The sequence below is a fragment of the Cibotium barometz genome, chromosome 46 (assembly GCF_041138505.1).
Source record: "Cibotium barometz isolate CiBa-2024 chromosome 46, ASM4113850v1, whole genome shotgun sequence".
In the NCBI taxonomy this organism is placed as follows: domain Eukaryota; kingdom Viridiplantae; phylum Streptophyta; class Polypodiopsida; order Cyatheales; family Cibotiaceae; genus Cibotium; species Cibotium barometz.
In genome coordinates this window covers 15,818,119-15,890,207 of record NC_141091.1, presented here as the reverse complement: position 1 = coordinate 15,890,207, position 72,089 = coordinate 15,818,119, and the positions used below count along the sequence as shown (strand labels likewise).

General features: G+C 40.3%; 2 protein-coding genes across 2 annotated transcripts; both read left to right on the top strand.

Moving 5' to 3' along the window:
- The first annotated feature begins 16,243 nt into the window (after window positions 1-16,243).
- LOC147611928 (SUMO-conjugating enzyme SCE1-like) lies at window positions 16,244-34,731 on the top strand. The gene is made up of 5 exons (XM_086783792.1): window positions 16,244-16,400; window positions 16,569-16,652; window positions 33,857-34,009; window positions 34,164-34,277; window positions 34,385-34,731. The coding sequence occupies exons 1-5, from the start codon at window positions 16,332-16,334 to the stop codon at window positions 34,445-34,447; spliced, it is 483 nt and encodes a 160-aa protein (XP_086639918.1). The 5' UTR covers window positions 16,244-16,331; the 3' UTR covers window positions 34,448-34,731.
- A 20,625-nt stretch (window positions 34,732-55,356) lies between these two features.
- On the top strand, window positions 55,357-57,090 carry LOC147611927 (uncharacterized). The gene has a single exon (XM_086784231.1). It carries the CDS (start codon window positions 55,588-55,590, stop codon window positions 56,887-56,889), a length of 1,302 nt encoding a protein of 433 aa, XP_086640357.1. The 5' UTR covers window positions 55,357-55,587; the 3' UTR covers window positions 56,890-57,090.
- The last annotated feature ends 14,999 nt before the right edge of the window (window positions 57,091-72,089 follow it).

Sequence of the window (72,089 nt, the reverse complement as noted above, 5' to 3'; positions counted from 1 at the left end):
CCATTAACAAAGAGATTAGACTATAATTAATACGTGAGTAATTAACTGATAGCTTAATGTAGGCATGGATAATCAAAAACCAGTAAATTCTCATTAGACCAATGCCTCAATTTATAGGGTTTATATCCAAGCATCTAATCCCACTGATTTCTCATTAGGCCAATGCCTCAATTTATAGGGTTTATATCCAAGCATCTAATCCCACTGATTTCTCCTTGATTCACTCCACCTCTTTTGCTTGATTCTCTCCCAGAATATCTCCAAAACCTCCTAAATCTCCTCATGCTACCCTTTATTCTCTCACAGTAGATTCTTCTCACCTTTTCACAGGTTCTCTCACATTTACAAATTCTCTTTTACAGCCTCTAGCCAAGGGCTTGTTCTCGCACACACCTATATTTCAACACCTCCCCTCAAGTGAATACTCCTAGCACACCTGGATCCTATACCAAGTTTCCCTCTTACTTGATAGTCCACGACCAGTGCCTCAAGTCCCTAAACTCATAGTCCTTGACACACTCTCTCTCTATGTGTCCAAGGCTACTACAAGTGCCCGTGACCTTGACTAAAGTGCTCACACATACATCTACCACATGGCCTACATCATCGATGGCTTAGAGGTGGTTTTACTTTGTTGGGGTACATTGGGTTGGTTTACTTTGTTGGGGTAGGTTACATTGGGTTGTGGGGTTTCTCTCTCTCTCTCTCTCTCTCTCTCTCTCTCTCTCTCTCTCTCTCTCTCTCTCTCAAAGATTTTCACATGGCTCCTTGCTCTTTGGAGCCTCACATCTTCTCTTGTCTTTAGTCTTCTTGTCGTGGTAGCTTCTCTTCACGTGTCCATGTCTTCCTCTTCTTTCAGTCTTCTTGTTATGGTAGCTTCTCTTCACTCGTCCATGTCTTCCTTCAATGCTTCCTTTAGCTTTTCTTCTTGGTGTGGATCTTCCTCTTGGAAAGAGATGTTTTTCTTCTTTCATGGCTGGGGCCATGAGCTTGTCCGTCAGTTCTTCTTGCTCCATGTGAGCAACATGTTTAAATGTTTTGTTGATAGTTCTTTTGGGCTTTTGATGTTTATCTTGTGTCATTATGCAATGCAAACCCAAATCTATGTGGGAGGTCTTACCTCTTGCCTTATTCTGGACAAGGGCAGTGTCTGATCCCATTTTTACACTGATGTAATGTGCCCAATACATAATGCATATAGCATTCATTCTTATGCACATTCCCAAATGCAACTCTGGCTATGAATAATCTTGAATTTGAGTGTGATTTGCAAGCATTAACCAAGGGTTAAATGCAAAATGATGATTACCATAAATTTATTAGCATAATTTTACTAGAAATTACATTAAATCAAGGGTAACCAATTTGTACAGAATGGTTGGAGTATCAAACCATCTCCGAATTGCAATCTGAAGTTATAGGGATCTGTATTTGAACCCTCAATTGCACCAAAATATAGTGATTAGCACTGATTAATCACTGATTAGCAAATTAATCCTCTATTTTGTGTGCAAAAAATAGAGTATGCGGGGAGCCCAGATCTGAGGCCTTAGAGTTCAAATGAGCTCAAATGCTTTCAAGGACATCAATAGCATTAGTCTAGTAGAGGATTAAGCCAAGAAACACAAGATTTAACCAAACATTGAATGCTTAATCTTTGTTTTACCAAAGTCACCTACAGATTTGATGAAGAGCTTGGATCTCACTGTAGACTTGATCAAATCCAATTCTGACTTCACCAGCTTGTAGATCATGCTTGAAAACCCTCAGACCTAGCTGGAATTAGACCAATTTGAAGCGGGTACGTCGCATGGAGCTTTTTCCCAAAATATTTTGGCGCCTGCAAATCGCGTTGCCGCCATCGTTCTACGCTGAATTCCTTCGATTCCTTTGAGCTGTGTGTAGGCCCTTAAGTCTAGTATGAGTCTCTAAAAGGGCTTGGGCAATGGTTATGTGTGAAGGGAGAGAGAGCTCCTCCATTGGATGGGGGTGCAGAGGTTAGTTGAAAAAGAGGTGAAAATATTAACTTTCTACTAATCCTAATTAGCCAAGTGATTAGTAAGATAATGGGCTCACAAATTGATGGATTCTAGGCTAGGCTCTGATACCATGTTAAAATTACAGCAATGTGATGAGCTATGGTGGATCAAATGCTAGAATCAACATTATTAACAAAGAGATTAGATTATAATTAACATGTGATTTAGAGTAATTAACTGATAGCTTAATGTAGGCATGGATAATCAAAAACCAGCAAATTCTCATTAGGCCAATGCCTCAATTTATAGGGTTTACATCCAAGCATCTAATCCCACTGATTTCTCCTTGATTCTCTCCACCTCTTTTGCTTGATTCTCTCCACCTCTCCCAGAATATCTCCACACCTCCTAAATCTCCTCATGCTACCCTTTATTCTCTCCCAGTAGATTCTTCTCACCTTTTCACAGTAGATTCTTCTCACCTTTTCACAGGTTCTCTCACATTTACAGATTCTCTTTTACAGCCTCTAGCCAAGGGCTTGTTCCCGTACACACCCTATTCACTTGTATATTTCAGCGTGTAGATGAGGCTCAGAGTCAGGATATGAGCTTCGAGCAGTTCATGAGGTGAATAATACTCTATGCCCTCATGAGGCTTGCTTATAGATTGTCCCTTTTATTGTTCATCCCCAAAGATACCTTTGGGAGTTGATGCCGAGGACGAAAACAATCTTTAAATGGATAGGGGAGAAAACATATTGCATCGAACCAGGATGTTTAGCTATTTTCAATGTCCTTCCATCCCATTGTGTAGGCTCATCCCGTATGCGAAAGTTCGGGGATTGCGTGATGATGTCTCGAGATTGAAGACAACTTTTGGGAAAGAGGGTTATGCTCAAGAGAAAGGAGCATTTATTGTTTCTGTGTGGACCTACCATAGAGAGGAGACTTTGGTCAGGGGTGAGGTATTGGCAGGATGGGACCCTATTTGGCAAGAGATAAACACGGAGTTTGAAACGGAGATAGAGGAAAGGCCAGAATTCCATGTGTTGTCAAATAGCAGGCTCTATGTGTGGGAGGGAAACCATAGGAAAGTTGCATGGCAATCTACAATAAGGGAAAGAGTCTCTCCAACAAAAGAGAAGCATTGCAGAGTTTTGTGTACTGTGCTCGACAGCGCTACTTTTCTGAAGAAAATACGAGATCTTTGCTGCTCTAGATGCAATGGCTCTAATTCCTCTTGGCCTTAGGGGTTTTCAAGGGTGCTCTACAAGCTGGTGAAGATAGTTTTTGATTTGATCAAGTCTATAGTGAGATCCAAGCTCTGTATCAAATCTGCAGGTGACTTTGGTAAAACAGAGATTAAGCATTCAATGTTTTGTCAAATCTTGTGTTTCTTGGCTTAATCCTCTACTAGACTAATTGCTATTAATGGGCTTGAAAGGATTTGAGCTCATTTGAACTCTAAGGCCTCAGATCTAGACTCCTCGCATACTCTGTTTTTTGTACACAAAACAGAGGATTAATTTGCTAATCAGTGATTAATCAGCATTAATCACTATTTTTTGGTACAATTGAGGGTTCAAATTAACTATTAGGTATCTGATACAGATCCTTATAACTTCATATTGCAATTCGGAGATGGTTTGATACTCCAACCATTCCGTATAGATTTGTTACCCTTGGTTTAATGTAATTTCTGGTAAAATTATGCTGATAAATCTGTTGTAATCATCACCTAAACACCAGATTGAGTTGTAAAAGGGTAGACACTGCCCTTGAATCTTGAAATTGGATCGAGGTAAGACCCCCTTCACATCATCATGAGTACGACACAAGAGATAGCCAAATTTAATGGGGAGCAGTTTTACACATGCAGACAAAAACCATGTATCTGCTCATGAGGAAAAATCTGTGGGGGCTAGTTGAGGGAAGAGATGAATGCCCAGAGGTGAGAGGGAAAAATGACTGGAAGAGCAAGAATGAGAAAGCATTGGGACTTATCGCACTCAGTTTAAATGATGAAATCATTCATCACATCATAGGGATACGGTGGGCAAAAGATGCACGGGATGAACTCAATAAATTATTTGGCACACAAGCAAAAAATTCAAAGATAAATCTATTAATGCAATTCTACAAATTAGATATGAAGGAAAGTGAACCTTTAATCACACACTTGAACAAATATAAAAGCATTAAGCAACAGCTACTATTGGCAAAAAGGTGGAAGATGACGAGGCACTAGCAGTGCTTCTGAAGAGTGTGGACAAAGTCAAATATGAAAACATTGTAGCAACACTAAAGAATGTACCTAAATTGAAGCTACACGAGATAGAAAGAACTCTACTAGAGCAAGAGAAGAAAAAGTATTCTTCACCTGAGGAGGGTTCTCTCGAGGACGAGGACGAGGAAGAGGCAGAGTAGGAGGAAGGACCTTCACTTGCCACAATTGTGGAAAGCCAGGACACATGGCAAGAGACTGCTATATAGCAAACCCAATGGAGAAGGAACGACATCAGCAAACTTCATGGAGGCTCCTAAGGAAGTGGAGCCAGATCATCTTTTCTGAGAGAGAGAGAGAGAGAGAGAGAGAGAGAGAGAAACCCCACAACCCAATGTAACTTGCCCCAACAGAGTAAAACCACCTCTGAGCCACCGATGATGTAGGCCATGTGGTAAATGTATGTGTGAGCACTTTAGTCAAGGTCATGGGCACTTGTAGAGTAGCCTTGGACACATAGAGAGAGAGAGAGTGTGTCAAGGACTATGAGTTTAGGGACTTGAGGCACTGGTCGCGCGAACTATCAAGTAAGAGGGAAACTTGGTATAGGATCCAAGTGTGCTAGGAGTACACTACTTGAGGAGGGGAGGTGTTGAAATATACAAGTGAATAGGGTGTGTGCAGGAACAAGCCCTTAGCAAGAGGCTATAAAAGAGAATCTATAAATGTGAGAGAACCTGTGAAAAGGTGAGAAGTATCTACTGGGAGAGAATAAAGGGTAGCATGAGGAGATTTAGGAGGCGTGGAGATATTCTAGGAGAGGTGGAGAGAATCAAGCAAAAGAGGTGGAGTGAATCAAGGAGAAATCAGTGGGATTGGATGCTTGGATGTAAATTGAGGCATTGGCCTAATGAGAATTTGCTGGTTTTTTATTATCCATGCCTACATTAAGCTATCAGTCACTAATCACATCTTAATTATCATCTAATCTCTTTTCTAATGCCGTTGATTCTAGCATTTGATCCACCATAGCTCACCAGATTGCTGCAAATTTAACAGACTGTACCACCGGTCGGCACTTTCTTCCAGCATTGTCGAGAACAAGACCAAGCGTGCATCATCTCGGTTAAGACCTCTTGAGTAACACATAGTGAGGAACTGCCGCACATGGTCTTCCACATCTTCAGTGATGGTACCTTTGAAGGTTGGTAGCTTAACTTACACTCGCTAATTGTTGTTGCTGGTACATTAGTTCACCTAAATGGCATAGCCAAAAACTCATAATGCCCATATCTAGAGTTGAAAGTAGCTTTGGGTATATCTTCTTGCTTAATTCTAATATGGTTTCAAATCTATCTTGGTGAAGTAACAAGCACCATGAAGTCTATCAAGGAGTTCATCAATACGAGGTATAGGGTACTTATTCTTGATATCTAGCACACTGGTTAAGGCCTCAATAATCTACACATAATCTAAGGGAGCCATTCTTCTTCTTCTAAAATAAAATAGGAGCTCCCTACCATGGAAATACACTGGGTCATATAAATCCTTGGTCTATGAGCTATTTCAGATGGTCCTTCAACTCAATCACTTTAAGCATAAATATTTTATAGGCTCTCTTCACCCACAAGACTTACACACCCAATTCAAGACTGATTGCATGATCTACTTCCCAGTGGAGCAGAGTTCATCCAAAAATAGATTTGCATATTCATTAAGCCAATCTGGTTCATATCCTTCACAAATGGTTTTTTAGGCTTATTGTGCTTGACAACATAAATAATATGTCCCTTTTTTAATCCCTTAATCAATCTGGAAATCTTCACTACCTGGCAAAGATGAGTGACCTTGCTTCCCTTGAAGTTGAACCTTACTAAAGGAGTCATTTCTAAGAGCCACAATCCCTTGACTGCACAAAATATTAGCTTAATTCGCTACAAGTAGTCTATTCCCAAGATTCCATCATAGATTCCTAGCGGTAATACCTAGAATTTATAAGAGGTTCATTCTCAGCAAGGCTAAATTTAAGGTTTTTAGTTATCAAATAGGTTTTCTCTTTCCTATCATCATCGCTAGCTAATTTCACACTAAACCCGAGAAGATTTCTCTATGTTAAGATTTTCCACATAAGATGGAGACAAAAATGAATGGGTACCCTTGGAATCAATAAAAAGGGTAAACAAAGTACCTTGATGAGATCCTTCACCTTTGCTCATTGAGCTTTGCATGTTTTATTCTCTATCTTTGTAATGGTTTATTAAGCAAGAATGACCTTGTTTATCTTCCTCTTCATCTAAAAGAGGGTAACTACAGAAGTAGTCCTAGTAGTTGGCATGGGTCTTTTCACTAGATTGGAGTTTCAAGAAAGATTAGGCATGGTACCCAGTGAAGGGTGGATTCAAAAAGATGAGCAAGCATTGTCACTCACTGGTTTACACCTGAGCACTAGTCTTATTCATCACATTGACTCTAAGGAACACGCAAAAGATGCATGGGATACATTGAATCTCGTGTTTGGAGCTAAGGCAAAGAACTAGGAAATTCACTTAAAGATTGAGTTCTATGATCTAAAAATGAACTTTAATGAATCTTTGGCTCATTTTGTCAATAAGATGAAAAGCATCATGACCCAGTTAGATGGCATAGATGCTAAGATTGGAGATAAAGATGTAGTTGCAAATCTTAAAAAGCATGCCAAAGGAATACAATGCACTTGTCACAACCCTGAAGAATCTACCAGAGCCAACATTTGGTGGGTGTGTCTCCTCCCTTTTGGAGAAGGAGAGAGAGAATTAAAAGGAAGTAACCCTAGCACCGTTGAGCATGCATTGTTCAATAAAAGCAATGTGAAGTGTCACAATTGTGGTAGGAAAGGACACTTTCAAAATGAATGTAGGTTTAAAGGCAAGCTAAAGTGTAATCACTGCAACAACAAGTTCGGGCACAAAGAAGAAGGAAGTAACCCTAGCATCGTTGAGCATGCATTGTTCAATAAAAGCAATGTGAAGTGTCACAATTGTGGTAGGAAAGGACACTTTCAAAATGAATGTAGGTTTAAAGGCAAGCTAAAGTGTAATCACTGCAACAACAAGTTCGGGCACAAAGAAGAAGATTGCAGATTGAAGAAAAGTAAAGGAAACTTTATCGAGACTACTTCGACCACCAAGTACGAAGAGATCCCTAAAGATCAGCTCTTCTAAAGAGCAAGGAGGCAAACACCACCACTAGCCTAGCCATTTGTTGTAAAAGAGGGGTCACCATATGAGTAGACACTCATCTTACTATTTCATCTTGTTTGTTGTGTATATCTACCTGACCACCTCATAGTAGCGAGTTGAGCACTCAAGGGGGGTAATGTTGTAACTCACATCTAACTACCTTGAGTAGCCCACAGATATGGCATCAAGGGGGGGTGTTGAGAAGTGTGGTGCCATAGAGCACATGTAGAGGCAAGGAGTGTGTAGGTAAGCAAGAAGCTACATGGCAAAAGTGGATTATCTCACATGCATGGAACAAGAAAAGATGTACTCTACCCATATAAAAGGGGTCATTTTCAAGCAATGGACGTACAAGCACATCTCAAGCTTCTCTACTATGAGTGAAAGTTAATCTATCTTGCAACCTAATTAGCTTGTGATCATCACTTTGTTTCACATACTCTCATCATGATTATGCTTAGGCATCAAGTTAATCATGTGTCATTAGTGTGTAATTAGTCTAATTGGTCCCTTGTAGGAGGTACCATAAATCTTAACAAGACGGACCATAATAGCCTTATTTACTTCAAAGTAGTTAGCAAGTTCAAAGTATTCTTCCATAGAAGCTATCCAATCTTCCAAGTTTTCTCTTGTGTTACGTCAATCACCTAAAAAGGGTTCTTGGTTGTTGGGATTACTAGAAGAGATCTCTTAAATTGTCATCCATAGCTACACCGTATTGATTACTAGAAGAGATCTCTTAAATTGTCATCCATAGCTACACCGTATTGATTCACACGAGGAAAAGACACCTTGGTCAGGTGCCATAATTCTAGAGGATAAAGAGCATTTTTAGACCTACTAATTCATTGGCCTCACAATAAAGTAGATCCCTAGAGATGACAACAGGATGATGAGCATCTAGATTAGGGTAAACCATGGTGCTACCCTAGTTAATGAAATAAATTATTCAATTAGTTCCAACCATTTGAGAGAAAAAATCCAACTTTATTACTTATTTACAAGAAACATCATATAGAAAACAACTTATCACCACACCATTTGTCATCTCTATTCTTAAGGAGAAAGTCTCTCTATCCCAATGGTAATGCTCTCTAAATCTTGGGCAAATTGATATCTTACGAGAAGGTAGGTGTTGAAACATGAGGCCCACCTCATCCTTAAACTACTAGAGAGGAGAGATTTGGGGCTTTGTCTAGGACATAGGCCAAAACTAGGCCTTCCCAGTCTATCTTTTTACATAAAAGGAGATTTTTTAACAAACCTCGATGGGGATAAACACTATACATTTAGTGTTAGTAGAGTTCCAAACTTTATCACATACATCATCCAATCTTGGTATACCACTGAGGTTTCTCGAGAATAAACCATGGGTTATATCCCATTCATAAACTCTTTTTATGGCTATTGTGCCATAACCACGCATATAAGCTTAGTTGAATTTATTTAGCTCATCAAGTCAAGTCTGACAACCTTGGGGAATAGCCTCTTCCATGGCCTACACACATGATAGCCCTAGTCATCAATTCCCCCTTAATTTGTCAACAAGGTATGCTTTAATACCACCTATGTGAGGCTTGCCTAGTTCCCCCTCTTGGGATGGCCCCCTCATGAGCATCTAGGTGCCTCCCACCGCTTGGGACCCGAACTGATATTTCTTGGAACCCAAGGGGGTCTAACAAAATTTGGGTCAAATTAAGACTTTTTATTGAGTAACAAAATGAAGCATCTAAGTCCTAAATCCTATCGCTTTCCTTAGGGAAAATAGGGGGGAGGAGACTTGAGTTTATATCTAATCTTGGTCGAAACCCCCATGATCTAGCACCACCCTGGCACCCAATCCCTAGCGATGGATTTAATGTAATTCCTTTAACTTCATTGTTGTGATCACAAGATAGCAAAAAATTTGTAAACATTATTCCAAATCAGATTCTTCATGATATAGCTCATGCACACTCGAGGCAATGTCCTCATCAATGTACTAGTTCATTAGCTACCCATACAAGACTCATCTTCGGATACCTTGGTAACTAAACCTTGGTATGTCCATGGATCTAATACTTAAATGATCCCTAGGATTGTTTTTATTTCACCACTTTCAAACTTTTCTAGGAGTCGCCTTTCTAAGGTCCACATCACAAGACCTTGTTCTGGTCACCTAGTGGGGACCTAAGGAGGGGGTTAGGTTAAGCATCTCTACTCTTCTGATTCCTTCATTGAATGCATTAGTGTGGCAATATAGGATCACTATCTTACACACACAGAGAGGCAACCTTCGCTTGGATGTGGGAGGCCATTCTCACCTAGAATTTCTTTCAATTTGTATACATAAAAGACAAGGAACACAATCAATCATTCTAATTCCTTGAATTTTTCCACATCCTATATCTTTATTTATAGCTCCATCCCTAGGACAAGAGTCTGCAAAGAGCATTCAAGAGAGAGGTTCCTTATATCCTTACTTCCTTTTTCAATCATATGAAATTGCAAAACAATTTCCCCTAAGAGAATGATTTAGGGTAATAATAGGTAACGTGCTAGGGACCTACTAGTGTTGCATATGCCAAGTCTTATCTGTTTAAGGAATTATAATCCCCAAGGATTTAACTTAAATGTGATGAACTCACACATCGCGCTCATTTCTTTCACTAGTCTTTTTAATAAATCTCCAGGAAATTATTAAGGTAAAGACAACCCTTCTTCACTTCTTTCACTAGTCTTTTTAATAAATCCCCAGAAATTATTAAGGTAAAGACAACCCTTCTCATTGGCAATTATGGATTCGAATAAAATTGGTGGATACAAAAGCATGGGTATTTTTTCAAAATATACTATTCTAGCATGTATACACAATTAAAGAAGACAACTCACTTCTTACTTTCAAACCTACTTAGAAGAAAAGAGAATTACTTTCAAACCTACTTAGAAGAAAAGAGAATTACTTCTACTTGTACTACATAAAATTCTAGCAACTTCCTAGCTCTCATCTTAGTCATACAACCAACCATACCTAAGTATTTATATGCATAGACATCTCATGAATATGCCTTCACATGCATAGGCATTACTTGTATAAGCATACTCATGTATAGACATTGCATGTATGAGGATACATATGCATAAACATTGTTGGCATAAATATACATGTATAGATAATGTATGGGCATACACATGCATCGACAATGCATGTATGAGCATACATATACATAGACATACCTAGGATTCACATCAAGATTATTTCACCCTAAACAAGCCTAAGCTTATTCGAAAGCATGTCTAACACAAAGCATACCAATTTAAGAATTTGGGAAAATTTACAAAAAGAGCAATCTCAGCAAAATTGACGAACTAGTATGAGTGTGGGAGATCAGGTATTTGTTGTTAGTTAAAAAGGTAAAGCCTAATTCTTGGCATGGTACACAACTCTAAAGTGTCCCAAGCATGCATACATCAAGCTGTCTTCTCAAATACATAACCCTAGCCTAATTCTTGGCATGGTACACAACTCTAAAGTGTCCCAAGCATGCTTTGATGTCTTGAAAGATTGGATATGAGATATAATTGACCACTTGATTGACAAAGCAATTAAGGACATTGCATGTGCATCTCTCTCATCCCATCTTCTTTGCTCTAATGAGGGCATAGCAAGTGCTATAGGTTTAGCCACCTCTTTAAGGCATGCCAGGTGTAATGCTTGCAAGACAGGTATCATCCTACTCACAAAATGACATAGGTCGGGTATCCCCGCTCACAAAACCCCATGGGCCCTTGGCCACAAGCAAGTTTTTGATCATAAATCTCCACAGGGAGTAATTACTCTCTCAAGCTTGTCTTCCTGTGCCAATACATTTTGAGCCATTTCTAACAGCAAATACACGAGCATCAATACACACAATTTTTGGAGTGTTTTTTTTTTCAACTTCCCCTTGGGAAATGCAACATTGCAAACTGTCAAGCACATAAAAGTCATGTAGGGAGAGAAATTAAAGCTGAATGAAAGATTCATAAGAAATTTTGTTATCTTAAAGGTTGAATGCCCCAATTGTGATGTAATTACACAAAGCCCCTATATTTAAAATTTACAGGTGTTGTAGGTACAAATGCCAGTAGTATTGATGGTATGAACAATATGGATTGCAAGTCCAAACGACTGTACAAGCATCGTACGAAGATATATAAACAAGTTCGTGATAATGCGAGGATGTATGATCAGGTATACGGGCTCATGCGTGTGTATGGATAGGGTACGATGTAGCACAAGGATGTATGGTTGGGTATAAGCTATACAGATAACAAAAACATTTGGGGTGCTAACGCTTGAGGTAGAAACAACCTAGAGCTTTGATACCACTATTGGGTTTTGAGAAACTCTCACCAGAAATACACAGAAAACAACAAGAAATAGAGAGATTGGAAGTGTTGATGTACTAGAATGAAGTGATAAGATGTGTACAACCACAAGTATCCTACGTACAAACCTGAAATGTTAAAAGTATAGGTGTTCTAATATACCAAATATCAAGGAGGGGGGGAACCTCTATAATGTGTAGAGAGAAAAGGTGACCCCAATCACATGGTCACTACATGTATAATCCTATAGTCCATGTTCAAAGTAAAGGAACGAGTCTAGATGAGCAGGTCTCTATGAGCACCCTTTTAAGCATGTTGCACTATTTCTTAAAAAAGAGAAGAAAATGTGTAAATGGCTTATTTGATTTCTTTGAGAATTTGGAAGGCACTTCATGTTGATGCCTAGAGGCAGGACTTACTTCAAATGTTTATATTAGTACTTTCTACTTCAAATGGCTAATTTGATTTCTTTGAGAATTTGGGAGGCACTTCATGTTGATGCCTAGAGGCACGGACTTACTTCAAATGTTTATATTAGTACTCTCTACTCTATGATGGTGTAGAGCTATGCAAATTGGAATGGTGGCCTAAAAAGTTTAGCTCCTCCTCTACATAACCTATATAATGTAGAGTTATACATGACTCGTTTGTCATTATTTGGCCTAGCCCATCCAATGTTCACATTTAGAAATAGATCTTGGTATTGCATGATGATATTGTATGCATCATTATGATCACATCAATGCTCATGTGTTTCCTATAAGGTCCACACATGACCTAACCAAGGGTTATTTGACATAAAATGAGAGAAAAGGATAGGGTTAGACCCACATAGAACGAGGATTACCAACTTGAGAATCCTTAAAAGGGGTTTTGTACACCCAGTGTCATACACATTTTGTACCTCAAACCACCCCTGATCTTGGGGTTTGTTAATTGTCACAAGCTTGTTGAGCCCATATGACCCTAACCTGGCATCACATATCACCAAGCCAAGCCACTTGTAGCTCCATGGCCATGAGGTATATTGGCATTCCATAATAGCTTGTATGATCATGTTGTATGCATCGTTATGATCACATCAATGCTCACTTGTTTCTTGTAAGGTCCACTCATGACCTAACTTTTAGAAGGGTTGATGTCAGCTTTGATAAGTGGCAGGGGCTATATCCCATATATGAAGTAAAGGTTAGGCCTTTAAAACTATAAAGGGCAAAGGGTTCTCATGCTTATCTCTATCCCCCCACATTTTATGTGGGCATAGGGGATACGAGGTGGGGGGGCCCAAATGATGGGCATGTACTATTCCGTTGTTGCATTGATCTCTTGTTTGTTTGATCCAATAGTGGTATCAGAGCGCAAGAGGGTCCGTTCTCTTGTGCATCTAATCCTAGAGTGGGTATCAGAGCATAGGAGGGTCCATTCATTGTTGAAGCTTGTCGTACCTATGTGAGCCCTTCATTGATGGAGCTACTATGTGTGTTTGTCACCTAGACATGTGTGTTGGTATGCCGAGTGTTCACATGACTGGGTGGGCTATGTGAGTTTGGCATGTCGAGTTTATCATTGGTGGCTGGGTAGGCAACCTTTAAGCTAGGTGTGTATGTGTAGTTGCCGTCTTATAGGAGGGTGTTGAAAGGGTCGACGTCAACTCTGACGTGTGTTAGGGACTGTATCCCATATATGAAGTAAAGGTTAGGCCTCTAAAAATATAAAGGGAAAAGGGTTCTCATGCTTGTCTCTATCCCCCCACATTTTATATGGGCATAGGGGAACGAGATGGGGGAAGCCCAATTGATGGGCATGCCTTGTGCGCCTTGTCTATTTGATCCAACACTAACCAAGGGTTATCTAACATAAAACCATAGAGGGCTAGGGTTAGACCCACTTGAGAAACCCTAACAGAGGTTTTGTACACCCATTGTTGTATGCAACACATGGCTGCAATGAATTGTGGCTAGCGACTCACCACCCAACTGTAGGTTTTGAAACTCAAACCACCCCCTGATCATAGGGTCTGCTGATTGCTTGTAAGCTTGCGGAGCACAAAAAACGACCCCAACCTAGAGTCCCATACCACTAATCCAAGACATTTCTCATAGCTCCATGGGCATGAGATCTTGCATACCACTTGCAACTCACTTATTAAACTGTGTGGATACCTAAATATCTCATACATGCCCCCAAGGTCACTTATATAGCAATCACCCTACTATTATTGGCCCTTAATGATCCTGCTACTAACAAAGATCCAATTGGTTACTATCAATATACAATTGTTTACTACTATTAATATAATCCAACTGGTTTTAATATCAATATACAATTGTTTACTACTATCAATATAATCCAACTGGTTTTAATATCAATATAATCCAACTGGTTTTAATATCAATATAATCCAACTGGTTTTAATATCAATATAATCCAGCTGGTTTTAATATCAATATAATCCAACTGGTTTTAATCCAACTGGTTTTAATATCAATATAATCCAACTGGTTTTAATCCAACTGGTTTTAATATCAATATAATTGTATATTGGTTTTAATGCTACTAGCAATATAATGCTACTAACAATATAATCCAACTGGTTTTAATGCTACTAACAATATTAATCCAATTGGTTTTAATGCTACTAACAATATTAATCCAATTGGTTTTAATGCTACTAGCAATATAATGCTACTAACAATATAATCCAATTGGTTTTAATGCTACTAGCAATATAATGCTACTAACAATATAATCCAACTGGTTTTAATGCTACTAACAATATTAATCCAACTGGTTTTAATGCTACTAACAATATTAATCCAACTGGTTTTAATGCTACTAACAATATTAATCCAACTGGTTTTAATGCTACTAACAATATTAATCCAACTGCTACTAACAATATTAATCCAACTGGTTTTAATGCTACTAACAATATTAATCCAACTGCTACTAACAATATAATCCAACTGGTTTTAATGCTACTGACAATATTAATGCTACTAACAATATAATCCAACTGATTTTAATGCTACTAACAATATAATCCAACTGGTTTTAATGCTACTAACAATATAATCCAACTGGTTTTAATGCTACTAACAATATGGTTTTAATGCTACTAACAATATAATGCAGCTGGTTTTAATGCAGCTGGTTTTAATGCTACTAACAATATAATGCAGCTGGTTTTAATGCTACTAACAATATAATGCAGCTGGTTTTAATGCTACTAACAATATAATGCAGCTGGTTTTAATGCTACTAACAATATAATGCAGCTGGTTTTAATGCTACTAAAAATATAATGCAGCTGGTTTTAATGCTACTAACAATATAATGCAGCTGGTTTTAATGCAGCTGGTTTTAATGCTACTAACAATATAATGCAGCTGGTTTTAATGCTACTAAAAATATAATCCAACTGGTTTTAATGCTACTAACAATATAATCCAACTGGTTTTAATGCTACTAACACTATAATCCAGCCGGTTTTAATGCTACTAACAATATAATCCAACCGGTTTTAATGCTACTAACAATATAATCCAACTAGTTTTAATGATACTAACAATATAATCCAACTAGGTTTAATGATCCTGCTACTAACAAAGATCCAATTGGTTACTACCAATACAATCCAATTCTCCTCTAAGAGTTGAAAGGTTCATTATAATCCAACTCCAATACAAGAGTTGAAATACCAGTTCTAATCCAAGAATCAAGGTAGGACACTCGATCACAAAGTGCAACAAGTTCTACTAGAACAACTCTAGCATCTACATCACAATTTAACTGTCATACCAAATGGCATCTGCATTGTTTGTTTTTATCGACAAACACTAGCCCATTTGGTGCAAATAAGTTCTAGCATGTCATTACCCCCATCACAAGTCCAAACAACTCAATCTTGGGTAACAAGTTGTATTAACTCTCCTACTTGATGCACATCCATGCATGTGAAACAATTTTTCATGTGAGAGAAGTCCTTTAAGTATGTACTTTATGTAAAGGCACAATATACCAAAGGCACAATATACCAAACACAAGATCTCCCTTATCCAAAACTAAATGGAGCCTATGTTCAATCATAAGATCTCTTTTGTCTAATCCTCACCTAAGACTGAACCCAACAACTGTTTTCAGATTCAGTAAAGGTATAACCCCTTTCTCTATCCTAACTCCTTACTGTGAGAGCTTTTATGGAGATAAAAGCTATAACCAAGCAAACTTAAGGTTGTATGTGTGAGCAGGTATTGCTTCGCCTCAAGGGAAGTCGACGTGGGACACTCCTCTTAGCCACCAGTAACACAATGGGCGGACAGCCAGCACGATGTGGACGTCACACCGCCTAGAGCCAAAAAAAAGCGTGGGCGCCGGTCAAACAGTGGTGTGAGCCTTCAATAATTCAATTAATTCAATAATTCAATTAAGTGAGTAAAAACAAAATTTTAATTCCATTTTTGTTTTTACCTGCGCGCTTACCTGGTCTCGACGCGTAGAAGCCAAGCCAAATTTCTGCAGCGTGCGTCTTAATCAGGCCTTCTTTCTTCGAAGTTCGCCATGTCTGGAGGAATCGCTCGAGGTCGTCTCTCCGAAGAACGCAAGTCTTGGCGCAAAAATCATCCCCATGTAAGCTTGCCTTTCTACATACCTTCTCGTTTTGTAGTGCCCTTGATTGCGTTGAACTCGCAGCGTATTGTCCCTATGCATTGATACAGACTAAAATCCCTCATTCTTCTGCATTCTTTTCAGTCTGAGATTTTTTGTATGTGTTATTTATTTGGTCTCCTCTGGCAGGGCTTCGTGGCAAGGCCAGACTCTCAGGCAGATGGTTCTGTAAATTTGATGCTGTGGCAGTGTAGCATCCCGGGTAAAGCTGGGGTAAGTGCTCAAGTGCTCTTTATCTGTGAGAGAGAGAGAGAGAGAGAGAATAGCTGCAATTACTGTTGAGCTTGTGCTGCATGTTTGTAGGGTAGAGGAGGCAGGGCCTGTGAAGCAGCCCTAACCACAGCAGGAATAAAAAGGATAGACGATGTAGGGCCATAGAGGTCCAGGCACGGCATATGCTGAGCTTGCAAGTTTTTTGGCCCTGGAGCTGTCCTTTTGATAGGCAACCACTTCTTGAAATGGCTGTCCTTAAGCCAGAATAGAGGGTAAGGAGTTGCCATCAAATGAGAACATGGGGCATCTTGTCCTGGCTGCCTGGGAGGAGCTGCCGCTTTATCTATAAGTGGGCAGCTACTTTTCTCGACCCACTTCTAGCATCACAAGGCCATTTGGATAGATTTGACTATGCATTGCTGTCAAAAAACTGTGTTAATCCCATTCTCAGGCATCTGCAAGAGATTGTTGTCAACACTGATGAGACATTTGTGTTTGACTTGCCAGCCAAGGCCTCGTAGAAAACCTTGAGAATGGGCTCACAAGTCCTGGTGTTGACAAGGACTTTAATACATCAAGAGGTTGATGGAGCGTCCTCTTAAGTCTCTTATGCTAGACATCCGATCTCTACCATATATCACAAGTTGATTGACAAGTAGCTCGGGTAGATGATCATTTACAAAGTAGCTCGACTTTTCCTTGCAGGACAGTGTGGTGGCCGACCAGGTTCTTTGGGCCCCCATGTGGTACATCATGTCATGTTGCTCTCTCTCACCTCATGCATAGGGTAGGTACAATGGCTAATTTTCTATGGGCAGGGACCAATGGCCACACAGCCAGGACCATGGTGTCGTCAGTCAGCCCCCTCATAAGGATGGATTAGGCATTATAGATCCAGCAATTTAGAGGAGGGTGCTATTGGCAAAACTCTGGATTTGGCCTCTAACCCGGAGGGAGTTGTGGGAAAGATTTCTTGTTCTCCTGCACCCCCCCCTCCCCCCGGGGCGCGGTGCCCGGGTGCACACTGGCAGCCATTGAGCCCCCAATATGGGTAGCGATCTTCTCTTCTACAACATCCCGCTTTTGATCCTTGGCTTCGGAGAAGGCCTCCTCCCAATGGCTTTCTTGGGCAACCAGTCAGGCGTCTACATCCAGCAGGCACAGCTTTGAATGTGATCTTGCAGCAGCCTTGGGTTGCTGCTTAGTACCTTTCAAGGTGGCGTTGAAGTAACGGGTGATTGTATCTGCACGATAAGGACTTGAGCTGATGGATGAGGCCGTGATGTAAATGCATTCTTGCTGTGCTTGCTTGAGGTTAACTACAAAAGGGGAGTGGTGAGTGCATCACCTACCCGTGGTGACGTTATTTCATACATATTTATAGCCTATAGGCTATCCTACTGTAATGCCAATATAATGTGCTTGAGGCAGCGTGCCTGCGGGGGTTCGACTAAACACTCACGACTATTAATATAATTAAACACTTTAAATATGATGGCCACAGCCTTAATACACATACACAATGCTAAAAATATAAACCCCGCACTTGTGACACTCCACCGGGGGCAGAATGGGCTGACCCCCCCTTGGATAATTTTATTACCAAGGAGTATATCATATGTACAAGCTTTGGGGGCTCACCCTATAATTGGGGTTCTTGCCAGATTATCCCCATATATGCCAATAAACATAGGCAAAGATACAGCCATCTTTATGATAACCAAAATACCACATGCTCTGATCACTTGGAGGTATCTCCGGTTCAACCCTGGCAACAGGTACTGAAGTGCCTTTAGCAGGTACATGAGCTTCACAATTGGTGTAATAGGTATAACAGTACACAACAACAGGAGGCCATCAGCATCAGCACGAGCAAGTACAGTAAAGTACAGCACGTACAGTACGGCTATCATCTCAGGCAGCAAGTACTGCTTGGGGGCAGCACCAACAGGCATTGGTTAGGCTATAAGCACAACGGAGCGTGGAGTGACAGATTCAACCACGTGTCCAAGAGATATAAATAGAGAGAGAGAAGGAATGGGTATAGGGGTTTCACATAGCACACCACGCTGAGCGGGGAACAGGCCCCGCCCCCTTTTCAAGAATTTATTTCAGGAACAATCCAGGGGCTCTTCCAAGCCAGGACCAATACAACAAATGAATACAATATCAAACAAGAGTGCTGATGTCGAGATCGCGTTGAAGTCGTGTCGAGGCACAAGATCTCTGATACCTGAGCTCACCACTAGGAAGACCCACAAGAGTCTTACACCGGGCTAGTACCAATATCCAATATTTGAATCAAGTCTTTGTTGCTCACAAACATCTCACAAGGAACTCGAGGAAGAGATGTTGAGAGTGGTGCTCAGCTGTCCAAGGTTCTTTCACCAAAAGGGAGGTGGCGGCGGTACTTCAGTTGGTGGCAGCCCTCCAAAGAAGGCGCGGCTGACAAGTGGTCCCTGTTCCCATGTGTCCATCAACCTGTCCAAGTGTGCGAGCATGAGTTCCATCATGTGAAAAGAGCTCGGAGGGCCAAATAGTTACATAGGCAGCTCCAATCAGGTCTTGGGCAGCACACAACAGGTACGGGCAGCCCCAAACAGCCCCGGGCAGCTCACAGCAGGTCATGGCAGCCTTCAACAGGCCGGGCAGCACTTCAGCAACTCAGAACGGTCCCCAACCAACCCCAATATCAGAGAATCAGGGTTTCAGCAGGTGTAGGGCAGCATAGATCATGTTGGATTGCATGGTACCGAGAGAGAGAGAGAGAGAGAGAGAGAAGAAGAAGAAGAAGAAGAAGAAGAAGCAGAAGAAGAAGAAAGAAAGATATATTAAGTGTCTACTAAAGACCCAATGGGCCTATGAGACCAAAGTGATACAATAATGTCCATTTCATATCTCATCATGGAATGGAGAACAAAACATAAACATAGCTATCTCATTGGGGTGATACAAAACTGTCCATGGAAACTCATCATGGAATACTAGGAACATAGAATCATGAGAATAGCATCAGCTCCCAGTAGATGGTATACCACTCTCCAAAATATCAAGCATGGGGCTAATGAGTATGGCCGAGAGGTCTCCCTCAGCTATGTCACGTGGAAAGGTAGCTCGATGGTGGTGGAGCATGTCTGTGAGGGCAAAAGAGACCAAAGGGCCGAATATACGAGAGATCAGAGCAAATCACACAACATGCAATGGGTATATATATATATATATATATATGATAAAATCGAGTACAAGAGCTCTGTGTGAGACTCTGAAAGAGCAGAGAGGGGTGTTGTCCCGTGATAATGCAGATGGTAGGCTGCTGTCTTGAAGAAGTGAGCAGGGAGGGCTGCCGTCCCGATGTTGAGGTCAAAGGAGCAGAGAGGGCTGCTGTCCCAAAAAACGCAGATAATAGTGCTGAAGGGAACCTGATGAAAGCGCCGATATAAGTCTGAAGATAAAATGCTGATGTCAGCCCAGATGTAAGCGCTGAAGACAGGCCGAGCTGATGTCAGCCCAGATGTAAATGCTGAAGACACTTGTGGTGCAGGCGATGAAGCTAGCCCTAAAGTAGGCGATGTAAACAGGCTCTGATGTAGGCGATGTAAATTGCTGAAGACAGCCCTGGTGTAGGCGGCCAATCCAGCGGCAGAAAAACATTGAAGCTACACCTGATGTAGGTGGCTAGTCCAACAGTAGAGAACGCAGAGTTTGCACCTGATGTAGGTGGCGTGCACCAGCAGCAGCAACACGAGATGTAAACGTTGATGGTAGCCTTGATGTAGGCGACTAGGAGAAGAGGTTCTTGTAATCGTGTGCAAGCTGAATAATGATGCGCTTCATATATATATAGGCAGAGTGGGTGCTGGTTGGTTAGGTGTGGCTGTTGGCCAGCAGATAAAGTTGAAATAAGATGTCAAAATAGTCCTTTTGGGCTGGATAAAATACCCTTTCACACACCCTCTCTCAGACCAAAAGGGGATCATGAGAGAAGATGAGGGGAAAAAAACTTTGGTTGTCGAAGATGAAGATCATCTGCTTTGAGACCGGAGTAGAGGCTTTTGAGTTTGGGAGGTACTGGAACTATGCCACAATACAAGAGGTTTTCACATGCATGAACGCCCATTGGCCCAAACACAAAAACAGAATGCTATGCATAGGGAATGCAAGATGGAAAAAATGCAATGCAGTGGGTTTTCACATGAGCCGTGCCCTCATGGGGTTTTCACTCACTCATGTGCCCGATACAATAATGATAAAAAATGTGAAAGAAGAGGAAGATCCTCGTCTCAATATGCGGAAGGTGATGGTAGAGGACTGATGCCGAGCGGGTCGCGAAGATGCTCGAGGATGGGCCGGTTGATGGACTTTGTAAGGATATCTGCATGGTTGTCTGCCGTAGGAATGTCCTGGAGTCAGATGGTACCAAGCTCAATCTGTTCCTTGGTAAAATGAAAATGGACACCCACATGCTTGGTATGGTTAGAAAAAATAGCAAGGGCAATCGCACTCTGACTGTTGACGAAGATGATAGAAGCGGTGTCAATGGCAACGCGCATCTCCGTAAAAGATACATAGCCTCAGTGGTGGCATCATAGAGGGCCCAGTATTTGGCCTCATTGGAAGAACATGCAACGGTATCCTGCTTCTTGCCAGACCAAGAGAAAGGGGTAGATCGGAGGGAGTACAAATAACCACCATGAGAACGTCGGGAATCGAAATCACCGGCCCAGTCGGAGTCCGTGTAACCACGCAGGGTGATCCCACAACTGTTGTGAAGTCCATACAAATAGGTACCTGCTAGATAGTGAACAATCCTCATTGTTGAACTCCAATGTGGTCCCTTAGGAGCATTGAAATACTGATTTAAAATGAATGTGCAATAGGAGATATCCAGACGAGAATTTGTGGGCCAGATAAGTTTCCCAACCGCTTGGTGGTAGGTTCGCTCTTCATGTGGAGGTGAGTCCACTTCCTTTGATAGTTTGATGGTGGGATCCAATGGAGTAGCCATAGGGATAGCACCATCTGGAAAGTAGGAAGTAATGAGTTGGAGACAGTACTGTCAGAATACGTAGCGGAGATGATGACCAGATCTGGGAACACGAGAGCAAAACGCATGCAGAAAAAATACAGCACGAGAGAGAGAGATATAGGCGTGTAACTTTGCTCTATACACAAGAAGATCCTGGAGTATGATACAAAAGTGGTATGGGGGCTGGGGGCCTATTTATATGGCCCCATAGACCAGTCGGCCTGTGCTACAGGCAGCCGACTGGTGCTGAATCTCCATGACCAGCAAAAAACAGCCAGTCGGCCATCTCAGTAATGGAGTCGTGGACCAGTGCCATCAGTCGGCTAGCTACTGGGTCCTCCTGCCACGTCAAGGCTGCCTCCCAAGCCACAGAAAAAATGGAAAAAATAGGAGAAAAATGCAAAAAGTGGTGAAAAATGAGAAAACACCTCATAAGGGTGGGCACACCCACAACAAAGGCCCTGGTGTATAAAAATAGACAGAAGATGACTTCTAACACCCCCTCTCAGCTCCTGGCTGTGAAACCAACCACAGGGAGCTGGGGTGCCGCCTGAGCAAATCCTGAGATAGCGACTTCGTGAAGAGGTCCACCGTATTGTCCTCCGTCGAACAGAACTCTAGCAAGATGTCATCAGCAACGATCTGTTCACGAACAAAGTGCCTCTGGATGACCATGGGTTCCTCCAGTGGAAGCCCAAACCTGCAATGCAACCTCTGCATCCTCACCACCTCACAAGCAGCATCACAAACAGCCCGGTACTCTACCTTTGTCAGCGACAAGGCAAAAGATGACTGCCTCTTACTGCTCCGTAAAACTGCTCCTGGGCCTGAAGTAGATCTCCTCGTGTTCGGATCTCCTCCCCAAACCGAGTCACTCCAACCGTGGAGTCGGACTCCATCCAACAATCGCCCTCCTGTGTACAAGAGTCCATGATCCTTCCCATGCCGCAGAAACCACAGGAAACGCAATCCTGCCTCCCAAAGAGTCATCCGCAACCATGAGCTCAACCGCCTCATCAGGTGTCAAATCCCCACGGATCTTCCCTCGTGATCAATCTTGGTTCGAAACTCGAATCCTGCAAACAAACGAACAACAAACAACAAAGGGGGTGCAGGCTTGACTCACCTCCCAACCATGACAGCCGTGGGCGAGCCCACAGTCTTGGCTGTCCCCACCGAGCCACGAGCTGAGCTAACTAGGTTGACGTACCGACCAATCTCCTCCTCACGACGTCCCATACCGCCGCGAAGCTGCCCTCGCGGGCCTCGAGATTGCTGCCGGCCTTGGCTGCACAAAGCAGGTGCACGTCTGCACTAGATCCAGGCTCCAAGACCATAGAGCTCTCACAAACTCGCGAGACTCTCTATGTCCCAATAACTAACCTTGGCCACCCTTTTATAGGCTCTTGGCCGGTCATCGGGCGTCCACACTTGGCCGCCCGTCCGTCCATACTTGGGTGCTCGCCCGTTAGTATATCCCTGACTCAGCTCGTCAATCAGCCTGCCTAGTTCCAAGCTTCCCCAAGCCTCGAAACTAGTCTTGCATGCGTATAGCACACGGTAGATACCCACTGTGCACATGACATCAGGAAGCTCCCATCCAATCTGGTGTCCATCAACCAGAGCAAAGAACCATTCTGCTTCTGAGTCAAAGAGGCATCACACTGCTCACAAGGATCAACACCTGTTACGGTGCATAAACAAGTCTTGGAAACCTGGTGAAGACCATGCCAGGCCTTCTGAAACCTGTCAACCACCCCCTCTGAATCGGGAACCACAAAGCCTGGAGAAACCACCTCCTTCTGCAAGTAATCGCCTGCCACCTGCCTGGCTTTCCGAAAGGTCCCCGTGGAAAGAACATCCTCATCTACTGGAGGTTCTTTGTCCCGAATACTACGAGACATCAGAGCATAAGTTACCTGTTTAGTTTCCTCTGACTGACGAACACAAGAACTACCAACATCAGTATTGGAGAGTTCCTGCCAACTGCTGCCATCTACTGGCAAGCTATCCACCATCTGGTCCCGGAAAGCCTGCACCTGCAGCGTATCCACACTTAAGTGGCCATTAGGAGACTGCCACTCATCACAAACCTGAGGACCTGGGAGAGAGAGTGCTGAAAGCTTGTAAACTCCATTCTCCACTCCGCCTTCCCAAACCACCTGGCCTGTTGCTTTGTCCCGGAGAGCAACAAAATGCTCATCAAACTCCACCCGTAGCTAGTCTTGCAAACTTGATGCACTGACAACAGATGAAAAACAAGTGCCGGAACATACAACACCTGGGAGGAATGCTTCCCCCCTCTGCCATCGGGAACTATCTCCATCTTGCCCTCACTGTGAACTGGGATAGTGGATGTATCCCCAGTAAGAATGTGACCAGAAAGCCTGCAGAGATCCTGTAAACCGGAACGGGAATGAGTCATGTGCCTGGAAGCACCACTGTCTAGAATCCACTCCCGAGTATCCGTCGCGGAGAGTCCTCCAATCTCCTCCTTGCCTGAAGAAAATGAAACATCGGTGTCCACCACCTCCAGGTGCTAATAATTGCTCCAACTGAAGCACCGGGGGTTGAAGAACTAGGGGTAGCCGCTGGGGTCTGTGTGGGAGCTGTGCTCACCACGGAAGCTGTGGAGGCGGCGGCGGCCTTTGGAGGCTTCTTCGGACAATCCCGAGAAGTATGTCCTTTTGTGTGACAAAAGAAACATCTACCCTCCTTCTTGTACTGAGAAAGCTCCTCAGCACTCAACTTGCCACCTGTCTTGCCTGCCTCCGCTTTCTGGTCTAGAGTAAGCTTAGACGCATTGTTCGAGTTCTTGGAGCCAGAGGCTCCCGGGCTCTGTCCTGGGGAAGACCCCGTCTGGTTCTGGCTTTTGCCCCCCGAGGCGTTAGCCTTGGGAGAAGCCGGCTGGGAAGTCTTGGGCTTGCCACCATTGTGTTTCATTTCTGCACTCTGCGCAAGCGAGAGTGCATCCTCAAAGGTGGCTGGCCTAAACATACGCACCTCCCATTGGATTTGCGTGTCCAGGCCATACAAAAACTGCCCTTTCTTGTCCGTATCAGATAAGCCTAATTGCAGACACAAGGTCGAAATTTTATTGGCAAACTGAAGGACTGGTTGCGCGTTCTGACGCGCTCCCCTGAACTCGTCTTCGAGTCGCTCAAGGTAGTGGGGCGGTAGAAACCGCTGCTTAAGGTCGCGGACGAACTCGTCCCACACATAAGCTGCCATACCTGCTCTGGTGTGGGCATGAGCCCACTGAGTCCACCAAGGAATGGCCTCACCTTCCAAGTACCAACTAGCTAAGATCACTTTGTCAGTATCTGTTTTCCTAACTGCGGCAAAATAAGCTTCAAATTGATGTAACCATGAATAAAGAGTAGTGGGATCGAGTTTACCATTGTACTTACTGAAATTCATTTTCTCGGGAAAATGATTTGAGGGCGCCGCCGGTGTCAATCTGGCGTCCAAAGCTCTGAGGTAACGCTCGTGTTCCACTCGTCGCATGGCGTCGTCTTCTCGTTGTCAAATCTCCAATGCACGCATCTGCATCTCAAGCAAGGAGCTTGGCTGCGGCTGTGACCCCGCGAGAGGGTCCCTGTGACGAGGATCTGGTATCTGGGATACGGAATGAGAGGGAGGAGGAGATGGAAAACGCGACGCTGGAGAGCGACAACGCTCCTCCAGAGCCAAAATCCGCGCCTTCTGCTCATCCAACTTGGTTGTCTGGTCTGCGATTGCTTGTATCATCTGCTGGAACATGTCTGTGACACTCAAGCCGGGTGCCCTAGCTGGGCTGCCTGGTGCACTCTGGTCCCATGGTTCTGGTTCTCTCTCGTCGCCGAAACTCGCCATAGCGGGAAAATGCAATTCCTTTCCGGAACGCAATCTGACCATCCACTATCTGTATGGGAGACTTCCGGAGGCTTCCGGAGGCTAAAAACCAACTGTCCTTCGAGGGACAGGAGTCACTCCGAAAGGGGTAGTCCACCGGCGTCTAAAAACCAACCACACGAGCGAAAAAATTTTCTGGTTTTCTTTGCTGAATCTTTGTCCTTGAAGTAGGCTCTGATACCACTGTAATATGCGGAAGCTTCGGAGAAGGATCGGTACTTCAAAACTCAGAAATCAGCACTCTTTTCGCGACGGAATTAACGCACAAACTGAAAGGAGATGTGCAGAAAATAGAGAGGGAAGGGGGAGATGGAGAGGACACAGTATTGGGTCCCAATTACCCTGTGTAGGGCCCCCACCACGGATGGTGTATTTGCTTTATTAGAATGATGTAAATCTGAAAACAAATACAGAAACTTGACCTTTTCTTGGCTGGAAAATCCTGCCCTTGATCTTCAGTTTTTCACCCCTTTGCGTTAGCAACTTCTTGGCTGTCCTGGCCCTTGTTTGCTTGAGCACTTGGTGAATTATGAGATGCCTTCATTGATTCTTGGCTGGAGTATTTATACTCCCTTTATCATCCAGTCGGCCAGCTTTATTAAGCCTCACGACCATGTCTTTAGTAATATTGTGCTTTCACACTATTGCAAACTGCTGGCCACTCTGCGCATGCCTGCTGGGACAGTGCCAGGCTGCTGGGCACTCTGCGCATGGGTGTGGGGCTGCCCCCTACACGTGGCCGACTTGCTGGGTAGGAGCCCTGTCGGCTGCCTGTCCAGAAGCACTAGGGCTGGCCGACAGCCCTTCTAGCCCATGCCATGGTTGGTGGGCACAGCCTGGGCCCTCCTGGCCCCTTGGGGGTTGGTTCTACATCTCCCCCATGCCCACACTAAGAGTGCAAACCTTCGCACTGGGGTAGCCTTATGGGCTGGCCCCATCTCTACATGCAAACCTACATGCCCACAGAGGTCTGGCATCCAGTTGCAAACTAGATACACAGAATTGGAACAAGGAGTAAGAGTTGTTTTCTGAAAGCGGGCATGGATTTGGTTGATTGACCTTGCTGGTCCTCAATGGATGAGTCCATGGCTCTTTTATATGGATCTGTTGGTTGATCTTGCTAATCTTCAACGGAGATTCCATCTTGATTTTTATAAGTGAATATATTGCCGGTTACTATGAGCTAGGAACTATTGAAAAGGCCCCTTAGTGGACAGGTGGTGAGCGTTCTGGTTTGCCAATGATGCCATAGAGACATCATTCCAGAGGGAGACTCACAGCGCGGACTGGCACTGTTTCATGTGCAGGATAGTGCACACCTGTGAAACCGATCCCGTCAAGTGGGAAAGACTCCGTTGGACACCCACACGCTTAATAGCACAACTTTAAAACCACAAATTTGAAATGGACAACTTAAAACAACTTGAAATTTAAATGAAATGAAATGGAAAGATGGACACCAGCACTGGGGCCGGAACGGGCCGACCCCCCCCTCAATATATGATATATTTATTGGGAGTATTTAATAAATACAATGCTCCATGGGTTCCAAGAACCAGATAATGTCCATGTACATATGAAAACAGTACCAAACAAATAGGCTCGAATTTCGATGTAGAAGCTCGAAGCAGAACGACCACTAGGGTGGTCCAATCTCTACGGTCCTGTGCTTTCACTGGACTCCGCGGAGAGCGCCTCACTGGTGTTCCGAGACCATGCACAAACAGGCGCTCTTGTACTAACGCCTGGCTCTCCCGATCTCAGCACTTTTGGACCGAGGTTCGCCAATATAGCTTGGACAACCCGGCACCGAACGGGTGTTGGCCGAGTGGGATGAATCCCTTATCAGATTTAAACATAAAATACTTTATTGAAATCTGAAATTCACTTACTTGTAGATGGATGATAGAAAACCAATACTTGTGGTATGATGAAGTCACCCAGGAGATGCGAAGTCCCTTTGATGAAGACTCAGTCGCCTCGTGGTGAACCACCACCGCAAAAGGCACAGCCACCTGCTGTGAGAGTAGGAGTGCCCACTTGCAAGGGAGGAATACAACAGCAGAAAGAGAAGTATGTATAGTTGCCTGCTGTGGGTAGGCGCAACCACCTGATGAAGATTCAGCTGCCTGAGAGGATGAGAGAAGCAGCCACTAGGAAGCGCTTGGCTGCAAAGAGCCGGCTGGCTGTAGGAATAGAAGCGTAGCCCTCAAAAGGTGGCAGCTGTTGTGCAGGGTAGGCAGCTGCCTGTTGGAGAGGAAAAAGAGAGTAGTTTGCAGCCTGCAGGTAACACCAGCGCAGAGTAGGGGGCAGCGCAGCCTGCTGGTGTACTTTCGCCTGAGGGAGAAGCCGCCTGCAGTCAGTGCTGGCTGGAAGTACAGCCACTTGAAGTAGTGCAGTCGCAGCCAACAGCAGCAGGTACTGCAGCAGTCGCCTTCATGAAGAGCGTGCGCCAGAGGGAGAGATGGTCGCCGGTTGATGAATCAACGCCAGATAGAAGCGATGGATGCCCACGCTTGAAGGAAAGAAACGATTGATCCCTTACGCTTCATGGATGAAGCCTTTTTTAATAAAATTAATGTGGAGTTAAACTTTGGTGATACCCACGCATGCATGTGGGGGGATTAGTGGGGGTAGGTGACCATGCCCACCCCCACACTCACTTAAAAGTGGGGCTCCCCACCTTGGCCCCAAAGTGGGTGCCCAAAGGGGGTGCCCACTTTTAAATAAGTGTGAACACCTAACCTTATAAAATAAAGGGTTAGAATAAAAAACATTAAAACAACAAGTGCGACATACTTACCACCTGTTCACATGCACCAAAACTTGTCAGAATACAGAGCAGACTTCACGACTCACTGGCAGGCGTCCCCGCTCAGTAAGTAACATGTCAAGCAGGCAAACACACAAATACATGTCATGCGAAAACAGTTTCAAACATGCAAAATATGTGTGCATGTGCAAATAGTAACATGGACATATCTCCCGTTCATGGAACAAGTACAAAATATCTGTCGGCACAAAACTGGCACGACATAAAAACATAAAAACCTGGTCTTTCTATGGAGTGACAGTCCCATAGGTAAGACACAGTTCCAGGCACGAGTTTCCCTATGGTGTGACAGTCCCATAGGCAAAACACGGCACGAATACTGGCTCTTCCATGGCGTGACAGTCCCATGGGTCGAACACAGTCCAGGTCATACACGGGTGGCCCTGGTCTGGCTCCCGTCCATACGACACCATCCTGCTAACACACGGGTGGCACCAGTCTGGCTCCCGTCCATGTCAGCAAAATACTGGCCTCTTCACATGAGACACCGGCCTGGCCTCAAGTGAACGAGACGCAAAAACTGGAGATGGACCAAATGGTGGGCCAATTGGTGACACCTGACCTTGGACTCATGTGCAAGACAATGCACACCTAACCTCGGACGACTGAGATGGATCCCTGGCTGACTCGTCCCGGACTGGGCTCACATGGGACCAGTTCACCATCCTAGGTTCTGCACCTTCTGTACAGAAATGTCTACGTGGCATCCAAGTGCGGGATGCACGTGACATATGGAGTGCCCAAGAGCCACAAAAGGGACTAGCATGAGTCCAGGCATGGTAGCCAGCCCATAGCCCTGTTGGCCAGCATAAGCAGCCCATTCAACATAGCAACAGCCAGTCGGCCAGCAGACAAGCTGTTGCTGGCTTCCTTTGTGGTGTCCTATTTGAGCCTTTAGAGCTGACCATGTTAGCTAGAGGGGCTGTCACCCCTCACATCATATTCCCACTTTTCCCCATTTTATGGAGTCTTGGCTTTTTCCCTAGTCGTAAGAGAGCTGGTCAGCTTGCCCCTACTTCGGCATATATATAGCCAGGCCATTCCCTCCTCACACTTGTATTTGCCATTTGCATGCCTCAGTGCCTCTACATATTGGCTTGCTGCAAAACCTCACATACGAGGTCATCTCTCCCTCTTGCTCAGGACTTGTACTAGCTTGTGCTTCTTGTTTGGTGATATTGAGAGGAGGTATGCACCCGTGTTTTCTCTCCATCTCTCTCTCTCTCACTCTCTCTCCTATGTTTCTTCTGCTGTGCATTCTTTCATGGTATTAGAGCGTCGGTGACTTGCAGTGTTAGTTGCTCCCTCCTCTTTCCTGCACTTTTTTTCCAGATCTGCAGCTAGTCAGTTTGCCCAATTTTGTTGTCAATCTTCATCAACATCTGTCCCAAGGACTCCTGTCGTGCTGTCGGCTCGCTCTGTGCAGGGCAGCACCAGTGTATATGTTGCGTTTTCCTCCTACAGGCTTGTTTGCTGAGTTCCCAAATCTCCCATGCTCTTTCAAAGAAGAGAGGTAGAGAGCAACGTGTGCATGGTCAAAGCTCCTTGCATGGACAATATACTCCAAAGTTAAGAGGCGGCTCAAATTGCGGAGCAAAGATTTTTCTATCAATGCAATCTTCCTTTCAACATTGCTCGCATGAAGGCCTACCACAACTTCTACAATGCATTGGTGGCGGTGGCGGCGGCCGGAGCTACGGGTTTGCGTCCCGTTACTTCGGAGGCCTTGAGAATAACACACTTAACAAGCCAAGTGAGGACTATACATCAAGACCTAAGTGGGTTAAAAGTATGTTGGGAGCAATATGGATGCTCAATTATTTTTGATGGATGGAGTGACATGGTAATTAATAAAATTTAACTCTCATCCTTCATCTTCAATATTTAATGCTTGATGCTAGTTGCTCATGGGTGTGCAATGTGCATTTAAAAAGAAGTTTTTGATTTCTCATTTGGCTTGCAGAGGCGACGACACATGATTAATATCTTGGTGTCATGTTGCGCGGGCACAATGCTAATGCGTGTTATTGACGCCTCAGCCCCCAGTTTAAGCATTACGGGAGAGTGGATTTACGAGCACAGATGATAAGCGATTGAGGAGATTGGTCCTCAACATGTGGTGCAAGTCATAACCGACAATGGCTCCAATTGTGCAAAGATGGGAGAGTTTGTGGAGAGGGACTACAAAGCCATCGTATGGACTCCTTGTGCTTCACATTCACTTGACCTAATGATGGAAGACATTGCCCAATTGTGTTGGGTAGAGTCAGTGCTTGAAAAAGCCTTGCGAATCATAACATTCATCACAAAAAGACCGCAAGCATTGGCTCTCTTTAGAGGAACTTGCAAGTACGAGCTCGTGAGGCCCGTCGGGACACGCTTTGGTTATCTTTTTCTAGTGCTACAAAGGTATGTCATTTCATATTTGAAGCACTTGGCAAGAGCTTAAAGCCTAGACTTGCTATTGCTCTAGATTTTATCTTGTCACATAAGCGAAGAAGCATGACATGCATTGTAGGATGGTCCAAACCAAGGCCGAGCTTCGTCGCCTTGTATGTAGCGAGTCATGGAATGATTAGAGAGGAAGCAACTCATCCTACGGGCTTCTCATTCAACAACACATCCTAAGCAACGATTTTAAGCTCTTCTCTTTGCGGGTAATCGAGAGGAGTTTGCCCAAAAGCTTGCTTTGAAGGAGGAAGATAGAAGATTTGCAGTCACTTGGTGGGAGATTCATGGGCGGTTGTCTCCCGAGTTGCAGTCTTTGGCTCTTCGTGTACTCTCCCAAGATTGCACAAGTGGTGTCGCAGAACGCATATGAAGCATATGTGTTGACATTCACACAAAAAAGAGAAACAAGCAATATAATTTAAAATTTTGAGCGCGCTCTAACCTTTGTACTTATTACTTGAGCTATGCGATAAGTAAATATTTTTTACTAAGTTTGCTTCTTTGTGCATACTTGATTTGACAGGCTTAACACAAGGCAATTAGACAAGTTGGTATATGTAAATGCCAATCTTCGTCTTCTTGAGAAGCTCAAAGGTGATGGAGACACCTTGAAAGAGATCGATAGCGAGATCCTTGCAAAGCTAGAGGTTGGCCTTGAACGTGGGGAGCATATTGATCTCACGTTCATTCAGACACGTACAGATGAGGAGCTGGCATACAATTTTCTTCGAGAGGATGAGACGCGCTTTAGGCATGTGACTCGTGTCCAAGCTCGTGCTAGGCGTCCAGCGCCACTACTTCAAGCTAACAAGCCTTCACTTCTAGATCCGGTTAAGCCAGTGGGTAGTTCTGTCGATGCAGATGGTCATGATGCCACACAGCGGAGCATTGTTGCTTATCGACGAGGAGCTCGTTGTGGTGGCTCATTTCTCATGCGAGCGATAATGCGAGACTCATCAAACTATGATTGTGATGTTGATGAGCGCGAGCCTTGATGCCCAGAGCCCGCACACTTTAGTTTTATCTTTTTGCTTGCTAGCCTGCTACCTACATATAGACACTAGTGCATTATGCCACATTTTGTACTAAAAATTTCTCTTATGTAGTTTTTTGGGTTTGATTCTTGGTCCATGACTCCATTGTGATTTGTGAACCATGAAACGCATGTTGTTATGCTGTCTTTTGTATGCTAGTAGAAGCCAAGGATATATAAAAATACAATGATGATACAATAGATAGAAAAAAGCACCGCATTCATTCACCACACCCATGTTCTGCTACAAAGAGAGCTTCGATGGCTAATCTAGAACTTCTAATAAGAAGATGGAATTTGTATGCTTATAGAAGCTAGGGAGTAAACTCACAATGATGACTAATAATATGTGTGAAGAAGCGGTTGGTCATGTATCTATATAGGCACGAGAAAGGCAACCATGACATGACCACATATGTCCATAATCGTAGTTGGTGCCACCATCCATAGTGTAGAATCAGCTAATTAAGCTGAAGTAGAGTCTACTATGTAATCATATGTCCATAATCGTAGTTGGTGCCACCATCCATAGTGTAGAATCAGCTAATTAAGGTGAAGGTGACTCTACACTTGTCTCCTCTTTTATTTATGAAGTGGTTTATGATCATTAGAGAGTTGAAAGTCAAGTCATCATTGGCATGTATGAAATGAGTGTTCACTAAAATGTAATTCTCTTTCATTTTGTAATCGCAAGTCTTAGGAATTTAAAGTTTACTAGTTAACTTTTGGTTGTGATTCATGACTTCTCTTATCTTTGGTGTGTTCAAACCTTCAAGCTTTTAGGCCTACAAACAAACTATAAGTTCTAAACCATTTTATTGTATTTATATAGAAAAAAATCCGAAACCTTGACGTTTCTTAGCCGAAGGCCAAAACGTTTTGCCCTGAAACCTCAAAAACCCCGAAACGTTTCTGGTGACTATGCCTCACACTTGACTTGGGTATTTGTCACTTGCATGCCTCAGTGCCTCTGCATATTGGCTTGCTTCAGTCCCTCACGTACGAGGTCGTCTTTCCCTCTTGCTCAGGACTTGTACCAGCTTGTGCTTCTTGTTTGGTGATATTGAGAGCAGGTATACACCTCTGTTTTCTCTCCATCTCTCTCTCTCATGTGTTTCCACTTTCCATCTTCCGTTGTGCATTCTTTCACTTAGTGCATGGGTGCATGTGACATTTTTTGAAGCTGTTGTGGTTAATGATTAAACTAACAACGTATGAATTTTCAACTTTTTTTTTTTGTTAGGAATATTTGATAATTTAAAGATTTGGTTTTCGATGGCATATACTTGGTGTAAGAAATGTTTCATTGTTTGTGTAAGTATAGTTATTGTTCATAATAAGAAGTTAATCATTAAACAAAGCGAGGGTGGAGGTTTTTTTAATAAGTTTTGTTTTTGAAAATTTTAGATATATTGTAGATATGTTTTGATTAGCATTTAGTGTTTGTGTAAGTTGTTCACAATAAAAACACTACATAGTTGCAAATGGGTATTTGCAACTTGTTTTGTTTCGGCTGCTGGTTTGGCCATTGCACCTTGGTTTGTTACGAGTATGCCGTCGTTTTCTTGAGCATGCTCCCTTACCTACCCATACCCTCCCATGTTGATACCTTGGCTGCTCAAACCTGCATCTTTGTCCTTACCCGCCCATGTGGATTGTTGTCCAGCTTGCCCAGGACCTTCACAATTTCATAGGCCTGCGCCTCCAGTCTTTGAAATCTCCCATCATAAGCATGCACCTATTTCAACCCTAGTGCATTCTTATGTACAAATAGGAGTCTCAATGGCCTAATCTACGCTGTCCAAGCCCTCAGCAGACACAGCCTGATGTCACAGGTCTCTCCCTTTAGGCTGTCTTTCATTCGAGTTTCTCCTCTTTTCTTTATAATACTGATTTAGTAATATTTGATGGATTTTTTCTTTTTGGTTTCTGTACGGCTGATGGATTACTCTCTTTGTCTCGTGCAGACTGATTGGGAAGGTGGGTTTTTCCCCCTTGCAATCCATTTCAGTGAAGACTATCCTAGTAAACCTCCCAAGTGCAAATTTCCACAGGGATTCTTCCATCCAAATGTGTACCCGTCAGGGACAGTGTGTCTGTCAATTCTTAACGAGGACTCTGTAAGCATCAGGATCTTGAAGCCAAGCAATAGTTTAGGAATCTGTCTTCCTTTCTGCAGCACCGTACCTCTGAGATCTGGTCCAGAGATTAATCATTAAATCCTTGGGCATGGTAATTTCTGATGAAATTTCTATGGTGTGTTGTGTCCGTTAGGGTTGGAGACCGGCTATCACTGTAAAGCAGATACTCGTGGGTATCCAAGATCTTTTAGATGCACCCAATCCTGCGGATCCTGCCCAAACAGAAGCTTACCAGCTCTTTATTCAAGTAAGTAGCGAAGGGTGCCTATGCTATATGGTTTTTGTTGTCAAGTTAAGCATTTTGGAGAAGGAGATGGCAAGATTTTAATAACAAAATTTCCCTTCTGAATCCAGGATCCTGTTGAGTACAAAAGGAGAGTAAGGCAGCAGGGGAAGCTGTATCCTCCTCCTGTTTGAAAGGTTTGCATGCAGAAAAGTGGCAGTCACTCATATGCTGCATTCACGACATTACCACACAGGATTTGCTGCACTGAGCAGTAAAATTTCTGTCTACTATTGGACTTGTATTATAGAGCTAGTGTTCTCGACTTCAAACTAATATAGACTCGTGAGAGTATGCTTCAGAACTAATGAAGGGGTTGGCTGAGAAGAGACATTACACTGACTGAAGCTGTTATTTCAAAATTGGAAAGCAGTGTGTTTGATCAAGGAACAAAAGTGTTTTGTTAATTTCTGGTTAATTGTCTTGATTACTTCTTGCGTTTTCTAGATCAAGTCAATACTCTTGTTGAGTTGCATGACACGAGTGCATGTGAATATGCAGTGCTGTGCGCTTGGCGGGGTGAGTTGCATCCACTGTCCTTAGAGTTGCCCACATGGCGACATCTAGGTTTGATGCCATGATGCACCCATGCCCTTAGAGTTGCCACATGGCGACGTCAAGGATCGATGCCATGATGCACCCATTTGTGATTACCAATGTGTACATGCATAGTAAACGTATTATCTCAACTGCACAAGAGTGGCTGAGAGCTGGGGAGCGCTTTGAAAGTAGATTGAAGGTAATGTTTCTCAACCCTTTGAAATCAACTGTGAAAGTCTTTGTCGGATTATGTTCTTCGGCAATTTCATGAGCTGCCCTAATTCATACTATCCAGGAATGTGGTTCACTGGTTCTGCAATTTCATGAGCCGCACTAATACATACTATTTGTAGCGTCTGGAAGAATTTCTCCACCACTGAAAACAAACGGTCGTGAGCCCCACTCTCTTCTATGAATCACGTGACACAGTATCGTCCATAACCTCACATGTTGAAGGTCAGAATGCAGGAATATGTTCAAAGCCAAGTTGCCCTTGTGCTACATAAAGTTGAAATGCAATCAATTGGCCCCACCATGTGGATTCCCATTTGAGTTCTTTACCTCTTAGAATGTAGAAATGTGCCCCTTCCACCTCTAAATTCTCAATAAAATTATCACCTTCAATGAGTAGATCGTTGATAAAATCTTCACATCCCTTGTAGATAAGTTCATCAATAAAACTTTCATTGGTTGACACATCATCAGTCGGTTGGAGGAGGATATGTGTATAGTTCTAGACATGGGACGTGGTGGTACGACTTCTCATTGCTCCAAGCATACATGCATTGCACTAGCAAGACAATTCTATTGCTCTTATTTGTGATAGACTTGTTTGCCTAAGTACACAACCTTAACCTCCCAAAATACTCATTCTACATCTCTTTCCTTTGATGGATAGAGGCTACTTGCTCTGTTGCTCAATGTTTCTTGCAAGATGCATACAACATCCATTGCATTTTTCAACAAGGTGCCATTTGTCTTTAGTTGATCATGTGTTAGGGTCCTTTTAACCCACTCCCTTGCACCATCATGTGTTAGGGTCCTTTTAACCCGCTCTCTTGTACCATCATGCTATCCCTTGCATCTTTTAGGTGTTCATGTGTTAGGATCCTTTTAACCCACTCCCGTGCACCATCATGCTCTCCCTTACATTGGCCTGATCCAAAACAAACTCTGTGTCATCTCCACATTTGTTAGCCCAAAGTATACCTACCTATAAAGAACAGCCTCGTTGCCTTGAGTTGCCATATCTAACCACACCATATCCTTTGTGACGAAAATATCTTCATCATGCAACCACTTCGGGTGAAGTAAAAAGCAATGTTGAATAAATAGGGTGTCATGTGTTTTTACCATCTGAAATGTAAAATTGCATCTCCTTGATTGCATAGAATTTTCCCTCGATAATTCTATATATTGCATCGATCAGTATGCCAAAGCATACTTTTTTCTCTTCAAATGAGTAATTTTTTCAAAAACCAATGCATACTTTTTTCTCCTCAAATGATTAATTTTCTAAAAAATCAATGACAAATTTTACCATCACATCTTCTAGAAAGTTTCTTAGACATTGCTTTGCTTGCAACTTGGATATGAAATTGTGTTACCTGTATAGTCCTTCGTGATAGTGCTTACAAGAAGCTCCTTGTAAGATAAGGTCTTTCTCTTTGCTCTTATGATCTACCACATTGTTAATATCCTCGAACAACTATAAAGATGCTTTTTTTGTCATCTCTACATTTTCTAGCATGCAAACTTGAATCTACTTTTATACCATAGTTTTTGCATTCCTCCTCAACTTATGGAAAATTTTGCCTTGCACACATAACTAATTTGCACAACTGTGTGACCCCAATAAAACCATAGTCATGGGTTGGACATTTGCACGCAAATTCAAACGGCCCTTCATTCAAAGAGAAAATGTCACAAGGACAGTCAAGACAATAGCATGATGGTCCATGAAACCCAAAAGCCTTTGTGTGAATATGGTTCATTATCTCCCTTGTGTACATCATTTAGATGTGATAGATGTAGCAATATGTATTTATGTCCAACTTATAAGCAAATTATGGTTTCAAAATTTTAAATTATGTCCTTCAATTAGATGTAGCTAGAAAATCATAGAGAAAACCAGTGAGCTAGTTGTGGAAAAATTAGCTAGCTAGCTGAAGAAAGCCCAATGAGAGTGTTATAGAGAAAACCAACAAGCTAGTGTCACATAGCTAGTTGTAGAAAAACTAGCTAGCTAGCCAAAGAAAACCCAATGAGCTGGTGTTTTATAGAGAAAACCAACGAGCTTGGTGGCTACTGTTGTGGTTTATTGGATTTCTCATTCCACTTATGGGGATTTTATGAATGTTATTGTATTGTTATATATATTAGTAGTCCAATAAGAATCTATTGCTCTTTAAGAATGCTATTCATAATAGTCATAATAGTCATGGTGCTAGTGATGGTTGTTATCTGTAAACAGCTATATAGTAGTAATGTAGCATTTACATGGGTATATACAACCACTAATAGAAGTCATGTCACAACTACAACAACAGCCACTATATAACTTCTATATAGTCTCATGGTTGCTATATAACTACTATATAATGTAGTAGTAGTTATAGTACACATGCAACAATCATGAATGCTATATATCAATAAGACTGCTATATAGCTACTATAGCAGTCATGAAGCAATCACGATGACTTCTATATGCAATCAAACACAAGACTCCTATGTAGCAGTAAGAGTCGGTGTTCATGTAACTCTTTTTACTAAACCTTACATAATTCCTTTTTGCCCTTGGTTGAGGAGGAAATTATCATTTTGAGCGAGCATTTTTTTAAATATTTTCTCCAAAATATAACTAAATCTTGAAATTTTTGAAGAGATTTTTCCCTTCTCCCATAATTTTGAAAAAGAATTTTCCTTAAGTTGAATGAGTTCTAAGCTAAGGTGAACCTATCTTTCCCATAACCCTGGTAAGAGTGCTATATAGTAGTCTGGCTATTATAAAAACACCTTTTACAAAATAGCAGTCATCATGTAGTCATGGCTACTATAGAACTGCTATATAGTAGTCTCATGGCTGCTATAAAAACACCTTTTAAAAATAGCAGTCATCATGTAGTAGTGGTAGTAATAGTACACATGCAACAATCATCAATGCTATATAGTAGCCTACTATAGTAGTTATGAAGCAATCATGATTACTTGTATATGGTAGTAAGACTGCTATGGCTCCTATATATCATTCATGATTGCTATACATCATTCATGCACTCATTCTTACGTTTTTTTTTGTATTGCGAGGGTTGTTTTAGAGACGGAATTGATGGACTGCATGCCCATACGCATGCGGGCGAAGGGGGTGGGTATTGAACCCTGGCTGTTGACAAGCTCGCAACCTTATTTGTAAATAAAGTTATGACAAGCTTGCAACCTTTCTTAAATATCATAATGGTAATTTGGAATAACATATACATTCTGATATTCGAATATTTTGGTATTTTCTAATTTTTCTCTAGTGAGAGAAATTAGAAATTAGCGAATTTCTTACAAGGCCCTCTAAATGACCTCTGCAATGTCCTAATGTCCCCTTCCTAGTGCTCTTGGTGGCTTTGACTCCTCATGCTAACCCTCCCAAATGAAAACATAAAGCCACTAGTAGACCTCATGTCTACTGATACTACCAACCCAATTAGCATTTGTGTACCCATGTAATTATATCTCTGTACCAACCTCATAAAAAAGTCCGTAATCAAATATGGACTTTATGTATCTAAGAATTTGTCTAGCCACAATAGTCATCCTCCACATGAAAACCTTATGCCTCAAGCATATAGGTACAAACCACAAATTCTGAAAAATCTTCTTCCACCATGCTTTTGTAAGGCTAAGGTAAGCTCTTAACTTCAACATATTTGTTGACACCGTTAATGGGAACTAGCCTAAGACTCACCTTGGATGTGAGCGACGAGCTAGTATACTCGCATTTCGAAGTTACGATTTTACGAAGGCAAGGCCCAATGACACATGCTTTTGTAAGGCTAAGGTAAGCTCTTAACTTCAACATATATGTTGACACCGTTAATGGAAACTAGCCTAAGACTCAGCTCCATTATCTGTCCATCGCAATCTATTAGGACTACCCAATATTACCGATGATGTTGATTAGGAGCTCACACTTTAAAAAAACATACGATTTTGGAAAACATACAATTTTGGAGTGTTCGATGTGTTTAGGTTGTTTTTTAATTTTTATTTGAAGTTTATTTACTTTAGGATATTCTATTTTTGAATTGTAAAACCTTGATCTTTCATTAGCCTTTTGCATGATTTTGGAGCCCATAAGGATTAGCTTCATTGCATTCATCTAGGGAATAGCTTAGCAATTATGATTAGGAGTGGAATCCACTACAAAAACATGATCATTAAGCTCCATTATGTGTAGATCATTAGAGTGGGGTAGGTAATTTTTATTCATGCATTTCATATTTTTTTCATGCATTATGTGAATTGGTGGCTTAGAAGCATGCAAATCCAAGAAAAAATAATAAAAAACACTTACCTACTTGCATAACCACCATTAGCTAAGATTAGGATTCTTAATGATCCCCCATCAAGTCCAAAAAAACTTAAAAACTCCAAAAACCAAGCTACTAGCTCTTAGGATGGGGAATGCGAGTCCATAATCCTATGGAAAACGATATGAATCTGGACACATGAACCTCTAGATGTGAGTTTAGAGACGTGAATCAGAGATGTAACCCTGCAAACATGAGCTTACAAACGTGAGCCTGAACACATAAGCCTTTAGACATGAGGTTAGAGGTAGGTATACCTAATATTGTACTAACACATTATTATAGCCTTAAAGACTTGTAAGGGCACACCTACACATGTCCTTTAAGGAATTTCTTGTCATATAATCTGTACTACCAGCTACAAGTTGTAAGAAAAATTCATCCTTTGCAATTATTAAGGCATTAAAGTACAATCATTACGTAACACCAACCCTACACACAAACTTCCATACGCTCATTACATAAAAGTCTACACCCCAAGAAGGCCTATTTCATAAAAATAAAATACGTGAGCCTAATTCATACAAAAAAAAGATGTGAGCGTGCAGATATGAGCATGTAGACATGATCCCGGAGATGTGAGCCATGACGTGAACATGTAGACATGAGCCTAGACATGTGAGTCTAGAGATGTAAACCTAGAGATGTGAGTTCATTAAAAAAGAGAGTCCAAGAAACCAAAAAAAAAACTCAAAACTTAAAAAAGAGATTTTTTGTGTTACAAAAAAGATTTTTTTTTGGGTAGCTTGAGCAGAATAGACATTTCTAGTGCTTCAGGAAGCATGCTTCAGGAAGCACTAGAGAATGTTTCACTAGAGTGAAACCCTTGATGAGAACCTAACAACAATATAGTGGACTATAGTGCATTAAAGCACACTTCCTCAAACCCACCTAGCCTTCGATCCCATTACTCAATAGAGTGCTTCTGTGTTAAGAAGGTAAAACTCCTTTAGATCCACCTCCAACAAGGAGCTTTGGGACGAAATGAGCAAACTAAACAAAAACATAAGTGGAGGAACATGGAAACATTTGGAAATAAGAGCCATCATGGTCTTTCGAGCCTTAGATTCACCAAATGGTTGTGTAAGCAACACCATAAACTTCATGAAAAGGGCACTAAACCCCCTATCTTTGGGCGAAGCTCAAGTTAAAGAGTGGGAGAAAGACTAGGAGTCTCAAGGTTAGCTCCCTCAGAAAGTGGTCAAATTGGACGCCACAATGTTTCAGAGATTTGGTATCGATCCTGAGCTAGTTTATCCCTAGAGCAGACCATGGCCAACAAACAACCCAACAACCATATTATCGGGGCATGTCTAAGGGACATGTCTCATTTGTTATAGCATTAGGGACAAGGCACATGTTTCGTTTATTATGCTATTAGGGACAAGTATTTCTCAAAACACACATCTGCAAAGCACACACAACTTACACACAGAGTGAGCAAGAGTTCCACTTGCTACAAGAGCTCATTATAGAAGCGTCTTCCCCATGGAACAAAAAGTTCCAGTTCTTCTCCTTTCATATGATGAGGAACATGAAATAGGGTAAAGAGCCAATGTCTGGGACTACCTCAAACCAAAAGGATCCACAAGGAAATTCACATAACATGTTCTTGGTGCTAGTAAGCTTATAGACCCTCAAAGCTAGTCCAGACATAGAACAAGTGCCATTGAAAACCACACAGCCCAACCCCATGGGGCAAGAGATCCCATACCCTTAAATAGAGGGTTTTGTGCAACCACTCCCTTACGTTCCACTTCTATGTGAATATGTAAAAGACATGCTTAGGAGGACAATGTTTAGAAAAGGAAGGGGGGTTGCCCCAACACAAACATAACACCTAGAGGCTCAGAGTTGGGGCAAAACAAAGCCAATGGAATTGGAGATCCCATTTAGTATCTAGAGAAGTTTGATCAAATTTGCGAGGCTATAGGAAGGATTGATGATCCCACCAAGATCAATTCATTCAGACTTTGCCTTGAAGTAGGTGAGTGGTTTAGGTCTCTAAACCCACATGAAAAGATTAGTCGAAGTATTGAGACACATATGCATTGTGGGGTTCTCACCTTGTGGAGCCAAATGGAGCCCCATCGCACATATCTATAACCTTAAACAAGAGGAAGGTGAAACAATGTAGGACTGTATAACTAGAGCCAATTATCTCAACATGAGATGCATCCCCCTTACAAAAGACTAGACAACTTATCGCTCGTGGTGGTGGACGGTTGGGTGAATTTTATTGATAAGTTCTCTCTTCCCCTTTTCTTTCGTTGATTTTGTTCACGGTGCGATATGGCTATTCTCCATGTGAAATCGAATCGACATATCGCTCCGTGGACGGTTGGGTGAATTTTATTGATAAGAGATTTCATTCACTGTGCGATATATCTATTCTCCATGTTTTCGAATTGAAATATCGCTCCGTGGGGACGGGTCTGAAAATTTTATTGATAAGTTCTTGTTTCGTTCATCGTGCAATATATCTATTCTCCATGTTTTCGAATTGAAATATTGCTCTGTGGGACGGGTCTGAAAATTATATTTATAAGTTCTTATTTCGTTCACCGTGCGAAAAGAACGATGGTCCAGATTTGGATTCCCCTTATTGTGCAGTGGATGGTGGTCGTGTGACTTGGCTAATTACTATGCCTTCTCTTTTCTAGTGTTGTAATGGCGCGCACAAAACAAACCGTCCGCGGAGAGTTTCAGTGCCAGAGCCAGATCCAATGCCGAATCCAGTTTCAGTTCCAGATATTCTAGAGAAAATTCCAAAGGACGTAAGTGAACCTATGCTTCCTGATGTCAAACCCAGCACCAGTAGGAACATTCCAAAGGATGTCTTAAGTGAACCTATGCTTCCTGATGTCAAACCCACCACCAGTAGGCAAGAACATTTCAAAGGCCAGGGTCACTTTGCAAGGCAAAGAAAAATGTTTGTGGAGATAAGGAAGGCGCAAGCGGCTGTCAATCTCCTCATCCCCAAAGCTCCTTTCTTGAGGATTGTCAAATCCATAAGTGACAGAATAAAGTGGAAAGGTTACTTTAAATGGCAGAGTAGCGCCGTCGCATGTCTTTAAGAGTCATGCAAGGACTTCCTTATAGACTTATTAAATGATAGTAACGTTTGTGCTGCCCATGCCAGGAGGGTCACACTAATAGACAAGGACATGACATTAGTAAGCAGAGTTAGGTATAGTTATGATAAGTTCATGCGACCTCTACCATTCAGGGATAGGAAGGCAGCAAAAATCCTCTCCATTCCTCCTGCTTTGAAGAGGAACAGGGCTTCTGACAAGGTGGTTATTGAAGAGGTGACAACACCAGGTCCATAAGGGCTTAAGGGGCTTGTAAAGGGGGCACATCTCTGAAGGGAAAGGAGACATTATTAGAAGAGAATGTCAATAGGGATGATTTGGCAGAAAACCTTCTAAAGTTGGAGGGAGAGAATAACGACTGACTTAAGGCAGTTCCTGGTTAGATTATATGTAATGTCTCGTACAGCGTCGAGCAGGAGGAGTACCTCCATATCGCTCCAACGGATGTTTATATGCTCGTTGAAAAGAATAGAGAGATCAATGACAGTATTGTGCTTACTTGTTTAAGGTGTGTATTCGCCTTTTTTTGAATGCTTTCTTATTTTGATTTCTTTTTCCCTTTCCTAATGTTTTTAATTCAATCTGCAGGGTACTGTTGAAAGAGATTTTGCCAGACCAGGCAAAGTAAGTATATATTTGTGATCCTTTGGTAGTATCAACTATCCTCATTGACCTGTCGAGGTGGTCTGATGAGGACCTTGCTCCTTATTTCTAGGGAGTTAGAATTATCAATGGAACTAGTGTTTCGAGCCTTTTTGGCAGGGAGGGTGCAAAATATGGAGGAAGTGGTAGAATATCTTATTATTCATTTGGATTAATTACTCCCACTACTATTACTAACAGCTGTCGCTTCTCCAGTTACTTAAGAAAGGCTCCAATTTGTGTTCATTTCTTTCGACTTCTCCTCATCTTCCCCGGATCAGAGAAGCGATGGAGGTTAAGGGTTCTCACTTGTACAATGTTGCAGATGATGTGGATGATTTATTGCTAGAGGAGATTAAGGACGAGCCTAGCGCCACATAGAGCATCTCTTTGATCTGCTGCTGAGGAGGGTTGGGCAGGAGAAATCCCTTTGCCATATAGAGCCTATGTTCAACGTTCCTTTCAGTCTGGAGGAGATTATCAAGGACATGGCAAGGACATCCCTAAAGAGAGAGTGGACAGACTATTGTAGGTTGGTCGGCGGAGGGACCGTCTCTTATGGGTCCATTACATATGTCCACATGTCAAGCCTCGCAGCAGTCACCTCGTCTTAGAATTCAAGCATGTCAATTCAAGCATGTCGAAGAGGTGGGACACTTACTCAGATGATCAACGTATCAAGATTTGTGTTGACATGTGCCCAGTGCATGGCAGGAAATGCAGGTTGCTAGAATATCATTTTGGGTTTGTTGCCTATCTCTTTCTTCATGCTGATAAGGAGGATTACACAAAAGAGGAGCTCAAAGGAAGGACTGATAAATCACCATAGTCCTTTATTTCAAGTGCTCAGACTGTAGAAGAAGAGGTCCTAGACCTTGTGACCGAGAAGGAGGAGGAACTTCTCAGCACAAATTTTGATGTGGCAGAGTTTAAGGCCTCCACCATCATTGATGAAGGAATGTCATCCGTCCATGGGGAGCGATTGACGTTCAATTTTGTCATGCCTAGGCTATTATCCTTCCTAATTAATGGGAAGTATTACCTCCTCCTCTCCCACATTTAAAAAACTCTACAATTTTAGGGAGGATTACTGTCTTGCTATAATAGCAGACGATTGTGAAGCCGCACCCGGTGTTCTCGATGTAGAGAATGATCATAAGGATGAATTTATCGCATTGGACACAGAAGTGATAGAAAACTTCTTAGAGGCCCTAGAAGCAATGTCCTTGTGCTTTTAAAAAGCCAAGGAGAATGAAGCTTCTCTTCCTTCAGAGGAAGAATTTCAAGCCCTTCAGTAGGATATGGGCATTTCTGAGTTTGGTAAGGAACCTGTTCCCGAACTTGACCAAGAAAATGAAGAGGGCTCCATCAACCTTTGGGATGCAGCGAAGTTGGAGGAGGATGAGAACCATTATTGCTTCTGTTACCTGAATTAATTATTTCTTTAGTTTGTTTGGTTTAATTCTTATTGCTTCAGTCTGTTTGAATTATTTCTTACTTTAGTTTGTTCCCTCCTGGTTCTTTGTGTCAATGCAGATAGAGCTTGACAGCGCCGATGGATTTCTTGGACAAGGTGGTGCTGGTCGTGCAAGAGTTGCGCAAGATGCCACTCTTGCACACTACGTCTCTTCTATCGACAAAAATATATTTATTATATATCATAGCAAGTACTCCAGGGATGCAGAGATTCCACTCCTTACACTGAAAGCCCTAGCTAGGTATACAGGGTATGCATTTATACCTTATAATATACATAAAGTCATGCTTATAGAGAAGTGTGCTGCCATCCATATCTTTGGATACGGCCCTGGTTTTTGGCCATCTCGAGCAGGTTATTTTCTATGTTATTCAAGCTATGTCCTAGGTGCAGGAGTGGAGGATGTAAAGTCACTCAAGGGCTATAGTCATAAGAGGTTTTTGCATTATAGAGGGAAAATGCCTACCGAAGAGGGGGAGCAAGAAGAGAAGAGACTCAAGAGCAATTAGCTCTTTTCGTTGTAAATATTTTCACTGTAAATCTTCAATACAATGGAATGGTGCAATTATTTTTTATTTTTAAGTCAAAAAGCTTTACAACTTTCTTCTAAATGTTTACTTTCGTTGTAAATATTTTCACTGTAAATCTTCAATATAATGGAATGGTGCAATTATTTTTTATTCTTAAGTCAAAAAGCTTTACAACTTTCTTCTAAATGTTTACTTCCTAAGTCGAAAATGTTTACTTTATTCCAAATACTTTCAATTTCAAAGTGCTGTTTCTACTTCCAAATTCTTCCTATGCGTCTTTGTGAAGATCTCCATGTGCATGACGTGCTGGTCCTATGCCAGCTTTCCACTTTAGTGATCTTCTCTGTTTGGCATTATTTCGTGCTGCCCTTGCTAGATTACTCATACGTGCCCTTTCTATGGATATTTTTTGCCCAAAAGTGTATCTGTAAAACCAGTTAAACATCTCCTTGAGGTAATTTGTACGAATCTTCCCTCCTCCATGCCGGGTGTTTTTAAAATATACTCCTCTAGCTTGATAGTGAGATTTCTCCATTCCTTGTGTGTTTCACATGTCCAGAGAACCATACTCATTCATGAAGTATGCACCATGAGCATAAAGAATGTGCTGCAAAAAATTAAGAGTCAGTAGTTATTCATACTCGTTTCTTAATATCCAGTAGGAAGGAGCAAATGTGTTTACCATGTAGTGCGTAATGTTGGTTTCACTACATGTATCAACCATGGACTTCGTAAAATTAGAAAGCTCGTCTTGAAATTTTTGTTGCTCCTTTGTGGTTGTCCTGCTTTTTGTCAAAAGTTTCACCATCTTATTGAAGTCTAACCAAACCTTCTCACGTAGAATTACAAGGCTTAAATTGGTGCAGTCAAATGTTGTACATTTGCATAAAGCCTTCCACAAGTTCCAAGGCTTGGTTGAGTCCTTGGCATTTTCTGGCTTCTCCAAAAAACGTCTTACTTTATTTCCACTCATGGACACTTGTTGTGCAACCTCATGATTCATGCCAGAGGTCTTTGTTAATAGTAATCTGCACATTGCCACCATGGAACCCAATTGAGTTGAGTAGTTGCTCTACTTTATGAAGAGCTTATTCTTGTCGTTCTTTGCCTTGCATGGTAAATGCATAATCTATGTGACACTTGAGCAAACGGTCAAACACACGCATGAATGTATGCAATGTACAGAAGTGGACATTCTTCAGGTCAAATGGAATTATAGGATTCCATTTTGGGTCTCTCAAATGCCTGTTTGGCATAGCTAGCATGTTGGCAGACAAGACACCTCCAACCCAATTGTTGCCAGCAACATCGTCCATGGGGTCGTGCTGCTCAATATCTTGATTCTCAAGCATCCTCTTCTTTCCCGACTTTTGTTTGTTTTTCCTCACCATTCTCATGCACCACGGACAAGGATTTGGGGTGTTGGCACCTTCTGGACGCCCAAGCAAGCACTTTATTGTCTTCAAGTCACCCCCCAAATGCCAATCTACTGTATAAGTGCCCTTGCCCTCTACCTCAAGTTTTTCTCCCTGAATCTATGCTTTGATATGACAGTGGTAATCCAGGGTATCCTATTAAACATCCAAGCGAGAAATTCATGTGTCTCTTTTGGTACTTCAAAGGCCCCAAGCCACCATATCTCTTTCTCAGATTGGACACTATATGAGGGAAGGTCTAGCTTGCAAATCCTATCCCTATCAGGAGTTTGGTTGATCTTCCCCTCAAATGTGTCTTCACTGAGAAAAGACGATAACTCTGAACTTTTTGCATATGCCATAGCCTCATTCATGAGTGTGATACTCATTGGCTCTATCCTCTTTCCTTTCACAATCTGACATTCATCCATTTTCAACACAAAGCTACCTTTGTCACCTTGCATGACAAACAAAATTAAAGAAGCTTTGATTCTTTATAGACTTTTTCAACTACTTTGCAAGAGATAAAAATTACTTACAATTATTAGGTAATCCATAGAATAAGATCATAACTTTCTGAAGACGTTGTAGATCAACAAATATATTGTTGAACTCGTTGTAAAAGGAACCACAATATTACCATTGTTGCCTTGCTTTTTTTCCCGAAGCTCTAATGGTCAGCACATCATTGGCGCAATGGTACTCTCCAATCTTACGTTGCACATCTTCATTGCATGTCCTCTTTGCTAATCTTAATCTTCTTGGGGCAGGAAAAATATTTCGTGTGATGCCTTGTTTGCGAAGTGTATCTTGCAATAATTGATGGAGAGCCTGGTATCCTTTTGTGCTTATGCCCACTTCATCGCATGCATTCTGAACTTCCTCAATGCCTAAAATGTTAGTTATATCTTTCATTATCTCAAGAAAACAAGAAATGTAGGTTTGACTTAGTGCTTCATTGTACTCAACCTGCAAGAAGTTATGCCAATCATAGGATTTAGTCTCTATAACTTGTTATTTGAAGTGAAAACATTTCGAAATGAAGCTCTGTAATATCCCGTTGGTGTTTGGAATTGGGTGATTCCTTCCAAGTTTATATATATACTTAGTACTAAAATAAAGTCATATTTATAAAATTAACAACAAGTGTATTGTTTGGAATTGTGTGATTCCTTCCAAGTGTATTGTTTATATATATACTTAGTACTAAAATAAAGTCATATTTATAAAATTAACAAGTGTATTGTTTTAAAAAAATGTAGACTGCATATTATGCTCATGCTCTGACTATTGATGAGATTTAAGATGCCACTAAGCATGGATATACGTGGCTATGTACAGAGCTCTCTCACGGCATGGAGAGGATCATGTACCAGTGGTATATGGTCGATTAGCACAAAATTGTTAATGTGTGTGTGTGTGTGTGTGTGTGAGCTATTAGAGAGAGAAAGAGAGCTACCATATATAAATCACGATGTGGCATATAATAATAGTATATAATATGAAATGTGTCACTATGTGACACAAAAAACAGTATTATATTAATAAGTTTGTCAACCTTAAGTCATTATTATGAGCCCCTCAACCTTGTAGTGCCTCACGGTTCCAAAGCCCAATATTGGGAGAAAAAGAGGGGAAAAAACAGTAGCAAAGTTATAAAAACCCTTTTTTGCAAAAAAGGAGGAGTAGTTCTTTACAGTAGGTTGGTAACATGTTACATATAAAATGTCATGAGAAACTTGATGTCCTATTAAGTGGCTAGCTTTGGAGAATTTTTACACTTAGAAATCTACAATTAATTCCCACCATTTTTATCTTCTTATTATGACTTGAACTTCATCACACAAATACACTTTGGTTAGATTTGATTCATGATAAGAGAAGCATTAAAAACTCTAGCATTTACTTCTTTGGTAACAAAATAAGACCCTAAAGAGTGAAAAAACAAATTTGGAGAAAGGTGTAGTGTAGAGCACCTTTTTTTTTGGAATTAGGTGTAGTGTAGAAGACCCCTAAAGTGGGAAAAAGAAAATTTGGAGAAAGGTGTAGTATAGAGCAGCTCACTCGTAAAAAAAAACTTAGATAAAAAACATGCTTAGATCCAAAAAAATTTAAAACCTTAGATCAAAATCATGCTGAGTTTCATCTGGTAGTGTGACCATACCTCAATGATGTAGCCATATCTTCAAGTTTTACCATGTATGCTATTCAAAGTATAGAGGGCCATTGTCTCATTGGAGTTTTTCTTTGGTGTTGTGGTGTCCCATTTTGTTTGGAGAGAGCCAGAAGTGGACACCCTTAGCTTGCAACCACCTGTGTACTAGTGAAAACCTTGAGAGTCCCTTCCCAAGACCACTTAACAATTCCTCTTGAGCATTCTTACACAACCATCTAACTGCACTTCAACTATAGTGTTGAAACGATCTTGTCCAATTTGAACTATACCTAGATGAGGCAAAGTGGAGTGCAAGGTGATGTACTTTTATCACTTGTATCGGTGCAATAGGACATCCTTACTGCTCATTATCAACATCTTGTTCCTTAAAGGATTTTTGTCCTCATTTCCATGCATTATCAACATCTCCTTCGTCGAGTGCTCTATAACTAGATACTTTAGGCCTTCATAGTGATATAAGAATTGGTGCAGTTGTTGGCAGCTTTGACTTTGATTTGGTACCACATGGGAAGAGCCTCTTAGCTAGTGCTTCACCTTTGAAACAGTGCTCACATAATCCGGTTTGTAGTGTAATTTTCTTGACTGAAATTTAAAAATCCCGATTGGAATTCAGCATTGTCTTTAATTTTAAGGGATGAAATTTATATGTTTTAGTTATAAATCCCAAAATTAGTATGGTTTTCAGAGTTTTTTGAGGTCTAAATCCCGGTTAGGTTTTAGCATTGTGTTTAATTTTAAGGGTTGAAAAAACGTTTTTTTCGAGCACTGCTTTGAAATGTGAACGTTTTGAGGGCTCCAAGGTGTATTACTATTGTGTACTTCCAATAATATAGTGATTTGGGCTAGTGCTCACATAACCCGGTTTGTGGTGTAATTTTCTCGGCTGAAATTTAAAAATCTCGGTTGGAATTCAGCATTGTCTTTATAGTTAAGGGATGAAATTGAGATGTTTTAGTTAGAAATCCCAGAATTAGTATGGTTTTTAGAGATTTTTGTAGGCCGAAATCCCGGTCAGGATTTAGCATTGCGTTTAATTTTAAGGGGTTGAAAAAAGCGTTGTTTTTTTTTCGAGCTAGATGCGTGGGAAAAGCACATACACGTGGAGAAGAAGTCTCGACTCTAGTGAAGAATCTCGGCGAGTCAGCGCACGGGGCACGTGGAAGAGTGCACACGTAGAATAATCGGCGCGAGAGAGAGCTAGAAGTTTTGCATCGCCGGCATCTCACAGCGACCGACAGCTGCCGGCCCGGTGCCGGACAGTTGTCGGAATCATCAGGCGTACGTGCCGCGCGTGCCTTTTTTTTTTTTCCTGCTGCGCGGCGGAAAGCTTTACGAGCCACATGTGTCTGCATTGTGGGAGGCTCGAGATACGCAAGCAGGCTAGCTTAGTACTTAATAAAACTGCAGGATGGATCATGGTGGGCAGGCATCATCCATGTATATTATTTTATGTATTTATTTGTACTTATATATATCGTTTGCCAACCTTTTGTGCGAGCGAGCCTCAAGACTGAGATTCCAGCCGCTCAGTACTCACAAATCTGCACAACAGATCATATATATATATGTATTCTATATCTATAAATAAATAAATAATTTATTGTATTAGTCGTATAAAATTCCCTGCGTGCACAAATCGCAGGAAAAAAAAAACTGCAAATAATAATACGAATATTTGCCTATCGTGCCTCCGCGGCCTCGTGCATCACGCGTGAATTATATTCCAACCCTACACAAATTACCACGTGGCAAATTTGCATGCGCCGGATCACCAACGGTCCAACCTCCAGCCGCCCATCGTATTCCACGTGTTTCATTCCACTATTCCTATTATTTATTATGTTGGGAGCTATAAATAATGCCAAGGAAAAAACTGTGCTTATCTAATTGAAGTAATAAAATCTAGATTCTAGAAGCTACAACACACCACTACATGGTCCACTAGGGTTGCTTTTTGCCCTTCAAAATTTACTCCAATCAAGCAAAAATCAAACGTTTTTTACAATTCTAGTGTAGAATTTTCTCAAGTTTTTCACGCCGAAAATGCCCAAAAACGAGCATGACGGCCGTCAAAAGCAAGCCTCAGGCCACCACCTAGTACAAACAACTCTAATAAAGCCTCCCCCTCAACATGGTTATAAATATAATTATAATTGTGTTCCCAAAAAAAAAGGATAATGCCTTCATTTTTTTTCTTTTTATTCTAGTTGTTGATGTTGTAGGAGTGGAGTTATCAATCATTTTTTTCTTTTTATTCTAGTTGTTGGTGTTGTAGGAGTGGAGTTATCAATTATAGGTGTTGCGAGTGGTGTTCTATAGTATTAGTTTTTCTATGCATTACTAGATTACCATGAAGACGTGGAACTTTGAATAAGACATGGACCTTTGAATAATCTATCCATTCAATTCATGGTTCCTCCAACTAATTCCAAGTTCCAAAAAGATTTCCACATACTAGTTTGAAAAATTTGGAATACTTGACAATAGCTTTCATGAAGTTTATCTTAGACCACACTAAAGTTACAATCCCAAGTAGTATCTTGATCCCCTTCCAAAACCTTGGACCATACTAAGGCTACAATCCCAAGTAGCATTAATCCCCTTCCAAAAGTCATGGTGCTTGTAGACAAACTTGCTTTGATAAAGCAAAGTCTAGTTGTGCTCGAGTTCAAATGGAGACATAACTTTTTTAAATTTTTGAGTGCGTTTGAAGCACCACTCCTTGAAAGGATTAAACTTGAAACGAAATAAAATGGGTAGCTAGATGAAGTGAGAGGGTCTTAGGTTTGATTTATTCACAAAATGTTAGTGGAAGTAGTTTACACATTACTCTTATTCATGCAAACCCCATGATGTTTTTGAAAAAGTTGAACTCTTGAACCTTAAGTGACGCTTAAAGCCCACCTACAAGGCAAGATTTTCAAAAGATTTAACAAACGCACTAGGTTTCATGATGGGTTATGTGACCAAATGAAAGGAGAGTTTGATTTTGAACGAAGTTGTCTCTAGGCATAAATGCATTTGTGCAAATACTAGCTTCTCCTATGTGGCAAATCATCTTTGCTAACGCGTAGAATAAGAGCATAGCTCTTTTAAAACGTGATCAAGTGGTGGAGTTGAGTTAAACATGGAATGGTGTGACAGTCTAGCTTTGATATAGTAGAAAGGCATTGGTGGGACATGGTTGGTTTAAAAAAAACGAAAGTAGATTGATGTGGCTATAAAAATTAAACTTAGTCTTACAAAAGATATATGAGAAAGGAGGTGTACTGTGACCATCTAAATTTGACATGCTAGAAAGGCATCGCTAAAATAAAAGGCATTTCGGACATGGTTGGTGAAAAAAAAGACAGTAAAATGACATCAATGATGTGGCAAAATATATAAACTAATCTTGCATAAGGCACATGGAAAAAGTTACTTAATTTGTACTTTCAATTAATAGTTAAGGATGACACATGGATAAAAGAAAGGAGAGATTATAAATTTATGATTAAAAGTACTTGTACTACCTAATGGGGTATTTTATAAGCCTCAAACTCATGAAAGGTGTACACTATCTTTAAATTTGAAGATCCGTAGTAAAGTGGGTTTGAAATACCCCTTAAATGAACATGTGATAAAAACTTATACATAATGGGGTACTTTTATTAGCCTCAAACTTATTTAAAATTTGAAGATCCATAGTAAAGAGGATCAATGAATTTCCCTTAAATGAACATATGTTATATGTGTACTCCTAAGAGAATGTCTTGTGCATGAAAAACTCTTAGACTTAATGGTGGAAAGCTAAGATCATGGGTGAAATCTCTATAGTTTTGAGTATTTTAGTTATAGTGCTAGCTTATACACAAAGGATTTTGTAAATTTTAATTTTCATATTTATTTATGAAAAAGTTCATAATATTTCATATTTTAAAATTTTAGTTTTTCATATTTATTTACAAAAATTCCAAAAACATGCAAGTTTTCTATGGTTGGGAGCTCGACTTTTGAAATTAGTTGATTAGCCTATGAAAGTTTGGTGGCCAAGCTCATGTGATGTTCGTTTAGCCATGTCATTTGCAAGAGGAAAGACTAAGCAATAAGCCCAAGTTTTTTGCTAGATATGGAAATGAGAATTCAATATAAAAATAAACTCTTTTTAAAAATATCCCTCTAGACTGTAGTAAACCGAGTAATATATATTCAAAACACTTAGCATAGTAGGTTATTGAATTCTCTCTCTCTCTCTCTCTCTCTCTCTCTCTCTCTCTCTCTCTATATATATATATATATATATATATATATATATATATATATATATATATATATATATATATATATATATATATATAGCATGTCCTTTATCCGTCTTCTCATGTGAGATTTTAAATTTAAGTCCCACTCCTAATGTGAGTGACTTCTCTTGCAATTCTATGGAGCATTTTAATCTGTCAGCTTAGTTTTAATGCTAGAAGACTCGTCTTTGTGTGTGTGTGTGATGCTTAATCTTATGGATTTATTTTGTTGTACCTTTAATAGAGAAAAAGGGCAAGTGGGGATTTAGGCATGAAACTCAAAAATTTCGACACACCAATATAGAGGGCCAAGAATGTTCCCACCATTAGTCTTTCACCATAATAGAGGCCAATAATCATTTTCTTTGCTTTTAAGGTCATTGAGTTTTGCCAAATATAGAGGGCCAAGAATGTTCCCACCATTAGTCTTTCACCCTAATAGAGGCCAATAATCATTTTCTTTGCTTTTAAGGTCATTGAGTTTTGCCAAATCCTGTGAGTGCAACACTACTTACTATATGATTTAGTGCTAGTAAAAACAATATTTGTATCTTTTGTACATACACAATGTAAAAACTGGTTCAAGTTATGAGTTGTCCTTATGATTTTAAAATTCTGGTTGAGAACTGATGAGTTGATTTGGATTCTGATTGAAAAATGATGATTCTTGAATTTTGGTTGAAATGTAATAAGCTGAGCAAAGCCACAATGAGGATGAATGGGACGAGTCCCTGTGATGATGTTCGTCACTGGAATGACGACAATGACTTTAGCAAATCACTATGAGATTAGTGGATTGTGCTGTCAAATTGCTACTGTTAACACTTGACCCGGTGGATCAAGTTAATGGATGACAAATTGAGAACTGCTTGACTGAAACTCCCGTGGAGGAATGTTTAGAAAGAATTTTTTTTTTCGGTCTAATGAACCATTATTGTGTCAAGGATATGAATGATATGATCTGAATGAATTGTTATTTGTGATGATGAGTTCTATATATAAGGGATATTTATCCTTATTTTTTTGGTTGAGTAAAAGGTTTTTATTGAGCACTAGGATATTTGTTTATTGATATTAGCAACATTATTTTAGTAGCTCAAAATTTTTAAACAAAAAATGTTGTGAATGAGTGTGGTCATAAATATTGAAATAATGACTTTTTATTTATTCATATAATAATAACATGGTGTGTGTGAACGTCCCCTCCCCCTTGAGGTCTTCCACCTTTATAGAAATCTAAGAATGTCACCATTTTCTTTGCTTTCAAGATCGCTAAGTTTTGCCAAAATGGGTGAGTGGTGAGCAGTGCTATTTGGCCAGGAGGGGAGCTGGTGTTATAGATGTTTCTCTTTGTATTTCATCAGCCACCAAGGAGAATAAAGACAAGGTTGAAGTGCAACCAACTATCTTCAATCAAAATCCTATGATTTGCTGGTTTTATAGCTAAAAATGTAAAAACTCCATGGTTTTATCAAGGAGAAGATCGAATTTCAACCTTTTTGTTTAAGTTTCAATCAATGCAAAATGCACTAATTGGTGATTTTTTTGGAGCACTAAAATGAGTGCAATACTATGCGTTCAACCAAATCATGTAGGATAAATTTTCTCAAAAGAAGTTAGAGAGAATGAGTGCAATTATAAGTATTGAAATGAAGACCTTTCTTGATGTGTAGAAGGAAGGGGCGAGCTTACCTCTTCTCTATCTCTCTCTCAACCTCTCTCTCTCAACCTCTCTCTCTCTCTCTCTCTCTCTCTCTCAACCTCTCTCTCTCTCTCTCTCTCTCAACCTCTTAATGTCAACAATCAAGCGAATAAATCTAAATTTATTATAGTGTTAGAATATGGAAGATTTTACCTAGTGAAAGACGTAGCCCCCCTCGATCAAATAAAATCAAAAGTTACTCTTATATTATAGTGTTAGAATAAGGAAGATTTCACGGAGCTATTACTAGTGAAAGGCGTAGCCCGTAGGAACGGGTACACGAGGAACGTGAGTCTGATGTGGCAGAAAGAGGTGGTGCAATGACGTGGAGCGATGGGTTTTGGAGAAATATTGTAAAGGAGAGATTGCATGACAGCTGGGCACTAGCCTACGAATCATGTGTTGTCACGTGGAGAGTGGAAAAAAAAAGGGTCTGTGTCGCCTGTGCTTGTTTGCTGCTCATGCCCACCGTGTGTCACATTGTAACACAGCCCCCTCCCCTCTCTCTCTCTCTCTCTCTCTCTCTCTCTCTCTCCCCTCTGTGCCTCGTTTCCCTTGGTTCGTATCACCACCCGCTCTTCTTTTTTTTAATAGCGCTCTCGCACCTCCCCCCTCCTTTAACTGCCTTGCCTCTCTAGCACACCCTTTTATACTCCCCCCTTTGCCTTGCATTTCTGTCACACCCTTTCTTTGCTGCATCCCTACCATTATTATTCTTCGCCTCATCCATAACCCCACCCCCTCCCCCCATCTCTCATACTTCACAGATCTTCACAACAGTGGTATGATCCTTTTCCACTACATTAAACACTCATCTGGTTGCTTAACTCGGGCCCATGTCTATCTCACACGAGCCTGCTTTAGAACCTTCAACAAGCTCATCCACACGCAGAAGTAAGTCACATGATGATCACCTTGAGGCCGATCAGTTTTGCATTGAAGCTTACAGCAAGCTATCAGAGGATCATAAGCCATGTCCAGCTATGGCAGAAGAGGTTAGTGAAGTTTTAGTTCAAGATTATGTTTATCATTCACCCATAAGCACCAGCTTGGAAGATGCAGCTGCCCAGATTAGCGAGGAGATCAAGGAAGTTGAAGCCCTGGAGCCTGTAACACGTGATCAGCTCCTATACACACGTGTTGTTGAGGGGAACACACGCGAACGGATTCAAGATGGGCGATCAGTGGAGGAGGGTAATGATCATAACACACGCACGAGAGTGCTTAAGCTGTTTGGGATAGATGTGAAAGAAGCTATGAAGGAGGCTGGCGAGGGGTCACATGCTTGCGATGATGCGAGCTTGGAGGACAACAGTACATCATTAAGCAAGTGCAGCGTGGGTTATCAGCTAAAGCGAGGGAGATCAGGCGCACTTGGAGACGGGCCTTCGCGTCTCAAGATTGGTAAAGAGTGTGCAGATTATATCATTGAAAGGCAGCCAAATAATGATGATTGCGCAGATCAAGAGAGCAGGTGCTCCGCATCAACTTCGGGCCGACAGCAGCATCAGCCCGTGGGAAACAGTCTTGTCCACCGCACGTACGAATGCCATTTCTGTCGAAGGAAGTTTGCAAGCTCGCAAGCTTTGGGCGGCCACCAGAATGCTCACAAGCGGCAGAGGCAACAAGCCAGGAGAGCACAGATGCAAGCCAACAAGAGCAGGGCAGCTGCCCATATATTGCCAAATCCTAGCCAGTTGCATGGTGGTTGCAGAGGTTGGGGGGGAGGAGCAGGAGGAGGCGGAGGCGGCGGAGCAGGAGGAGTTGGTGGTGGCTATCCGAGTTTATTAATGTATGGCCATCACCACCACCACCATCTTTCTCATGTAAGTGTCAGTACTGCTCCCGCTCCACCGCCTAGTGCAATCCTGGCGCCATCATCTAGCCATAAGCACCTTAATCGGAGCTATCAGCAACAAACAGCTTACAACCCTTCATTGACCGCAGCCACACGGCCAACATTAACCACGCCCTTGGCCTTAATGCAACATAAACCTCTCGTGTTGCATTTGCATGATTGTAATCCAATTAAGCTTCAAAGCACAAATAATTATACACCATCCAATCCTGCCATGGATGGTGGTGGAAACCATGGCCATGATGACCACCCGTCCTTGGACCTTCGTCTTAGGCTGTAAATCTTCCCCCCTTTCTTCTATTTTGGAAGGCACCTAGCACTCAATACTTCAAAGGACCTTTCATCACACCACATGGCAACTACCACATCAAAGGACCTTTCATCACACCACATGGCAACCACCACATCTGTACAAATGCCTCTAGTCTTTGTCATCTCACTATTTTCATGTAACGTACTCATATGTACGTATTTTTGGGTCCATTTGACTCGGCCATTTTTAGCATCTATATTTAATGTAGAAAAGTAAGAAATACTTAGAGGACATAAAAGATTAATTTTGGTCACAAATTTAGTAATTTAGATATGTCCATTTTGGGATTTTTTATACATGTTTTGTGGTGTTATTTGTACGCGTTTCTATTATATACTTAACCATGTTAGATAATGTATAAGAGGGTCATAGTGAGTGGTTTAGCCTAAAGAAAACTTATATGGGGTTTTACATAGTAAATATAACCGGAACGAGTGCCCGAAACGGGGCCCGGATACTAAATTGACCCTTAATTTTCAGTAACGGTCTCGCATGAGGGTGTAGATAACTTTATTTGTCAGAGAGGCGAATTAAAGAAAGTTAGTTCATCACACAGGATGAATAAAGTCCGTATTCAGATAATTGGGAGATTCCGCATGGAGTGGCTTGTATTCACGAAACGAATCCGACACCACTTTTTTCTAGTGTTTTTTTTTAAAACGTATCTTCTCTAATTTGGTTCGAGTTCATGTTTTTTTTAAGAAGGGATTTTCTATCTTTGAACGATTTCGTCCATGATAATCTACTAATTCTCGTGGGCTTTTTTTTTTGGGCTTCTTCCAGAGCCTTGAGGATTTTCTGTGCAGGAGAGAGAGAGAGAGAGAGAGAGAGAGAGAGAGAGAGAGAGAGAGAGAGAGAGAGAGAGAGAGAGAGAGATTTTGAGATTCGAGCCGGCCATATCCTTAGACAGGAATGCCGGACAGAGAATGCGATTTATGCCCCCTAGGAGCCATTTGGTAGAACCTAGAGTAGACGAGATTTACTAGAGGCATACCCGGGATACCCGTCGTCCAACGTGGTGGTTGGGTGGACGGGCGTCGGAGAAAGGCCCTATGGCTAGATCTTTTGTTGGTGATTTTCTCTCTGATTTTGAGATTTTGTATTGGCGAATATTATTGTTACTTTATATTTGCGAACGAATATGGTTTATTGAAAATCTCTTCGTTTTCTGAAGTATGTGTGATTTTTTTGTAAGTTTTGAGAAATTTCTTTCTTTTGAGAATTGTTTTACAATTTTGCTGTACAATCACAAGATGGCTGCACATCAAACAAATTCAGTAGTCAACCTGGGGCAAGAAGAGGTCGAGCTTTTACAAGGATTATTGCGTGTTCATGTAACTTGAGAGGAAGTTATCAGACTTATTGAGACAGGAATCAAGAATTGGAGGAAAGAATGGGAGCCATGCGCACTCGAGCTTCCATAAATTTGAATGAAGAAGATAGAGGCGACCGAGAAGATGGGGAGATGGAAGATTGTCTAAATTTTGATGATAGATAGGGTCAACGAGATCGGTCGAGGAGCAAGAAATTCTGATGAGCAACAAGAAGAATCTGATGAAATTCCTATAAGTCCTCAACCAAGAGTTGTTGCACATGTTGGTTTCAACCTTTAAGTTCATCGAGCTATTAAGGAGTTACAAGATACAGTGCAAGCCATGAAAACTGCTAAGGGCACATGATTTTAATCGGGACATGTAGATGATTTTGCCCTCAAACAAGTTACGAAGTAAAAGGTTACTACCAACCTTTAATGGAAAGGGGAAGAGAAGTGAAGAAGCAGAAGCATGGATTGAAACACTGTTTGTGAGCAAAATAGCTAACTGACGAGGGTTACCTAAAAAAGATTCCCTCCCAAAATGTGTGAAATCCCAAAAATGGCTTAAAAACATAGTTTTTTGAAAACACATCTAGAATTCCATGTATAAATTTAAAAAATACATGAATTTTGCTATTTTTTTCAAGATTAAGAACACGTGTGACCTTCGTAGATTTATAAACTATTGTTGTTTGTGACATAAAAATAAACTTGACTTACAAAATGACATAGGAGTCTACATAACTTAAAGAAATATCAATATTTTTCAAATAGAAACTTATTTTATAAATTTCATGAATGTAAGATATTTTTTTTAATGGACTTTCTGGTGAAAATTCTACCACTATGCATAAATATGCACATTATTTGATAAGCACTCAAAAAATATTAGAATACATAACAATATAAGCTTCATAATTTATGAAAAAATCTACAAACATCCTTGAGTCTATTTCTAGACCCAAATAGTAAAGCCTTGTGTATATACTTACCTTGACAATTTGCATGATATAATTATTTGCTCTATTATTTATAAGCAGATAGTGGGCCTAATATACAACGAATGCTAAGAGTTTAAAGAGGTCAACTTATAGGTGTGCAAAGGTAGACTTGTATATTCATATATATATATATGTAGAAGATGGTAACTATGGAGGCTCTAAGTAAACCTAAGCATGTTAAAAGAGTAGAAAATTGAAATATTTTTTCAGCAGGACAATCTTAGAGAGGCAGACATCATATAGCCTATGGGTGTAAATTTCGACCCACATAGGCATTTGTTTTTATGAAGGAAATTTTTGTTATGCAATATGGATAAGTGTGGCGAGAAGAAATTGTAGCCTATATCATGTACATGTGTGGTGGTGGTAAAAATTCATAATATGCATATGTTGATGTTTGATCCTCTAGATAGCCATTATCATGAACATAGGTGATGGTATATCTAAGAGTAGTATAGGAATGAGCTTTAGTTATAATTATTTAGAGTACATGTGAAGGATGTTGAAAGATGGTATGCCTAAGAGTAGTGTAGAATGAACTCTAGTTATAATTATTTCGAGGACATGCAAAGGATATGCAAAGGATGCTGAGAGATGCAATCTTCGCTCCTCGCGACATTGTCTTTGTGTACAAAGAGAAAAGAGAGGAGCTTAGGGCTTCTGGAATGGTGGTAGAGAAGAGCTTGGAGCTTTCACGAGATGACGGTAGATTCAAGGTTCCCTATGCTGAAGAGCATACTACTGCACATAGGCATGGCAGAGCCCAGGTTCACATGCACCCCCCTCCTCGACATAGATGGTTGCACCACGTGTATTTGCTTATAGTTCTTTTGCTTTAAAATTGAATTGTAGAACAAAAATCAAGATTGGCGAATCAATCGACTCGTGGTATTCTAAATCAATGGAGCCTTGCACATTTGGATTAAGACCAATAGATTACAGGTCTTCATGGATTATCTCATCTAGCTCTTCTGTTATCATGATTTTTTGGCATCTACTATGTAGCGATATTATTTATGATACAAAGGTTACATTGTTACATAGACAAGCATTTTTTTTAATGACCTCCTCTCAAATTTGTAGTCAAAGTTTGCGACCATATGTGTTTTTCAAGTCCTTGGCCGTAAACCTATGTCCTACCTATATCACATTATCCTAGGTATATTTTTTCTTTAATTCTATTAGTGAGAGAAAGCCAAGGCAAAGACAGCAGTACTTCTTTTTGAAGATTCTACAAAATTATGGTGGAAGTCAATATGCGTAGCAACAGGGACTTATAGAATGAGGATATCACGTGGACTCTAGTAAAAAGGCATATGAATACCATATGGAGAAAATGAATGAATTTTTAAACTTGGAACAGAGGGCACTTACTGTTGCAGAATATCATGATAAATTTTGGGACTTGTAGAAGTATTCACCCTCATTAAACACAGAAAAGGAAAGAGCCTCCCGATTTGTGAATGGTTTAAACAGGCAAATTAAATTTTTAGTTAGGGGTAACAAGACAACTACAGTCCAAGATGCTATGCTGCGTGCCATGACATATGAACAAATGGAAAAGAATGAAGAAAGTTTTGAAAATAAAAGAAAGAGATCAAATCCGTTTTATGATGAGAAGGAAAATTTTATGCAGAATAGGAGAATGCAGAAAAGGAGTCATAGAACTTATGAGTGCAAAAAAAAACCAGCATCACGTGAGGAACATGAGGGAATAATTACAAAGGATCAGAAAACAAGACAAAATGTGCAAGAGAATGTACGTGGATTTTCAAGTAATGATAATGCTTGTGGAGCAAAAGGAAAAGCTGCTGCAACTGTGGCTGAGAAGATTGAAGAATATGCACATGTCAATGCTATTGTTCATGCAGGTAAGGCTGAAAACCGAGCTTCAATTATAAAAATTCCTATCAAGATTATAAATAATGTTTTTCAAGTGTTGATTGACTCAAGAAGCACCCATAGTTTTCTATCGCCCCACGTGACAAAATAGTTAGGAATAACTGAATTTTGTCAAAAGAAGCTTATGGTAGAGCTTACTTCGGGAAAGCAACAGACATGTAAGGATTATGTCAAGAATATGCCTTTCGTCATAGGTGATCTCAAGTCAAAAGCAGATTTCCATGTGTTGCCTTTAGGAGGGTATACATTTTAGGAATGGATTCGTTACTGCCGAGAAAGGCTAGAATAACGTGTCATGATGAGAAGCGGGTTTGCATGATTGGAGATGACGGTAAAGATTATTGCTTACAGGGTCAAAGATGTGATGTAGAATTTAGAATGATGTCTGCTATACAGTTTGTTAAAGTAGCAAGAAAAGGTTGTCATCTATATGCCGTGGAACTGTCATAAAGTCTTAATAAGGAACAGGAAAAGAGTGATGATCATCCTATGCTTCAAGAATTTTAGAATTTATTTCCTAATGATCTGACTGAATTGCCTCCGCATAGATTTGCAGATCATGAAATAGAGCTCATACCTAGTGCAGAACTAGTATGTAGAGCTCCTTATCGTTTATCTGTGGAAGAAAGTGCAGAGCTCAAAATGTAATTACAGAAATTGCTTGAGCAGGGATTTATTAGGCCTAGTGTGTCACCATGGGGTGCTTTTGTTCTCTTTGTAAAAAAAAGGGATGAGACTATGCGGTTGTGTGTTGATTACAGGGGGCTCAATAAGTTAACGAGACGATCAAGAATAAGTACCCATTGCCAAGAATGGGGGAGCTTTTTGATCGGCTTGAAGGGAGTTGCATATTTTCTAAAATTGATCTGTGATCTTGCTATCATCAGATTCGCCATCAGAGAAAGTGATATAGCAAAGACTGCGTTCAAAACACGTTTTTGCATTATGAATTTGTTGTGATGCCATTTGGGTTAACAAATGCACCCGCTACTTTTCGGTGTGTGTGAATCGCATTTTCCAAGAGAACTTGGATGACTTTGTGTTGGTATTTTTAGATGACATATTGGTGTTTTCCAAAAGTAAAGAAGAGCATGAAGAACACTTGTGAAAAGTGTTTCACATATTGCTAGAGCATAAGTTGTATGCAGAGGTCCAAATGTGAATTCTTTAAAGACAGGGTGGAGTACTTGGGACACATTATATCTAAAGAAGGTATTTCAATGGATCCCAAGAAGATTGCAGCCATTGTGGAATGGTCAACTCTCATTTCTGTTAGAGAAGTTTGTGGATTTCTGAGACTGCAGGTTTTTACCGAATCTTCATTTTTTAGTTTTCTCATAAAGCAAGTCCTATGACGAACCTTTTAAAGAAGGGTAGAATATTCATATGGACTATATAATGTGAGCAGAGTTTTTAGATTTTGAAGCATGCATTGACTACAACCCCTGTGCTTAAATTGCCTGAGCTTGGAAAAACCTTCTTGGTTGTAAACGGATGCTAGTATTATAGTGCTTGGTGGGGTTTTGAAAATTGAAACCTCATGAGAGGAATTATTCAACATATAATTTGGACTTATTGGCTGTTGTGCATGCATTGCGTGTAGGAGACATTTTCTCCTTGGAATTAAGTTTCAGTTGCAAATTATCAATCTACTTTGAGGCATTTGTTTAGCCAAGCGGAATTGAATACAAAGCAAAGATGGTGGATAGAATTTTTACAAGAATATTGGACGAGAAAACAAAGTGGCCGATGCATTAAGCACAAAACCAGAAGTTACTTTAGTGAGTGCAATCACTGTCATACATAGTAGTTTGGGAGAACAGGTAAAGAGTGAGATCCCAAGAGATTCTTTCTTCAAAAAAGCTTTTGAGAGTTTGACAAGAAATATAGGTCACAAGAGGAAATAGATGCATTTGCAAAGTATGAAGTAATTGATGGAATATTATATTATGAGAAAAGGTTATGCATACCTGATGTTGTGGAGATCAAGAGTAAGTTGATGCATGACCTTCATGAAATTTCCATAGCAGGACATCCAGGATTTCAGAAGACATACACTAAGGCTAGAAAGAGTTTCTTTTGGCCAGGAATGAAAGCTTATGTAAGGGATTATGTGGCGAGTGCTATGCGAGAGGTAACTGTAGCTTTGGATTGGTGGTGTTCATCGCGAGAGACTAGTTTGCTATGTGGATGTAGATTAGAGGTGCTTTTGTTGATGCTAGTTGGAGGTTGCTTCTGATCCTCATCAAAGGAATGGTGTGGGAGAGGTGGCTATGAATTTGAAGATTTCAATGTTGTTGGTTTTTGATCAAGGGACTTGGGGATGGCTTCTAGTCATCAATGATGTTGTTAATTGAGAGGTTTTTGTACGATTTGTTTGCTTCTAGTCATCAACGATGTTGCTAATTAAGAGGTTTATATACGATTTATTTATTTCTCCTCTTATTTTTGTTTTTTTGTTGAGTATTTTGAGTAGGGTTTTATTGTGAATGAGGTAGAGAGATTATACATGTGCTATGTGAATTGTTATGTATAGGTCTATACATGTAGAGATTATACGTGTGCTTTTGTATTGTTATGTGTATAGGTCTATTTGTTTGCTTCTAGTCACATCAATGATGTTGTTAATTGAGAGGTTTATATATGAATTGTTTCCTTTCTCCTGTTATTCTTGTTTTCTTGTTGAGTATTTTGAGTAGGGTTTCTTGTGATGACTAAGGTAGAGAGGTTATACATGTGCTATGTGAATTGTTATGTATAGGTCTATACATGTAGAGATTATACGTGTGCTATGTGTATTGTTATGCATAGGTCTATACATGTAGAGATTACACGTGTGCTATGTGTATTGTTATGTATAGGTTTAATATAAATGTAGAGATTATATGTGTGCTATGTTTATTGTCATGTATAGTTTTATACATGTAGAGATTATACATGTGCTATATGTATTGTTATGTATAGTTTTATACATGTGCTATGTGTATTGTTATGTATAGATCTATAAATGTAGAGATTATACATGTCTCGTTCCTTGTGTAGAAATTGGAATTAGATTTGTATGGTTTTTCTTAGGCTAGTGAAGGAGATGACTCATGGTGCCCAAATCCTTGGTTTATGAAGATTCAAATGAATTTATATTTCCTAATTTATGATGGCCTTGCGCAAGATCTACTCCATGCTATTGAGTTCCGCCAATTTGTGTTGTGAAGAGTATGTCTCATACTTCCAAGTCCTATACGAGTCCTATACCTTGTAAGGAAAAAGTCTAACATTATTTGGATATGCACATGTGTGAACTTAAGAGAAATATCTTGTGTCAATGCACAACCCTAATATTAAATATATGGTTCCTTGATGGATGCACATGGTAATCTTTAACTTAGAGTGCAAGCCTCTTAATTCTTGAGAGATGTGAACTATGCATATAAAAGCCAGTAAAATCATTCAAAACAAATTATATGCACACTCATGTGTTACATGTAGCATACACATGTGGTGAAATTCATTTACAAAAGTTTCATTTAGATTCCTACACTCCTTAGGCCACTACTTAGATTATGTTATCGGTGATGATGTTTTTATCCTATTTAATATGTAGTTCTTCCTTGCTATTTTACCATGATATAAGATTGCATGTAGCTTTTAAAATTATAAAATTCTATTCGAAAAATTTCATTTAGATTCCTATGCTACTTATGTCATGCTATTGGTGAAAGTCTTTATATTCTATTAGACATGCAATTTCTTCTTGCATACTCATGTGGCAATGTTCACATGCATATAAATTTTATATTAGATGTTGAAATTGTCTTAAATAAATTGCATTAAAAGTCCTATGTCTTAGGTTATGCTATTAGTAATGGGTATTATATTTTTTGGGACATATTTTTCATGTTACAATTATATTATCAGACAAGGGCATGCTACTAGACATGACTTATGTAGTGGAAAAATTACACACATGATATTTTTAAAAGGTGTAACAAATATAGTTTTACAAACTCTTTCCCCTATATTTTACACATAGGGTACACATTAAAAGCCCAATATCATTATATAAATATATTGTAGAATCTATTATGAACCAATGAAAGTATAGAAACATTGGGTCATCTTTTAAAAGTTTTGTTTTATGTCCTTGCATGTCCTGTATTTTTGGCGATTTTGGCCTTATAACTCACTCAAAACTCGTGAGCATTGGTGATTTTTTCAAGCTTAATAGATATTAACTTGGTCAATTATAATCTCCCAAAACTGCTAGGGATAGTTAGTTAATTGACTAAGTGTATTTTGAGAAGGAAATGATATTGTATTTATAAAGCAATTGGAACAATGTACAATTTTACATTATTCAGTTAAAAAATCAAGACATATAATATGTTAGTATAATTGTCTTATAACTTTGTTGTTGTAATGTTTAATAACATTTAAATATGAATTGGTGTAATTTTGAATGTTTGTGTGATTGCTAAAACTATTTTATCTTTAATGTCGATTAAAATTAGAAAATGGTGCATGGTCCAAAATGTGGAGGAGTTGAAACATGGTAGAACTACCTCGCATATACGATGCAAAAAATTATGGCCATATGTTTCATGGTAGTGCCAAAATAATGAAGGACCCTTTTGTGTTTCGTTGGCACAAATGTAGAGCATTGTGCAAGGGTCATTGAATGTAGCTTTTAAGAAGCACAATGTAATTGAAGTAGTGACGTGGAGACACAACATGTATGCACTCCTAATAACGGTTATGTAGGAGGGAACATCATGTGTTGTGCGAGTAGGTGGTGTGCATACATCTACTAAGAATATAGGAAACAAGGGTCATTGAATGCAATCCTTTATAGCTCATGGTATAATTCACAATCCAATATTTTAGTGATGACTACCAAAGTAGGTTTTACATCGCCCAACTATAACAAAATGTGCACCAAATGTTTGGAGAAGATAAAGGATTCCATGAAAATTTCCTTGAAGCGTAATGTTTTTTACTTTATCAAAACATTTGGCCTCTAACTTCCTTCAAGAAATAGACACGTCCCTAAGAGAGAAGATTGCAACATACACGTCCCTAAGAGAGAAGATTGCAACATACATGTCCCTAAGAGAGAAGATTGCAACATACATGTTCCTATCTAAGAGAGACTACTATAGAGGCTCTATCTTCCTTCAAGAAATAGACACGTCCCTAAGAGAGAAGATTGCAACATACACATCCCTAAGAGAGAAGATTGCAACATACATGTTCCTATCTAAGAGAGACTACTATAGAGGCTCTATCTTCCTTTAGGTAATAGACATGTCCCTAAGCGAGAATATTGAGAGAAGATTGCAGGGCATATGTTGAGAAAGACATTGCTAGAGTGGCAGAGCTAAGAACATAATAGCATTAGAATCTTAAACAATGAATCAAATTTTAAAAGTGTAAGAATTTCTATTCAAGCCAAGTATCTATGGGTAACATGGGTCCCTTTTTCTACCCATACTTTGAATTTGTTATTGAAAGAAATTCCCTTTGTTTAGTCCACATTGATAGGTGCAAAAAGCATTATGAAATTTATTTGAGAGCATCAGCTTTTGTTCTGCACATGCTTAGATCAATGTTTGTAACTTTTTGAGCCACAAGATTTGCAATTATATATTGTGTGCTATATTGATTCATGCAACCTTGAAAGAGATGGTGGCTATTAGACATTTAGTTCTTTGGGTGGTGAAGAATCCAAAGTATGTCATAGCTATTACAAAGTGTGTGAACTTGATTTATTCTCAAATGACATTTTTATGTTATGTCAACAAAATAGTTGGCGCTATAAAGCCTTTTGTCATGCTATTATGAATTATGCACAAAAAGAAGTTTGTAATTTGGAAAGTCTATTAGCTCATGGTTGAGAGGCTCATGTAAGATAATATGATACATTCTATAATAGAGAGTGCTACTGCACAAGCCAAATGCACACTACTTTTTGTATGTTTCCTTTGTATTAGATGCCATGCATGCTCAATGTGAGAACAATGAGGTTAATGCCAATTTCAAAGCTGGTTACACCAACTATTATGGGATCATGGAAAAGAGGCCTTTCATCAATGTTTACATTAGATGCCACGCATGCTCAATCAATTCCTAAAAAAGTCTTTCACCGACCAAAAGAACATATCATCCACATGGAAAAGCTATATCAAAGGTAACAATAGCTTGAAGGTAACCGATAAATCCAACATAATCTTACACCAATCATCGAAGTTAAATTACCACAAAGACATAGCTAATTGGGTAGTCTATTGTGAAGAACCTCACATAGAGGATTGATTCTTTGTTCATGATTCTAAGTTTGTGCAAATCAATCAACAAAGACGTAAAAAGTTAGGTGGTCTATTATGAAGAATCTCACATAGAGGATTGATTCTTATTTCATAGATCATGCATAATGGATTTCGTGTGTAAGTTTGAAGAGATGCAAAAGAAAAAATGAGCCCCAACTTATAATTTCCCCTACTAATTTGAGGGGAAACCACCTTTTTCACCCATGGACATGGTTAATCGCATGAAAGAATTTGTAAGAAATTGTTTCCACATTGAAATTCTCTCACTGCTAATTCTCATCATAAAAAAGATATAGGATTGATTCTTAGTTCATGATTCTAAGTTCGTGCGAATAAATCGACAAAGACATAGCAAATTAGGTAGTCTATTATGAAGAACCTCACATAGAGTATTGATTCTTAGTTCATGGATCATGCATACTGGATTTCATGTAAGTTTAAAGACATGCCAAAGAAAAAATAAGCCCCAACTTATAATTTCCCCTACTAATTTGAGGGCCAACCACCTTTTTCACCCATGGACATGGTTAATCGCATGAAAGAATTTGTAAGAAATTGTTTCCACATTGAAATTATCTTACTACTAATTGTCATCATCAAAAAGATGTAACCAAAACAATGGGATAGATATGACCAACTTGTATCTTGCATGAATCAAGGTCTCAACTTCTCTTCTAATACCAAGTACATACATGAGCATTGTGTTGTCAAACTAAAGACATGCCCAACATTAGCTTTTGGATTCCCTTTACATTTCTTTAATGCACTAACAAGTAGATTTCTATATTATCCAAAATCCATTTCTAGAACAAATTTGGGGACATTCACAATAATCGATAGTATCACCGTTAGGAAAGGGGGCACATTATCCACATTTGTTAACATCTTGAAGACCATTTGGTAAGTCTTTCATTTGTAATCCACTCTTACAATTTGCAAGATGCCACTATGTGTTATAAAGAAATCTTAATTGACACAAATAGAAAAGCCTATTAACGTCATATTTTGTAACATAGAAGGAGGAGCTAGTCTAGAGGGCCAAGTACTATTTTTGTAATTTTGGCTAGGAAAAGTGTTAATATATCTACATGCATATAAGTTAAACTTGTAAACACTTTGGTATTATGCAATAAAATCATTCCTAGTTTTGATCTAAGATTACAATCTCTCTACTCTCTCGTGTGTTCTCTTACTTACTTTTGAGTCTATATATGCTTTATCTTAGTTAGAAGATTATATGCATGTGGAGGAAGGCTATCTTATCCTTAGGGACCTTTATCTCTCCTTAGAGTAGCTATATTATGAAAGGTTAGATAATCTCTTCTTACATCCAACCATGTGAGTACATCTCTCAGGCTAGCTTATCCCATTAGGAAGGAGCTATTTGGTGTGAGAATAGAGAGACAACAATAAAGGTAAGCTACCTCATCATCAACATAAAAGTTACAAGCAATGTAGCTCTTTGAAAAAGTCCTAAATTTTTAACCTGGACATCAACATAAAAGTTACAACCTGATAAAGTGAAGCTACCTTAGCTACCTTACCACAAACATAAAAGTTACAACCTATGTAGCTCTTTGACAAAGTCTTGAATTGTTAACTTGGTTAAAGGTCAATGGATGTTCTAACTACCAAAAAAATAGGTCTACAATATTCTAAAATAAATTTATCCATCAATTTTAAGTTAAAGGTAATTGGACCACTTACCAAAAATAACAATTTTCCAAAATATTACGTTGGTCCCCTAAGCTAGTTATAGTGGTGTTTGGGATGCTAAGGAGAGAACATGACAAAGTTTTTGTAATATTCAAGGTTTCAACAAGGCTTCAACAAGGCGAATTAAGCTTATGGAAATCATCTAATTAATGGCTGAGCACTCAATACTTATTCGCATTGGAACCCAACCTGATAAAGGTGGATTGCATGCCTACATTGACCAAAGATGGGTCCCCAAAAACAACAAAAGCACAAAACTAAAGCGCATAATGGGATTGGATTTATTTGTCAATTAGTGTTGAAATGAGTGATGCGAGTGCCAAGTCACATTAGGGGAATTTTGGACTCAACTTTGGGCCCTCTAATAAGAAGTGCCAACTAAGCTTAGAGAGAAATAATCCAAAAAGCCTAAAAAATAAGGTGAAATTGATTTTGGCATATTTTCTCTTGGCATTTTCTTGAGATATAGAAGATATATTTCTATTCTTAAATATACATAAAAATGATAGAATATTGCCAGTTCTCGAAGTCTTCAATCTGTTCATGTACTATATGTACTACGTGAACAATGAGTTGGTCAATTCTCCAAGTTTAATGGCTTATATCTCAAAATCTCTACGTACAAGCCGAAATAGAATATTTCTTGAAATTTGAACCAAGGATCATCGAAAAGTAGTTCCCTCCCTGCAAGAAATTTCACCTCAAATTTCGAAGGTTTTCAACTTCCCTCCCTACAAGAAACTTTACCTCAAATTTTGAAGTTATTACATATCAAAGTTTGTAGATATTGGTACCTTTAAAATCAAAGTTTTTCTTGCAAATTAGTTGGACTCTTTACTCTTTCCATTCAAATTTCTCTAATCAAGAGCAAGGAGAAACACAGAGAGAATCAAGAGGATGGTAGAGGGATCAAGAGAGCAAGGAGGAATACAGAGAAAAGAGACATTTACAACCTGCACATCGAGCTTGAACATGAATATGAACCTCTAAGTAAGAGAAATAAACCTAATACTTTGTGTACTGCTTCTAAAGAAATGTTGAGGATGCAAGGGAAGAAAAACATAGATTTCTGGATTAATGGGAGGTTATATCCAAAAGACCCTTTAGAAACTCCACCCCCCCATTTAGGAATACAACATCTCTGCTTAGCTTTGTTGTTTGGAGATGGCTATAATGGGCTCCTAGGATATATCCAAAAACCTTTTAGAAACTCCACCCCCCCATTTAGGAATACGACATCTCTGCTTAACTTTGTTGTTTGGAGATGGCTATAATGGGCTCCTAGGATATACACATCATTTGGAAGCAACAAGAAATGTTCTTAAATTAGAAAGAGATTTGTTTGAGAAGGAGAACATTAATTTGAAGATCATCCTCAAACACAACCAGCTGCAAAACAATATTGTCGATGAGCCAACAGAACAAATAGAATAAGCTACTCACAGCACACGATAAAAAGTAATTAACAAGTAAACACACCTGATTTTTGTCATTAACAAGTAAATCATTTGTCCATATATTGATTGTTGAGTTAGTGTCTTGGACCTTCGATGAGGACGCCCCTTCCCTTCCCATGTGTGAAATATTAAGTCTTTGCTGAATAGCCTGAAATTCCCGTTTAATGGGAAGGCTGGATTCATAGCTTTTCGCATCCTTGTACATCATGGATAATGCAGAAGAATGGAACTCATTGTCCTTGACATTTGAATCCAATAAGAGATACTTATCCAAATCTGGATCCACAAAATCTTCATCTTCCTCAAGATTCTATGCAATGATGGCTAGACAGTAGTCTTCCTTATGTCAAAGAGAGCTTGAATATCTGTAATTAACAAATATTCTTTGTTACCAATGGGAAATGTGGGGAGTAGTGGGGTTGGAATGTCCCCTGCTTCCTCTATCATAGAGGGCTGCTCGTCACCTGTAAACCACTAAGGTGTCTTCTCTTCTAAGCGCATCAATATCCAACTGCTCACTTAAGTCCCTCTCTCTGCAGCCAAGTTTATCTCCTCCGCAATCTCTTGAATTTCATCTTCTGCTCTTGGAGGTTCCTCTGGCTTCTCCTCAATTTTTTCATTTGCAACTTCTTCATCCTCAAGCAGCACATGCAGGTAGCAATCCATAGTGGTAAGCAACGAGACGACACTTGCGATTGTGAATGGGGCACTTACTCTGTGTCTTCTTCTTATCATCTTGCACCTTTAAAACATCCCTGTTCAACTTTTGTCTCAGGGTTATTGAAGGCACGATATCATTCACGTGCACGTACTGGACGCCATCAAACATGACTGTACCACTCAAAGTGGTATGTTGAAATTGTTGCCCTTTCTCCTCAAGATACGAACGAGCAGAAATGATCATGTCTTCGATGGAGAAATTGAAATTAAACATGCGTGAGATTTCAGGATGGCGATGATGCTGTGGAACTTTATACATGAAGAACAACAACTTTTCATCTGGGGTTTCTTGAAGGCCAGCATCAGACTCAACCTCAATCCCAAAAGGTTCCATCTACAAACCAAGAAATATGTCAAGACGACAAAAGTTCTGTGGTGTAAGATCAGTATAACGCGATAAGCATTGGAAAAATCTCGCTGACATCTCTAGTCGCATTGTAGTAATTTGATAAAATATTAGTGAGAAAATGAAATTGCAAGGAAAAATGTGCCAAAATCACTGCTGCAACACGATACGTGTGGGAGAATTCCCAAGGAGCCCTCTCTTCACGTTATAGTGATTTGATGTAATATTTCAAAGGCAATGACGATTGTAAGAAAAATCACTACAAGATGACAGTAGGACAAATCACTATAACGCGATATGGGTGGGAGAGTTCTCACCGACTCCCCTCTTTGCACTATAGTAATTTGATCAATTATTTGTAAGGAAAAAATTAATTTCTTAAAAATC

What these genes read in the sequence shown, in the direction of transcription:
- LOC147611927 (XM_086784231.1), top strand. Translation starts at nt 55,588, where the DNA reads ATGTCTATCTCACACGAGCCTGCTTTAGAACCTTCAACAAGCTCATCC.
- LOC147611928 (XM_086783792.1), top strand. Translation starts at nt 16,332, where the DNA reads ATGTCTGGAGGAATCGCTCGAGGTCGTCTCTCCGAAGAACGCAAGTCT. An exon ending in GCATCCCGGGTAAAGCTGGG is followed by an intron (nt 16,653 to 33,856) that starts GTAAGTGCTCAA and finishes TGTCTCGTGCAG; the next exon opens with ACTGATTGGGAAGGTGGGTT. An exon ending in CAATTCTTAACGAGGACTCT is followed by an intron (nt 34,010 to 34,163) that starts GTAAGCATCAGG and finishes TGTGTCCGTTAG; the next exon opens with GGTTGGAGACCGGCTATCAC.